At 35.3% G+C, this 72089-nt stretch overlaps 1 protein-coding gene and 1 long non-coding RNA gene across 3 annotated transcripts; one reads left to right on the plus strand and one right to left on the minus strand.

Annotated features, from left to right (window-relative positions):
* Positions 1-8687: 8687 nt before the first annotated feature.
* Positions 8688-16455, minus strand: LOC127847027 (uncharacterized). The gene is made up of 3 exons (XR_008033790.1): positions 16318-16455; positions 13099-13205; positions 8688-8773 (listed from the first exon to the last, which is right to left on the minus strand). It is a non-coding gene; the product is annotated as an uncharacterized LOC127847027 (long non-coding RNA).
* Positions 16456-34028: 17573 nt separating this feature from the next.
* On the plus strand, positions 34029-48969 carry LOC127847020 (myeloperoxidase-like). 2 transcript variants are annotated; one of them, XM_052378532.1, is made up of 15 exons: positions 34029-34184; positions 38414-38528; positions 39407-39527; positions 40649-40857; positions 41302-41484; positions 41603-41633; positions 42149-42264; positions 44284-44397; positions 44729-44833; positions 44997-45291; positions 45583-45774; positions 46652-46885; positions 47677-47840; positions 48335-48431; positions 48798-48969. In XM_052378532.1, the coding sequence occupies exons 1-15, from the start codon at positions 34176-34178 to the stop codon at positions 48967-48969; spliced, it is 2157 nt and encodes a 718-aa protein (XP_052234492.1). In that variant the 5' UTR covers positions 34029-34175. The 2 variants fall into 2 exon arrangements, with proteins under 2 accessions (XP_052234492.1, XP_052234493.1); XM_052378533.1 differs by lacking the exons at positions 38414-38528; positions 39407-39527 and having other exon boundaries at positions 34031-34184.
* Positions 48970-72089: the final 23120 nt, after the last annotated feature.

The raw sequence follows: 72089 nt of genomic DNA on the forward strand, positions 1-72089 counted from the left end.
TAACTTCAATGAGGAATCTGCACTTTGGAATTTTAAGTGTAGAAGTAAACATTCTCCCAGACTTAAAGACAATAATAAGTTAAGGAAAAATATCATGAAATGTGATCAATGGAATGATTCTAACTTTGTTCGATGCTCAGATGGCTGCCTAAAAGGACCTGTATTATTTCCAGATATTCCAGACAATACCTGTCCCTGTGGCTCAAGCGAGAAGATGACGATAATTACAGTGAAAATGGACTGACCATACACGAAAGACAAAGGACATTAACTATTTACACACATTTTGCACCTGTAAAATGTGACATTCATATACGTGAATGCTATAATTCAATTAGTAAGCCATGCAGAATTCTTTGGGATTGAGGGGACTTAGATTGTATACATGTATTAAGTAGGGATACAGCAGCAGGAGATGAAATAGGTTGGGAATTTGTATCTATGGTTATGAATTCTAGTTGCACTTTTTCCTCTTACTGCCAGTTTAAAAATGAGATGTATAAAATTCGCCACAATAAGGCTAGGTTTATGGATCAAGCAGTTTTTTTTTAATTTTTGGTTCAGTTGGGCTTCAAACATGAAATTAGATTTCCGTATACCCTGTGGTGTATGTGGTTATGGTCCTAAGAGATTGTGCTGTGATGGTACAAAAGTAGGGGTTGGATTTCTGAATTCAAATTATGAGGAAATTACAGAAACAAACCAGGCTTTGGGCATACATAATACGCTGCCTCGTAGAATGGATAGATGTTTTTTGAAAAATTTGAATGGAATAGACAAACAAGAAATGATTAAGCTTCGAACTACTTTAGATTCGGGAAGAACGGAATGGAATTAAAGAGAATGAAATTATTCTAGAGAGGGAATTATTGGACCGTATCAAGTTGTTAAAACAAACACTGCTCTCTGAAGTTTTGGGTTCCTTCGAAAGATTTTATCAAATGAGTGATAATGAACGAGTTGCATATTCAAATGTTTTAAAACTGCTAGCCACAACAGCGTCCATTACAAGCCTTGTACCCCCTGCATATTGTTACAAAATTTAACCAGTCTTGGCATTAATTTTTTTTAGGCACTAGCCCGGTTGGGCTACCAGCTTTGAAATTTCACTAGCCCGAATCAATTTTAACTAACCCGAATTAAAAGTTATAATTCTGTTACATTTGTAACTATGTTTGTATTGAGGAAACATAGAACAATAAAGATTAAACAAATAAACACTTGATTCTGTTTTTATTCACAGTTAATATCTTACAAAAAAATTAACACAAGGTCTACTGACATCTCCATTCCATCATGGTCATTGTCTGAGTCTCCGACATCCAGGTCTGACATATCATGTATGCTCCTTGAGGTTGCCTGAAAAAACCCAATTGTATAACATGATATAAATTTTCCTAACACATATCTGAATAAAGTAAATAAAATGTCAAACTAGTATTCTAAATCTTAAACCACATTTGTAGCAGTAGTTCTATTGCCTAAGCCTCATATGGTTTGTCGCCGATTTGCCGATTGTACCAGCATCTTAAATGCAGTATAATACACCTTTGAACTTACTGTCAGGATTTGTTCCTTGACAGATAAACTTTATCTGAAAAAAAAACTATACTTGTAAGTTAGTGCATGATATTTAATTGCATTTTTTTTTTTTACATTACACATGCACATACCAGCAAGTCAGCAATACAGGCGCATAATCAAATTTCTCAATACTTGGAGACATCAAAACGAAGCCAAGACTGATTATTTTCCCATGACATTTGGAATTTTTGTTTTGTTGTTCATTTTTTGTGTTGCAACCTTCATTCTTATTTTGCGGTTGATGTTTGTGCGATGCGCCCTCAAAATAACACAGAAAATACATTAAAATAAATGTATCGCCGCAAGTTCTCCACCAAGTAATAATAATTGTTATAGCGTCTCGTGAGATCGACTTACAACAATGTTCAATAAGCATCTAATCAATAAGTGCTAAAGGGCAACAACCAATTCAGTCTTGAATAAGCGTCTATATGAAGCTATTTCGGACTCGTTACTAAGTTCGGACACGAAAAAAGCACTCGACCCATCGGGCTACCTGCTTAGAATTTTCACTCGACCGACGCAAAAATCACTCGACTCGGTCGACGGTGGAGCGGGTTACGGCCAAGACTGTATAACTATTATTGAATAGCCCCCATATTGAAAATGATCGATTTAATAGTATTGTTAATGAAACTCGTTCGTTTGCACCTGAACTAAGAGATTGAATTTGCGAGTCTTTAATAAGTAACAATAAAATATTGCCAGATGACATTAGATTATTTTTGCAATATCTAATTAATGAATCAATGTCATTGCAAGTTACTGAACCAGAACCACCTGTACCTCAACTGGGCACATACAATCCTGAAAAGTTTGGAAGGGCCTATTATTTTAATAAATCTGGGTTAAAGTTAAGAAGTGTAAGAAAGTTTTCCGTTGACAATGTCAGCTGTGTTAAAAGAAATATAGACCATGACGATACGACTTTAGAATTTGAAAAATGTGAAAAGCTTTACTCTAAAGTTCAAACTTCTGCTCGAGGAATATAAACATTATTTCTTTGGTTCTGTGCAGACCATGGACATTGCTATGGTTTTCACATGACTGGGGCAGAAGGAAGAAAAGATCCAGCATTATCACTCTATAGCTATTTAGAAACCCCTTCACAAGACGTGTTTTATGACTTTGCATGTAATTTACAAGAATATTGCCTAAACAGAGAAAGTGGATACTATACAAATGTACGTTTTTTCATGACATTTTCCATGGCTACTCCCACAAATGTTCTAGTGCTTTTACAGCTAGCAGACTTCAAGGCTTTGAATCTGTAAATTTTGAAATATGTGAACACTTCAACAGCTTTATACAGTGCATTAAAAGGTCGGCCGTCAGATGTCACAGTCACACGTTTGTTTTTACTTACAATTCTTTTTAAATTAATGGAAAAAGAAGAAAAAGTTATCATATAAAAAAAGATAAGAATTGCTTTAGCTGGGTAAGTTTAATGTGATACTTAAATGATCTATAATTTTAAGTTCATCTGAACTTTGAATACTTACTATTGCATCTTTTGATGCTTTTTTTTCTATTAAAGACGAGTAAACACATACTATGTATTATTATGCAATAATTGTTTTGTGTTTATATCTTAACTAAGCATAAAGTGCTCAGGGTGAGCTATTGTGAATGGTCTTGGTCCGTTATGGCTCAACATTTTTTACTTAAACAACATCTAACCTCTGTGCCGATCTTAATGAAACATGGCACGAGTTTTCTTGCATGAACCTCTTTCAAAGTTGTTAAATGAAATGCATTCCATGCATAAATCTGTTTGCGATGGCAACCAAAAGGAAAGCTTATATATTTGGCATTAAACATCGTCTGGTTGACCTCCATCGTGAATTTCAAAATATTCTATACCCAACTCACAGGCAAATTTGTCCTTATTTGCTTATAGTGAACACTTCCCTTAAATGGCCAGGAAGAGAGTTCAAGTTTATAGATAAAAACAACAGTCAGATGAGCGATATAGTGTCATCATGGCAACTTTATAGCTGAATCATTAATGAAAAATTGTCAATGATATGTTCTGTGACTTGTATGATGTTTCTCATAGCACCTTCAATTCTTTACAGATCTTTTTCATATTTGGCATTTACGTACCTTGCATAGACCTTTTGATGAGGATTGAGGTCACTGGGATCAAGGTCACCGAAGCTTATAATAGATTTTTCCGTCATATTTTTGTTACATTTTCTCATAGCACCTTCAAAACTTTACATATGTCTTTCATATTTGGCATGTACGTTTATTGCATGGACCTGTACCTTTTGATGACGTTTGAGGTCACTGGAGTCAAGGTCCCCGAGGCTAATAAAAGATTTTTCCATCACACTTTTGTTACAGTTTCTCAAAGCACCTTCAATACTTTACCGATCTCTTTCATATTTGGCATGTAGGTACCTTGCACGGACCTCTAACTTTTGATGAGGTTTGAGGTCACTGGGGTCAATGTCACCGAGGCTAATAATAGATGTTTTTAGGTGGTTATTAAAACATAGATTGACATAGCGCATCATCGGGGAGCATCCATCAGTTTCACTGATATTCTCGTTGTATGTTATATACGTGCTCATAGATACTGTAAATTTTGTCTTATGCGACATGTTTATATTGTAGAAGATGAGTACCCTGTGTTTATGCAGTGCCCATTGTATAACACAGATAAGATTTGTTTATTCCGCAGTGGTTGAATGAAATGGAAACTGTTTCGTTTGTTCAATATGTTAATGGCCGATGAAAATGACAAGCACATATTTTTGATTGCAAAATGTGTGTATGTGCATGCTAATATATAACAACTACGTAATTATCATGCAAATTAGCTTTCATTTTAACACTGCATGCTTGTATTGCATTGTTTATTTATATCTGATAAAAAATACAGATTCTTAGGTTACTTTATAAGTATGTTACTATTTTGCATGCTTACATGTTATAGGTATTTAATTATTAGGTAATCCATGTTTTGGTGGTATTATAATGTATAGCAGTATTTGTTCTAGGAAAGTGCATGCGTGTGTTGCAACATATGACTTTGTATTCTTTAACTATTCAGGTTATTTTATATAATTATGAAAATAGACTGTATGTATTATGGCCATGTGGCCTGACTGCAAATAAATATTCGTATTTGTATACAGATTTTGTGATGTGATGTATGGTTGTATCGTGTTGTTTCACTTTTTGATCAATATAATTATTATGCATACAATGTGTTATTATTCTTACCTCAAAGGAGCCATATCAATACAAATTACAACTTTCCTTCAAGTGTACATGTTGACACGAGTGACTGGTGTATCGGGCATATCTGGGTTTTAAAAATGACAATGAAACTTACTATACGGTTAAACATTGTTATAACTGGTGACACAATTACAAGCGGTACATTTCACGGTAGTTGCATACATATGTTACATAAATCCATGTGCCAAATCAAGTACAAGCGGCACGTATATCGATAGTTCGCATACCCATGTTCAAGTAATATCTATTACAAGAGACAACTGTACCTTAGTTGGTATAGTCATGTTCAAGTGAACAATATCGCATGCGTGATATCTTTCAAGCGTCACGTGTACCGGTGGTTTACATACGCATATTCAAGAGATCCATGTCGCATGCGTGACATATAACAAGCGCCACGTGTACCAATAGTTTGTTTACCCATGTTCAAGATACATAACGCAAGTGTGCTATCAATTACAAGCGGTGCATGCACTAGTACTTTGATATTAATACAAGCGTCACTTGTAACGGCGATTGACATACGCATGTCCAAGAGATCCATGTCGCCTGCGTGATGTTCATGGCAAGCGTCATGTGTACCGTTAGTTGACATACGCAGGCTCAAGAGATCCATGTCGCCTGCGTGATGTTCATGGCAAGCGTCACGTGTACCGTTAGTTGACATACGCATGCTCAAGAGATCCATGTCGCCTGCGTGATATTAATGGCAAGCGTCACGTGAACCGTTAGTTGACATACGCATGCTCAAGAGATCCATGTCGCCTGCGTGATATTAATGGCAAGCGTCACGTGTACCGTTAGTTGACATACGCATGCTCAATAGATCCATGCCGCCTGCGTGATATTAATGACAAGCGCCACGTGTACCAGTAGTTTCTATACCCGTGTTCAAGATACATAACACACGTGTTATATCAATTACAAGCGGTACATATATATGCTTGTTCAAGAGATCCATGTCGCCTGTGTGATAATAATATCAAGCGTCACGTGTACCTTTAGTTGACGTACCTTTGTTCAAGAGATCCATGTCACATACGCGATATATCAAGCGTCACGTGTACCGGTAGTTGGTGTTACCTTGTTCACGAGATCCATGTCGCCTGTGTGATAGTAATATCAAGCGTCACGTATACCTTTAGTTTGCGTACCCTTGTTCAAGAGATCCATGTCACATACGTGATATTAATATAAAGCGTCACGTGTACCGTTAGTTGACATACGCATGTTAATGAGATCGATGTCGCCTGCGTGATATCAATGTCAATCTTCATGTGTAGGGGTAGTTGACATACGCATTATCAAGTGATCCATGTCGCCTGCGTAATGTTCATGGCAAGCTTCACGTGTACCAGTAGTTTGTATACCCGTGTTCAAGATACATAACACACGTGATATATCAATTACTAGCGGTACATGTACCGGTAGTTTGTATAGCATTGTTCAAGAGATCCATTTCGCATTTATCATGAGAGTGCCAACCGAGAAGTTTGATGAGATTCTCGCACGAGTGGGCCAAAGGATAATGAAACAGCGCAACAACTACAGACTTCCCATTGAACCAGGGATGAAGCTAGCAATTGCGCTGCGGCATCTTGTGTCTGGATCAAAGTACCGTGATATGCGATTCGGCTGGAGGGTACCCCACAACACTATTTATCTTCTTGTGCTAAAAATAAGTACCGCTTAATTTACTATAGTGTTAAAATAAATTCAAAAAGGCTTCTGTTAGTCATTTTAATATATTTATATATTTTAATGTCTACGTCTATCATCAGTTTATATGAATTGCATTGTGTTAAGTTAAAGCGGACGGCTTCAGGGACAGCTGGAATTTTCCCCATACTCTTGGTGCTATTGATGGCGAACATATTGCCTGCAAATCTCCACCAAGATCCGGGTCTACGCATTTTAACTACAAGAAGTACTTAGTCCTGCTAGCTCTGGTGGATTCTGACTACAAGTTCGTCAAAGCTGACATTGGAGGCCGTGTTGCTTCATCCGATGTACAGTTGTGGAACGAGTCCGACCTGAAGGCAGCAGCTGAGAACGGAGACCTTAACCTGCCAGAATCTGAAGCTTTGCCACATGATTCTGAGGATGTGCCCTACTTTTTCATCGTTGTACGTTGAACGTTGGTGTTCGGTACTTTTCCGTTTCTCATTGTGTGTTTCCTACGCTTCACACACCGTTTGCGACAGTCTTGAGCGGAAGAGCAGGTAAATTTAATCACCGGATAACCAAAATCTGCATTTTTGTGCGTTTTTTCTCCGTTGCATATTCGTTAGTCGGTCTGACCGGGCCTTGTAATTTTGTAATTTGCTCAGTTTGTTTCTACCTAAAAGCATTACCCATATAAATCGCGTCTATTCGACGATCACCGGTTTCATAATAACAAAACACATTTCACAATGTATAGGCTCAAACAAACTTGGAATACTTAGGGAAAACGTAGAGGTAGCTGCACCCAACACCTTTGTTTGGTTCATCGCTCCTGTCCCTTTAGGGCATCAACATTAAAATGATGAATATCCTCCAAACTTTAATTAATTTTGTCAAGTATTCGATAACAACACTCACGAAGCACATGTGCTTACATCTGTAATTAAATACATTTCACTTACAAATACCCTTGATATAACACATAATCAGAAAATGTCATCGTCTGTTCCGAATTTCCACACTGCTCATTTCTTTAGCAGCACCAGGCACCTTTCGGGATCATAGATCTTTCCATTGGTATACTTTAGACTGTGTAGTACCATTTGCATTTTAATTTTCTTGTGGATGTACCATCAGCTACGAAAACTTAGTTTTCTATACGGTGTCAAGCATTTGGGTATGTAGGAATTTCGTCAGAAACTGTTAATGACGCTATTTTTGCATTGATACTTCATGCTGCCAAGCAATAACTGTATGCATACAGACACATCATTAAACTCTATATCTACAGGCGTGTACGAGTACTTTAAAACCACATATCTTTTTAATGTTTGTACAATAGTGTACTATAAATTAAATAATCTTATTATGTATCCCTGATTTGTAGTAATTCAAGACCATAGCACATTTTCACCTACATTTCAAGTTGAAATAATAGACTCGTACTTACATTTTACAAGCCAAAAAAAATTATGTAGGTATAAAATTATGTTAAAATAATGAAGTGTTCTCTGTCTAGTTCTCCGTATATTGCGATTGTTTTACGATAAGAATGCCTAATAGGTCAAACGCTTTTCCATTGCCTTTCTCAAGTCCCAGTCTTACACAGAGCAAAATTCATTTAGACAACTATCTAATTGGAATAATTTTAGGTTCATGAGGATCAATGTTAACGCCAGTACTTCCTTCAACATTCAGATTTACAAAACTCCTTATTCGTTTAATTTCTTGTTTCATAAAATAAATAGTTTTGATGGTTCATAAAGTCATTATGATTTAAACGTCGTATTTCTTAACACTTTAGTGTGAAATTCATGAAACAACAAGATTTGTGTTTGTCAGAAACACTATCAGTATGTCCCATTCTGCGCCGCTTTGAAGCTATATATTTGACCCTGACCTTTCAAAATGTGCAGCTCCATGAGATACACATGCATGCCAAATATGAAGTTGCTATCTTCAATATTGCAAAAGTTATGGCAAAATGTTAAAGTTCGAGCAAACAAACAATCCAACCAACCAACCAACCAACAGGGCAAAAACAATATGTCCCCCCTATAGTGGTGAGGGACATAGAAATAAAAAGCAAGGCAATCAAATCACATCGATAACAACATTGAACTTCAATCATATACCTTTTTGGCAAATATGGAAGTTATGTATTAAATAATAATAACAATACAGTGTTGTTGTTTTGTCATTTATTAAGTATACAGATCATTGCAAGATTCTGATGGCTTTTCTTGAAATGCATCACCAGCCGTCTGGAAAACTGAAAAAAAGGCAATGGATGCTCTGTTAAGTTATGGTCAAAAACAAATTATTTGCATTTTCTGTACAAAAATAAATTAACAAGGCTCACATTATACTGCAAGCAATTCATAAGTTTCCTGCTGGTGACCCCCCCACATCATTAACAATAGTGCATTGTCTGTATATTACCATCAATTCAATATTGTATGATTCAATCTCAATGCTTTGTTTTGGTTAAAATTGGTACAACGAATCATCTTTATATTAAGCTAACTCACGTGCAATAGTTACTGAGAAACGGCTCCGAATGGTAAACAAATCTTAAATGTCAGTTTACTAAGGGGCCATAACTCTTGAGCTTTGAAGGTATAAACCATTATAATGTCAGGGTCAAAAGTATTTTATGTGCTGTGTTTGTGTTGAAAGTGTTTACAAATCCATGGAAGTGTTAGAGATATGTAGAAAGAATTAAAAGCATTCTACAACATGTGTCATCATTTTCAGACTCTACCTGGGACATTTTAAAGGTTATTCATCAATGAAATGAATGTATTAAGTTGAAAAAAGGCCATATTTAAGGTAATAAAACAATATATTGGTACATAATTTGAACCAAACTTCTCAGACAGTTTCTCATAATGGATTTTAATCAAAGGTTTACCAAAAATAGATTTTTTTTAACAAACAAAAAAGGCATGCCATGGCTAAACTATTAATTAAATCTTACATACCATAGTGATTTTATTTACAAATGATCAAAGAAATGAGTGAAAATATATACTGTCTATGCTCACAAGTGAAAAAAAATCGCTACCAGAACCAAAAAGTTTCACTTTATTTCATGACTCTCTGAACAAATTGTATACTATTATAGTTCTTGAATACATTCATATTGGCGAATTTGGCAAGAACCAGAATGAAATGTCGCTTTGATTTTCAAAAATTTGATTCTTGAATCATATAAGATTTGTTAAAGGGCATATTGACAGCTAAAACGGAATTTTATTCTCTGAAATAAATTTATGCGTTAATAAGAACTTATTTGAATGTTTCTTAAAGCACAGACCTTGCTTTATATATTGTAAATATGTACATTACTAATTAACAAGAGCTGTCAGAGGACAGAGCGCTCGACTATTCGAGTGCTTGACAGTATAACGTAAGCCATCATGGAGAGGGGGTATAATGTGGGTGTGTGGTCATTTACTAGATGATCTTCAAAAAAAAAAAGAAAAAAAATGAGGTTGGGGGATTCTGGGGTGGGGCGTGGGGGATGGTTTGGGTGGAGTCCATTGTGGTATGTCAGGTAAGTGTTGTTTTGTGTCAAAGTATGAATCCGATGTAATCATAAATAATGAAGTTATGGCAATTTAGGCACAATTTATTAATTTGACCTTGAGATTCAAGGTCATTCAAAATTCAAGGTCAAATTCAACTTGCCAGGTACAGTACCATCATGATAGTAAGAAAGTATTTGAAGTTAGAAAGCAATAACCTTGTTACTTTAGAAGTAAAGTGGATCTAAACACAAAATTTAACAAAATATTCAAAGTTACTAAGACAAACAAGAATATCAGTGAAACTGATGGATGCTTCCCGATGAAGCGCTTTGTCAATGTATGTGTAAATAAACACCTAAAAAATCTATTATTAACCACGGTGACCTTGACCCAGTGCCCTCAAACCTCATCAACAGGTAGAGGTCCATGCAAGGTACCTACATGCCAAATATGAAAAAGATCGGTAAAGTATTGAAGGCGCTATGAGAAACGGTAGCAAAAGTGTGTCGGAAGGAAGTCTATTATTAGCCTCGGTGACCTTGACCTTTACCCCAGTGACCTCAAACCTCATCAAAAGGTAGAGGTCCATACAAGGTACCTATATGCCAAATATGAAAGCGATTGGTAAAGTATTGAAGGCGCTATGAGAAACGATAGCAAAAGTGTGACGGAAGGAAGTCTATTATTAGCCTCGGTGACCTTGACCTTGACCCCAGTGACCTCAAACCTCATTAAAAGGTTGATGTCCATGCAAGGTACCAACATACCAAATATGAAAGCGATTGGTTAAGTATTGAATGCGCTATGAGAAACGGTAGCAAAAGTGTGACGGAAGTAAAGAAGTAAGTAAGTAAGTAAGTAAGTAAGAAAAGACAAACTGGCAACTATATGCTCCGCCGAAATTTATTTCGGGGAGCATAAAAAGGGCCATTATTCCGTTAAAAAGCCAACCAGAGTTATGCAACTTTTATGATAGTTAGCGAGTTTTCCAAGTCTGAAAGCAATAGCTATGATACTTTACGAGTCAAATAGACCGAAACACAAAACTTAACCAAATGTACAATTATCTACGTATAAAAGGGCCATAATTCTGTCACAATGCTTGATACAGTTGTTTGATCTTGTTTATAGATTGGGATCATGTTGGTGAAGAAGAACGCACAATTTATTAATTTGACCTTGAGAGTCAAGGTCATTCAAAGGTCAAGGTCAAATTCAACTTTCCAGGTACAGTAACATCATGATAGTAAGAAAGTATTTGAAGTTTGAAAGCTATAGCATTGATTCATTAGAAGTAAAGTGGATCTAAATACGCAATATCAAACAAAATATTCAAAGTTACAAAGACATACAAAGGGCCATAATTCCATTAAAAAGCCAACCAGAGTTATGCAACTTAACTTGTACAGTCCCCTTACGATAGTTAGTGAGTTTTCCAAGTCTAAAAAGCAATAGCTAAGATACTTTAGGAATAAAATGGACCAAAACACAAAACTTAACCAAATGTTCAATTATCAAAGTATAAAAGGGGCTATAATTCTGTCAACAAATCTTGATACAGTTGTCTGCTCTTGTTTATAGATTGGGGTCATGTTGGTAAAGCAGTATGCAAAATATGAAAGCAATATGTTAAAGGAAATATTTGAGGTGGTATTTATTCTATTTAGGACATGCTGATCAGGTAAGAAGCATTCCAAGCTTTAAACAAGTCAATAACAACCAGAATTAACTGGGTGAGTTTGGGCGCATTGTTTCTGTACATCTCTAGACAGTGAACATTTAATGCAAGTTTTACGACAAGAAATGTTTGTGAAACACCAATGTCCTCTTTACATGACATTATATCCAATTCCTAGCAACCTTGACCAGTGGAGAATCATATTTTTTGTCCTGTCATAAACAAACATTAAACCCAATGTGAAGACAAAAAGAACTTATGATATGACTCGGACAAAGCTATCACATATAGAAAAATACTTTTTACCTGACTTTGTTACCTTGAACTTAAAGGTATCTATGTAAAAAGGAAAATATGGTTCTTTTTCTTAAGGTAAGCAACAATTATACCAAATACTGAAGACTGAGGAACAAACATAACTTAAGCTATCACTTGGACCAGGCTGTCAAATAAAGAAAATGTTAATGTGACCTTAACTTTTGAAGTTCAGTTATCAATCGGACAAGCTTAGGTCTACAAACAGATGGACCAACTAGATGTATAGTAAACAAGGCTATTGTCCCCTACCGGCTTCACCATTGTCAGAAATTCCACCATTTTCAAATGTTTTTTTCGGGGTTGCCATAGCAACCACAATTTTTCACGTAGGAACAAAATGAAATGACGTGCATAATGTCCATATTGCCATCTATCTATGTTGTAAGTTTCATGAAAAAATATTAAGAACTTTTAAAGTTATCGCAGGATCCAGAAAAGTGTGACGGACAGACAGACTTACAGACTGACAGACAGACAGACAGACCGAGCGCAAACCATAAGTCCCCTCCGGCGAAACCGGTAGGGGACAATAATGAGCGGATACAAATTTAATGGATAGAACTGAATGTTCAAACCTTTTTTTTTGTTTGAACCTGATTAGTTTTGCAAATCGCATTAATTAATTGTGGTGAGCACTGGTGTTTTGCTTCTTGGAACAATGTAACGGGATATGTGATTTACTAAAAAGAATCAAAATCATAATGTGGCAAATGAATATTTATCTTCAAGTGTGAGTAATGGCAAATCCAAACTCTGCATATTGAAACAATATGGTAACCATTTGAGTGAGATTTAAAAGAAATATTTCAATGGGTATAGGATTTACAGAGCAGACACAAAGTGTCTTGACCATTACTTAGTGGCCTAGGACCTTTGACCTGAAAGCATGAATTATGCATATAACCTAATTGTGGCGAGTTGTTGAATGAGCTTTCTTGCAAATATAATGGTATGTAAAAATTGAGTATTAAGTGTGACTTTGACTATGAGACGAGTTATTCCAAACCTAAGCTTTCCATTTTGGCTCGTTATGCATTTATACTTCACATTGCACCCTCTGTCAATTACCTTGAAGACTCCCGTCACACGTTGGGGAGGTTGCTGCTGGGAGATATTTGTTAGGTCCAGGAAGCGCTCGGAAGCAGTCAATTTAGCATTAAGCATCTTCCAGCTCCCTGGTATGGAGAGAAGGGTATTGGAGTTTATTATGCATAAAACCGACAAAATTAAATCCTCATCTAAAAAAAGATGTCCACGCCCCACCTACTCGTTTGCGCGGCGGCACGAATTACCCAAATCTACCCAAATCTACCGAAATATTGCCAAATCTACTCAAATCTACCCAAAATCCGTTTGCAGCATTTTCATCTCTATTCACCGCTGACATTGACTGCGCATGCGTAGAGATTAATTAATCCCTTGTAGAGTTGAATTTATCCCTTGTGCTGAATTCATTTCTAGTAGGGATTAATTCATCTCTAGCGACGAATTCATCCCTAAGAGAGCTTAATTCATCGCAATTAATCCCTAATTGAGATGAATTCGGTGAAAACGGGGTGAAAACGGATTAATCCCCTAAAAATCGGCTGAATGAGGGTTATTTTTTAGGGATTCTTAAGAGATTAATCCCGGAACAAAATCCCTAACCCCACTGTACCTAGATTTTATTAAAATGTGTATTACGGGCGAACAAAAAAAGATCAAAGGTTCAATCGTAAATGCATTACCACAACACTGGCAATATGTATAAATAGAGCTTTATAGCACAATATTACATTGTTAATATAGCATTTTATTTAATGCTTTCCGGTGGTTTATAGAGAAATATCAGTGAATTAAAACTGATAATTTCACTGTTAAAACACTGAAAATTATCAGTGAAAATTATCGATAATTTTAACTATTTTACCGGCACTATTTTTTTACCCCTTTGTGACCGCCACACATTCTTCCACCAAGAGCAAAAACTCTTCAATGAATATTTATATCAACACACGGAGTAACTTCCCTTGAACATACATATACACACTGTTAATGTTATTTACGCTATAAAAAGACTCCGCATATTTATACGACAACATGATATAAACAAATTTTGGCATCATATGATTATTTATTTTTTAAATGACTTTATCGGTGTTTTTTTTCTTTTCACTTGATATGTGTTGAATTGTAAATACAAAAAAGTTATTGTTTAACGTTTGTTTTCTTGTTATTTGCAACGCTTATTGTAAAAACGATAAAGATATTTTGGGGCGCCCAAAGGGAAATTGGTTCGAACGGATTGGCAAACGTATAAAAATATTAATTTGTGAGCATAACATAAAAAGAAAATGTGTTGGATTGGGTGGAATATCGATTTTAATTCACTCGTGATCATAGAAAAAAATATTTTCTATGATCACTCGTGAATTAAAATCGATATTCCACCCAATCCAACAAATATCCTCTATATTAAGGCGTTATTGTTGGCAAGGTACAAATACACAATAGGTAAATAGGTGAAATATTTAAAAAAAGGTTGTGTATAATCGGCCCAATATATAACTCAGTCTTGCAGAAGCTTTGTCAAAATATTGATCTTCATATTATGAAAGCGATTATTGAACATGCGTTAAGTGCGGTCAAAATCAAGAGAACTTGCTCAAGTCTTCGGCAAAAATTATCTGTAAACTCAGCTGAGCGCTTTAAGGTCAGCATGACTTTCTGCGTTTGTTTATAGCAATCTTATATACTGTCCTTTTGATAACACAGTATATTAATGAGTGTTGGCGTAATAATTAAGTTTTAAAGCTTTTCAACATATAATCAAGCCCTAAGTTTTTAATATGTTTAATTGAACATGGACATGTTGAAATGCTAAGAAGATGTAACGAGCATACATGATTGAAGAGCAATAGTCTATGTGCATTATTGTATAAGTAAACGGTAATCGACAGTAAGAGGACACATGTACACTGTTTGTTTGCAGGTTTATTGTGGGATTATTTGGTTTGTCATGTATTTGCATGTTTCAATGTACCTCAGTGATAAGGCCACTACGATGGAATACTTAACAAAAAGTCATCCATTTATTTTAAGCGAGCATATAATATCGTATTATTTTGTTAGATCATTTACATAGTTAATTAATATAAACTATAAACACACTACGGAAGCAATATTACCAGCGGATGAATGAAAGTCGAATTCTACTGAATTCCAAATAACGTTTCCCGGGAGAACAGAAAACTCCATTATGTGATATGTACTGTGTTGGTAAACTATCGTTATTATGTGTACATACGTTTTCAAGACACACACACACACAAACACACACACACACACACACACAAACACACACACAACCCCCCCCCCCCACACACGCACACGCACACGCGAACGCACACGCACACGCACACGCACACGCACACGCACACGCACACGCACACGCACACACACACACACACACACACACACACACACACACACACACACACACACACACACACACACACACACACACACAAACACACACACACACACACACACACACACACACACACACACACACACACACACACACACACACACACACACACACACACACACACACACACACACACACACACACACACACACACACACACACACACACACACACACACACACACACACACACACACACACACACACACACACACACACACACACACACACACACACACACACACACACACACACACACCACACACACATTTACAATATAACAAATGACAGTCAATATAACGGTATAGGTGTTGATGTGATTGCTATCATAATTAATGAAGTTAACACTTATTGACTGATTTCTATATATAAACAGATTGCTGCCTTAATTACTTAAAGTACCCATATAATAAAACAGTTTCATGCCCTGATATTCAAATAAATAAAGATATTCCCAAAGTTCAAGGTCAAGGTCTAGAAAATTATTTTGTCATCGATATTTGAATATCCCTCCCTCTGTTTGACTGCTTTTTTCAGAATAATAGCAATTGCATTGTGAGGTATATAACTTAAAACCACTTTAAAATATGCGAATAGTTTATAGTTACCCAATTTATTTAGTTAATGGTGTTAACAGAAACAAATAACTTTACAACAAAGTTTAAACTTTAGTCATTAGTATAATGTGTTATGACCCCAGTTATCAGTATACTCATAAATCGCAGTTGTTCCCCGTGTAATGTGATTCACAAAGAAAAATGTGAATACATCAAACAAAACTGAATGAACAAATTAAGTTTGCGGGTAAAACATTATTACCTTGTGTGTGCATATTTCGAAATCTATGTTATCCTAGCTCTAGCCGTCTTATGTGTGGACCAGGAGTGTGACATGCCACTCCTATCTATTAAAACTGCACGACCCACACATGTTGGGGTAAAATATAGCGGAAATAACCAGCTATTTATAGGTAAGTAACAGAGTGTCGATGTTGGTGCGGTCTTGTGTTGTTGGGTCATCCGGAGTACCCGGATTAAATACCACATGTCGTGCTTGATGACCACAAACCAACCGGACACTCACATGCATCAGTGAGAATTGATTGAAGCCGGTTCGCATAAGTAAAATACGAGTACATAAACCAATGCGTTGAGCGAACATTTATGCATATACCGTATAGCTGGTTTATATGCATATGTACCCAGATAGAGCAAATGTAACGGTTCATTGACCTTTTGAAATCATCAACTAGAGTGTATTATCGTCTTTCGGTTATATGTACACATATTTGATACATTTAGCAACTGTTTGAGAGTTATTTATATTAGTGGAAAATATGTGTTTCCAACATATTATATTTGAAAAAACTAATATATTCTAAAGTAAATCAAAGAGTGTTCGAAATGTATGAGTTAGTACCGTTTTAATTTTGTACTAACATTGCAACGTTCATTTCTAGAAAACAGTTGTGACATTGAAATCAAATATATAATTGATTTAAAGTTTCCCTCACAGATAAGTCATTTAAATCGTGATCTATCCGTATACTAGAATAAATTGTGATAACAGATACTGTATATTTAAAGTAAGCTGTGTGTATTTAAGTGATATTATGGGCATTTTTCACTGTTGAAATGAGCTGAAAAGAATTAACAGGTCAAAACAGTTAGTTAAAATGTGGTTACTGGCTAATTATCTGCAACTCATCATGCTACCAGTTGTTTAAATTTTTTTTATTATATTCGTTATTTTACATGACTGGACAGTCCTCTAAGCCGATATGTTCCTTAAAACAAAATTGTTTCTTTGTGTCGTATGAACGAATCTGTACTAAAACTAAATTTAGAAACACATCGTAAATCGAATCATTTCTGTCGTCAGTTGTCAAAACGAAAGTGTGGTTGCTATTCAAATGCATTATTTTTCTCTTTTCCGGATATTATTTTAGTACGTTGATGCTGTATTAACAAATATAAGTGTATATGAAGTGAAAGCACCAATCAAAAAGACGGTTTCGATAGACACCTATAAACTGTTAGATGCCCATACTATTACTTTAAATTACAAAAAATAACTTGTTAAACTGTTGGGTATGAGCACATCTACAAATATGACGAGTGCCGCGAAATATCGCTACCTGGGCTCAAATGTTTCAGCAAAAGTAGAATTAAATCAGATAATTTAGTTCGTGTTCAACATTTTATGCATAGCCTATAGTATATATGTAGCTTTCGTTCGGATTCGTATGTAACATTACTCATCGTACATTTTGAAAACATCTCAACACGTTTGTTTTCTGATGCGTGTACATTGTTATGGTATAATGAACTGATGAGAATATAGTGATTGTTGTTCATGTAAATATGCCATGTTTCATAAAAAACACAATTAGGTGCTTCTGGAATTGTGTTCATGTATTTATTCTTTTAAATCATGTTTTGACTGATTATATAAAATATGAAATGAAATGCAATTAAGATGTGTTTCCGGAAAAGTTTAACAACGCAATAATTGTTTTATGGTAGAGTCTGCATATTCGACAGTTGAAAAATGGGATTATAATGATTTCATTTACATAATAAGGGCAATACAGTGTAAAAGGCACTCAATGAAGTTACATGGAACGAATTTTTCTACTGTATATTTTAATATATTGGCCGATTATTTTAAACAAAATAGAAAAAGATACTGATATAACCATTATCTATTATTTTGTGTTATAACCCCCAAATAACCATTATCTATGGTGTTGTTTTATAACTCCCAAATGACCTTTATCTATTATTTTGTGTTGTAACCCCCAAATATTTCATAGTTCATTTTATTAACATTGGTTTCCTTTTTGTTTTACTGGCATCCGTGTGCAGTTTTCATTAATGGAACAAAACTGTGTAGGTTTTAAAAAATCTGCTTCATCTTGTAAGCGTAATTTTATATTTTTCGTCAACTTCAAGGGGAGATGATTCTGAACTTATTCTTACTTTGCTCATTTACGATAGGGGTTGAGTACTCATTGATATGACAACACTGTTTAAGTTTTAATGTGTTTACGAACCCCCTCACCCTCTCACACATATATTTCATGGGCATACTAAAAACAAAAAATGGTTACAATAAAACAGCATATTTATTTAAACTAAAATGTCTTCATCAAAACAAAAAGTTAACATAGAACACAAATAAAATAATTAGATTCTACTGGGGCTCTAACCTTGGGCCTCTCACATGTGAAGCGAGCGTGTAACCACTACACTACGGAACCGCTTAAAAAATCAACTTCTAACTAAGATATTAAAAAGTGACTGTAGTGTAACGGTTATCAATAAAGCAATAAACCGTGTAATCGCTGTCGTCTTGTAAAATTGAAGAAAATACGCGTTAACCAAAACTCGAACAGCAAACGTCTGCGCTATTGTTAGAAAAACCATAAAATAAATATATTTTGATTATGTTTTGTTTTTATACAAAACCAGAAAGTTTCACCGGTTCGCGTATTTGCCCAGTCCCTGTGATCTTTTATTATTGCCCAGTCCCTGTGATCAGTTATTAATTAAAAGAATTAGCTTTGCATTATTGGCAATAAATGTTGTAGTAAACGTAATAGGCACAAATGCAGTACTTATTTACACTAATTTACACAAATAATCACCACTATGCAAGATATTCTGACAACAAAAATATCTACATTGATCCGTAAAATAACCTCCTCCCATAAGCGAAAAAAAAACGTATTACATACGAGTCGCCGCACTTCAGTGCGACGCCAAAAACAAACTTCTTTACACTTGAAGTAGATTTAATATATTTTATCATAAGTTTTAACAAATAAAACACGTTTATCACCGACTCAACTATTTAACTAACATGCTTGATAGCAAGCTTCTGTATTAAACATCAATACAAATGTAAACACAAGTATCAGCCCAGTGCAACTACATGTAGTTTCATTTAAGTGTGCAAGCAAAGAATGATTATTCGGTTATAGGAGAAAGAAATAAACTTAGTTGTGGTACAGTTTTGTAATCTTTTTTTTTTGCAATTTCGGATTTTGTATATTTTATGGCAAACAGATTTGTGTGAAACACAGACAAAATGTAATGTATTTTTGTTGAACAACATTCTAAATGTTTTTACAGTAATAGGAAGACTTCTTTACGGTTTCATCTGTCAATATAAATAACATTTAAACTAAGTTAAACATGATTTATTATCCTTGAAATTGTAAAACAAAGCATAAACAATTCAGCCGCGACAGATTTCCAAACTATACTTCTGTAAATTGATTTCCATGTGTTTCAATGCTTTAGGCTGCACGCCTCAATAACTAAACTAAACTAAGCTAAACTGGTTTATTTGATTAAACGCCCATGTTTATGCGAGCATATTCAATGGTGTTGTACATGTAAATATAACAACAAATTCATAGAAGTTATGAGGTAAAAAGCTGACACCATATAAATATAGGTAGTAACTACAATCTGATAAACACTTTAGAATAACCAAACTAAATAGATAAAACAAAACACTACTTAAATTAAGTTAAATAAATAAGTAGATAAACAAATAATGAATTAATGAGTGATTGCATGTATTGTGGGGTTTAAAAGGTTTACAGTCAACTCGTACCTAAGTCAACTCGCACGGTAGTCAACTCGCACGTTGTTTGGTCAACTCGCACGGAAGTCAACTCGTACGGTAGTCAACTTGTACCTTATATAATATATATGTGAGTGTAAGTTATCACGTGTAAAATGATGTTAACTAAATTAACCATTGTTATTGTATTTTTTATTTAGATCGGACGTTAACACTTGCAATGACTTAAGTAAAGTATTGTTTAGTATTTCCCACAATGGGCAATGACGCATGATACTCTGATAGCATGCAGTAAACACGGTTATTTTTGGCTTGGTCAAATCAAACCAAAGCTTTAAAGTAATGCAATATTTGAGTACCCTATCAGTGATTGCATTAGCAAGTAAAAGTTGTGCACTACAAACATCCTGACCTTAACTGTACAAATACAGCGCTCTTGATCAGGAACTTGGAAATGAATAAAAGTACTATTAAAACATGACAAAAAGAGTAAGCAGGTAATGTAATGGAAAACGTATTCAAGTGTGCATTTATATAGTTATGTCTCAATGCACGTGTCGTCACAGATTGCAATGCATGCAGTTTATTAAAAAACATAGTGTTAGTAATTAATATTTCATGCCTTAACTCATAATGTTTGTTTGCGCAAAATAATTTAACAATAATCAAATGTGCATTTTAGTTAATACTCTAATAACATTGTCCAACATTATTACAATTAGAACATGCGTTTAAGTTCTATATTAAATAACTAAATATAAAATTTTATAGCATGACTTATTAAAATATTTTAAAAGTATTTTGTTAAAGACGCTATTTCTTAAGTTACCAACTGTAAAATATAAAGTACATCATGAAATGCATATGGTACTTTCCGGTTTCGGATGTTCTGTGTTACCATTTTTGGCAACTATCGCATTCAATAGCTTGCTGCCTTGGACTTAAACTCCTTGAACACAATATACATGGATAATCCATCACAAACAAATACGCATTTATTCACTTATGCGCATGTATAGCACAGATATGTGGATAATGATAATCTATTATTAACTCAGTCGATTAGTATAACTTTAATTGATTAATGTTTGGCCATTTTAATTATTGTTCATTGTATATAACACCTTTCAAATGTATCTGACTGCCTGATCGCTAATGGAATAGTGTTCCAGATTCTTGGGCCAGCGGTCAGAAAAGCCTTATCGCTGAATGTTCGTCGTTTGTTTACAAGCATTGTATCGCTCATCACATTATTGTCTGCAGATCTCAGGTTCCGCTTCTGAAGTTGGAGCGTTAATAGTTCCGTAAGAATAGCCGGTGCGTTTCCACGGGAACAGTTGTACATAAAGGTCAATACTTTGAAGTCAATTCGGGTCTTTACCGGTAACCAATGGAGATCGAACAATGCTTGCCTTGAACTTTCGTATTTATTCCGATTTAAAACTAGCTTTGCGCACATATTTTGAATTATCTGCATTTTATTAAGATCACGCTGGGCGGCTCCATACAATAATACGTTACAGTAATCTAGATGTGAAACAACTAATGATAAAACAAGAATCTCGGTGGCTTCACTTGTTAAATATTTTCGAATGCTCTTGATTTTAAAATAATTAAGCATAGCTGTTTTACATTTGCGCGTTATATGCTCCTTAAAATTAAGTGTTTTATCTAAAAATGCACTAAGATAGCGTATAAACTTTTGTTTTGTTTATAAGGACAGCCGACTCAGTCACACGCTTGTCAAGTTTTTTCCGACTACCAAACATTATAAATTCCGTTTTTGAGTTATTCATTTTGAGCTTATTCCCATTCATCCAGTTGTTAATGGTTATTGCGCAGTCTTGCAGGTCGTGTATTGCTTTTCGTTCCATTGATGGTGTTGGAATAAAGCGTATATTTGCAGTGTGATCATCAGCGAATCCATACACAGAAATATGCGGCGAAATGACATCGAAGAGCGTTCCTGCGTAAGTTAAATATGGCAAAGGTCCGAGACAGCTTCCTTGTTGTACAGAACACTGTGGCTGGCGTGGAGCTGATATCGTTGATTCAATTTTGACACGGTAACTACGCGGTCGTATATACGAGTCTAACCAGTTTAATGTGGTGGGACAGACGCCATATTGACTGTTAAGGACGTCAAGTAGAATGTTGTGGTCCACTGTGCCGAATGCAGCAGGGCTGACTCACATGAATGATGTCGCCGATATGCCAACTGGTTTTTCGGTAAAAGGTTATTGCTATCGGTGTGGATATTAAGTCTGAAGAGTGCGGCTTTTCAATCAATTTGGATAAAAATGAGAGATTGCTTACTGGTCTATGGTTCGAGAGTTCAAGCTCGAGACCAATTTGATCAAAGGTCGTACTGTCGCTTGCTTCGATTTCAGCGGAAAGACTCCTTGTTTTAATGAAAGATTCACTAACCTGGTTAAAAGAGGGAGTATTTGTGTCATTTAAATGTGATTTAAGAACATTTGTTGTTAAAATATCAAGTGCACAAGATTTAGGTTTTAATTGAGAAATAAGAGCTTTGGTCAGAAAAATATGTACCTGGCGCACACGATAGAACATCAACGCCATTTCCGGCTTCTGTTATAACAAGATCAAGAGTGTTTCCGGCAACGTGGGTACCAAAATCAATGTGCGGTACTAACCCCGTAGCAAACAAAGAATTTTAAAACTCGGTAATTGCTGTGTTTTCTTCTTGGATATCTAGATTAAAATCACCCATTATCATCAGATTTGAATAATTTAAATTAAACTACATAATACATAGTAATGTTCAACAGGATAATGATGGTTAACTGCGGAAAGTCTATTTGTTGTATTCAATAAAAACATGTGACAGCGTTATACTAAATTTCACTAAATTATATTTTTATAAAATAGTATAGTAACACAGATTAACCTCCTTGCATGCATACCCACTAAATATAATATGACTTTTGCTTTGTAAAGTATATGTAATTTACTGGTATTAAGTCTTATTGCCAAAGCTCTAAACATACATTCGTTTTGTGTTTAATCATCCCCAAGCCCTTCTTAATGACAAACAATAATTGCATATAACTGTAAAAAACAAGAGTTGGAACTCGATGCATTCTTATTGTTCATATTAAATTGGCATAAAAGTTCATTTTGGTCTACATTATAAAAAATAGCATTTCATTTGCTTGTTACAAATTCAACATTCATTTTCAGTTAATAGTGTCTGTATAAACTATTAATTTCTATTTTGTAGCATTGTTAACTATATCCCATTGTTTATCCCTCGTTTGCCGCTAAGAGAACACGTTTTATTAGAAAAATTCTTTGAGCACCCTTAACACACTTATCTGACCAATACTAAATATAATATAAAGCAAGATATGATATATTGCTGAAATAAACGACCGTCTTTGCCTCGTGAAATAGAACTTTTAAACTTAAATTCACGGCAAAGAAAAAAATTATCCTGCTCAAAAAGTTTATGAATATGCATGTGTCATTAATAAAACATTATCGAAAAGAAGACGGGACGCAAGGGCAAAAGTCATGTGTGAGTTTTTATCGATAAGTAAATTTGAGCTAGTAATTAAGATGTATGTTGTGCTTTTTAAGGCTGAATACACTAGTTTATTCGTCACGTCAATTAATACAACATTTATGTTCATGAAAAGTAAAAGTATTAATTTCACCATCCGTAATAATGCCTATATCAATGTAGAAACAACACACATAGCAAAATCAAAGTACTGACAGTACTGGTGTGACGATGCTTTTGAGAGGATGGATATAAAAGCATCAAGTTAAGTTTATCTACATCACCACAATCACCACAATTGTGTATGTTGGTACGAAAAAAAAATTGGGTACAAAAATTTTGCGAAAAAAATTTGGTTATGAAAACAAATTTGGGTACGAAAAAATATTTGGGAACAAAAAAATTGGGACCGAAAAATTTTTGGGTACGAACAAAAATTGGGGTTGAAAAAAAAATTGGGTACGAAAAAAAAATTGGGTACAAAAAATTGGGTACGAAAAATTTTAGGTACGGAAAAAAAATTGGGGGAACGGGAAAGTAGTACCTGTGGGGAACTTGACCCACACTCGCACATTTTCGGCCCTTTCCGTCAAACATCAGATAAGTTCCTCGAAGGCAATAGTATGAAAACACATTTCGGAAGCGGTAATGCGGTCCTACCTATGCGTCAAAATGTAAGCGAAATATGTACACAAGTCTGTCAGGAATGATTGAATTAACGAAGAAAATCGTGTATTGATGTAAGTTTTTTGAAGAAATGTGCAGAAAATATATTAAACAAGAGCTGTGTTTGTGAAACACAATGCCCCCTGCAGCGCAGCTTTGAAGCCATATATTTTACCTTTGACCTTGCAGAATGACCTTGACCTTTCACCACTCAAAATGTGCAGCTCCATGACATACACATGCATGCCGAATATGGAGTTGCTATCTTCAATATTTCAAAATTTGACCTTTGACCTTGACCTTGAAGGATGACCTTGACCTTTCACCAATCAATATGTGCAGCTCTATGAGATACGCATGCACGCCAATATTGAAAAAATTATGGCCAATATTAAAGTTTTCGGACAGACAGACAGACGCTTTATATTTGACATTTGACCTTGAAGGATGACTTTCACCTTCACCTTTCACAACTGAAAATGTGCAGCTCCATTAGATGCACATGTATGACAAATATCAAGTTGCTATGTTCAATATTAAAACAGTTATGGCCATTAAAGTTTTCGGACGGACGGACAGACTGACACACTGACTGACTGACTGACTGACAGTTCAACTGATATAGGCCACCCTACCGGGGGCATAAACAGCAATGGCGATATTTTTCTCAGCCACATAATTGTTCATAGTTTGATATCACAAAATGAAAGTGAAAGTAGAACTGTCAAAAATGACAACCTGTCAACGTGTTGTTTTTGCTGGCACGAGAGGGCGATTACACTTAATTTGTTCACATTTTGACCATAGGCTTTGTCAATGACCTTTATAGTATGGGTAATTTGATATTATTTATTGCTATCATGTAACTGCATGATTGTGTATATGTTTACAATACACAAAGCATAAATAATGATATAAATATACTGATTGAGCTTATAATAATCTGAGAACTATAGCCAGGTCAATTAAGGACTTAAAATACCATTTTTTGTCCTGATTTCATGAAGAAATGACCATGCATGTGCTAGATTTCAAATTCAAGGCCCTGGTGTAACACATTGGTTACCGTTAAACTGTTACCAGGCTTATGAAATTAGTTTTTATTGAACTATCTAAGGAAATCTAAATCAGGCACTGATTTTTCTTTTTTTAATACAGTCATAGATCAGTTGTGGCCTCTGGGTAATGACCAATTTTTGCTTACTTGTCACACCCTTAAAACTTTCCACACGTCTATAATAGCAAATCTGGATTTAGGTGATCTTCAATGGTACATTTAAACTTTAGCTCTGTTACAAGAGTGCTGGTAAAGTCCAGTCACATATTTAAATATAGGCCATGTCAAAATCAAAGTGTCAAAGACAAATGAAAGATGCGTTCAATAATTATTGTCCAGTTGTTTACTACTGCTGTAAGTTTTTATATAATATGACGGATGAACATCATGTGAGAGAAAATTCAGATTATCATTGTATATCAGGTTTAGCAGCCTTTTAGATAACAAAGTATGCTAGTTTTCAATGTTGCTTCTGGGGATCAAACCCGTAGGGCTTTTAGGACATTCTGAAATTTTCTATCCTTCGAGAGCAACCAAACCAAAAATTTAGTAAAATATTGTCGACTCGGTTTTTTGAGTCGGTTCATGAGGGATAATGGAGCTTGATTGGTCATTGTCGGCTCTGGTACTACTTACATGTACCCCGGGTACTCTTAAGTATACTTACATGTAACCTGGGTACTCTAAGTATACTTATATGTACCCCAGGTACGGTAAATAAACGTAATTGTACTCGGTCCATATTAGACTGTACCCGAGTTGTATTCGCGCCCAAAATCCGATGTCGTAAAACGCGCAACCGATTATCTTAAGCACACTTCTCTTCAAAAAACACTGCATCAACATGCTTTTTGAGTATGTGTTCCGATAATATAGAGGCCATTCTACAGAAAATTGACATAAATGTGTATATATAATTATTACAAAAAAATAGTCGACAACGACTAATTTAGGGTTAAATTTCCCGGGTACATTTTAGTATATTTACCGTACCCGGGACACATGTAAGTATACTTAAGAGTACCCGGGGTACATTTACGTAGTACTCGAGCCGACAATGAACAATCGAGCGATACTGGAAGGTGCAACATCTCTCACGCCCCCTAGCATCGCCTTTAGCAGTATTCAATTCTCAACAGGAAAGTGCTAGAGTCATTGATCCCGAGGGACAAGAAAAACAATTGATTAATGTTCGAAATAAATAATTTGATTAATGACAATTCTATTATTTGAGCCAGGTCACAGGAAAAGCGCAGTCAAATCAGTATCCAATTAAATTATTTGTTATTGTCAGAAAAACGCTTTTAAGCAAACAGCTTTCAAGCGACTGCAGGCTGATCTAGATCTAAACTGGCCACAATCGCCTTAATGTCTTTTTTACTGTGGCACAGTTCATTTAACTTTAAAATGATAAAAAGTACTAACACTAAGAAAAAGAACAAACCAGTAAAGAGTTTGAAATCAATGTTGAATTTCAGGACAGCTTGGTGATTTGCAAATTCCCGATGAAATGTTGATATCGGGTATCATAGTCATTCAATAAGTCGCAAAATGCTCGAATACACTTTATAAAGCACAATGTGACTTATATTGATAACTAAAAATACCAGTATGCCAGTTTTTCCGTGTCAAGCTGTTACGATCCAGAAAGTCCTTCATTCACATCGAGTATATATCCTTCGAATTCCAACTATTGTTGTCATAAGCGGAGATTTAGTGAATAAATAATTCATATATCCAAAATGACAGCTTCTAAATAGCGAAACAAGCCACTTTATGCAGTAAGAAAGTTTTGAATCGAGACTCTCATGGGGGCGGCCATTGTTGAATGTTGAAACACGAACGACAACTCTGCTAGGACAATGTTATCAATGACGAGCAATCTCCTACGCAGTGGCGAATGCAAAAGGGAAGTAACGGAAAAATCGAGTTATCTCAATCGGACTGGCTCGGTCTTTTACATAGGTCGCCATTGTGATTTTTTTTTTATGGTTATCATACCTTGGAGCATCGTCAATAAGGTAATTACCCAAACACAGTAAGGTAAATACCCAAATTCATATCGCCACCTTGGTGCAAAAATGTACAATGTGACATGAAATTAGAAGGCACATGGTACATTTTTGCACCAATGGGGCGATATCTAAGATATTCAAGGACATGACTCAAGGGTTTTAATATTTTGTTTTCCAAAAATAAGGACAATGTTTGCAAGTATGAGTCAGCAGCAACGTAATACTTGATGCGGCTAAAGTTTAATTAAAGCTTGTAAAACACGTGCTTAAAATATAACTCTTGCACAAATACCCCAGCGCGCGTCGTTTCTTTTTGCGCAGTAAAGTTTAGCAACTAATGGGTGTTTAATTTTAAATGCGACATTATGAGATACCATCGAATGCAATCAAACTCTTGCCAACTACCGGGTAGCTCCATTAAAACGAACCAAACCCAAATATCCTAAATCACAATTATTCATATGAAAATCTACTGGCTAGACAGAAGCGGATGTGGCTTATACACTGTTTTTGCCCAAACATTGTTGTCATATTCACCCCCAAGCAAAACCGTTTGTAGTCATGTTTTTCGTTTAAACATGACTGATATAATTGTAACCAACGTCGATACATTTGATTTTATCAAAATGTACATAATTTGTTGATGACGGTTATACGGTTATATCCTGAGTAAGTTGAATATCTATTTTACGCGTCAATGATATATTTTATCATAAACCCGTTCTCCATTAAAAACTATCCATAAAAAATAATTTTGATAAGGATAAATTAAGCGCTTTTAACTTGACCTAATACGAATAAGTTATTTTGTAATTATAGATTATGGAGAACTGTTTCATAATAAAATATGTAAATCGTGTGTTTATAAAGTATGAGTCATATAACCTTTAAACCTTTACCTTCTTCTGGCATGCATAATAATTATGTAAGTCTGAAAATAATTTTCCATAACGAAAGTTAAGACATACATACTTATACTTATGAGAGTGATCCGGATTTTGCAAATATTAAAGTAAAATCATCACAAGTTATTGTAAATTGAAAATAATGCATTCTTATGTTGCATGCAATAATAAACTCGCTCAATATATGATAACATACAGCAACGTTCGATGATTGCACACTATGTGTAAACATGTTTTATATTAAGTGGCAACTTTAATTTAACATTGAAAAAACTTATTTAACGTACGCGTGATTGATAGTGAACGTGCGTTGGTACTTTCAAACGTAATTTGAAATGGCCTAGATAAATCCATCGATCTGTAAGCGTATTGTACGGAAATTTAAATATTGTTATTAGCGAAAATATTTCAAAATCAAAACAATTGTCTATGACAAAGATATTTCAAAAGTTTTCAATTTCGTTTGTAATGAAACAAAAAATCCGTATCATGCGTTCCATGTTATTAAACGAACCATTTAGTCGCTGTGTTAAGGGGCACCCGATAATTTTTTGAAAATAAAGCGAGAAGTTTAGGGTACAAATAACTAAGGTATTCGTTTTTGTATAGCCCTGTTGCGATTTATCTTACTACGGACCTGTCAATCAACTATTGCTTTTTATAGCTGTTTTCGTATAAACTTAAGGAAAACTTAACCGTTGACACCCGAATGTCGACATAACAGCCGCTTTGATATCAGATAAAATTTAAAAAGGTAGATTGACGCTAAATATGCATCTAATGCAATCCTATATGTTTATTTTCATGGTATATAAATTTGCACACTAATAGAGAGAGATATTAACCATGTAAGTGAGTTGATATTTGTGCATGCTTTACTTCCTCATTCAATCTTTATAAGTTATTTATAGTTACTACTACACTTCGTCAATGCATTACCATGATGACTCGTCAATCCATCTGCATAACTAGTTTCGTTGAAACATAACAATGACACAATCATATTCAATGTCATTCTTAGAGCAATACAATATTTGTTTTCTTTCTTGAGTTTGAGTTTATAAACATACATTAGTGATAATGGGTGCAACTGCATATACAATCAAAGCGCTGAAGGCGCTAACATTGTTCGCTATTGCAAAATCTTAAGCGCAACTCTTTTTTTCAAAATTAGGTGATAGCTTTTTTATTGCAAGTGTGAAATAAACACATCCCATTTATATTTATATAAAGTGTGTCTTAGCGCACAGGTCAAGATGTGTGTTCACTGTTTATCATCATATTTATGTAATATAGATAACTAAGACGAAATGACAACAGCTTGTCCTATTTAGACGTTCCGAAAGCATAGAAAATACCATCATAGCTATAGCCAACCCAGCCTGCGTATCTTGCTGTCTGGTGAGGAGATACATAATGAGACCATAAAACCGTGAGTGATTGAATAGCGGACATAATCGCCTCTAAGCAGACTGCGCATATGCATAGGCTAGGCCTTGGGTGGTATTCCAGAAGCATCTTAAGTTAAATTTTATTTTTATCCTTAAATTGGGAATTTTTCTTAAGTGTTTTATTTCATACTGCAATAGTTAGGCATCGAAAATTACATCATAATAACATCATTATGTCAATGTTATTTGAGGAATACCAAAAAAACATGCATGTCTTTATTGAGTAAAGAAATACAAAACATTGTAATTTTTAACTTAAGTGAAAATATTTAAGAAATGACTTAAGATGTTTCTGGAATAGCACCCCTGAGCTACGCTGGACGAAACGCTATAGGGCCCATTTTAAAATGACGCGGCAATGAAAATGTGATATGAATGTGTCGAAAGAATAGTGCGTGTTGATCAAATATTAATATATGTTATTTTTCGATGGCAAAGAAAGGAAACTGCATGTTAATCAAATATTAAAAAACGTTATAGTTCTATGGTGAAGAAAGAAAACTGTGTGTTAAGCAAATATTAATATACTATATATTTCGTTGATGAGGAAAGAAAATTGCGGGTTGATTATCAAATATCAATGAAGATATATTTCGATCGTGAAGAAAAAAACTCATGCGGTGAATAATGCAAAATTGTGAAATAAAAACATAATAGTTAAAATTTCGTTTTTAAGTTTATTATTTAGAAACGTTAATTCTCAAACTTTATTTCAAAGTCAGCATTTGTTATATTTAGTCGTTTTTATAATCCTTTTTAGCGAGTATAAAGCATTTTTGTCGTTGTCTATAGTATATTTGTAGTTTTTTGTGACAACGTGTTCACTGCTTTATAAATTGAGAACTGTGAATGTAAACAAACTTTACTTTATACTATTGCGTTGGTATCACCGGTTCTATTAGAAATACATGAGAAATCACCGCTACCAGTTGAGAACAAAAGAACGTTTCCAAGACATATCAGTTTGTACCCCGCTGTACTAGCAAGCACTATCAACCAGGTCGCGCAACAGACGCGTAATAGTGTATTTGACTCTCCATATCTCTTGCTAGTCAGCAGTATTTTTTATTTTCTCATATCTATAAATTGCCTCATATTTTGAATAAACTATGCCCTGCAAAATACCACGTGATTTAGACGCAGCAAATAGTGAACTATTTTAATCATTCATAAACTCTCTTCCGCGACACGTATAATTCAATTGTTTAATGGTATTCGCTCCGTTCAAAAATATTCCATTTAACGCGATATTCACATTATGTGTCCATGTGTGAATGAATATAGTGGAAGAACTGAAACCTCTGACATAAATGGCGAACTATTTCTCGGGGCAAGATGCGACAGATTTCAGGTTTATCTTTGTAGGTTGAAACTTTGGCTTGCAAAACGTTGTATGAACCTTAGTTGTTCGCAAGTGAACAAGTAATAAAGTTAAATGGAGCCAGCCAGCGCGCACCTGAACAAAAACCACAACGAGCTTTCGATTCTTAAACGGCTGATTAATATTAATTACAAAATAGAAACGAAACTATTGAATTATTCGTTTGTTTACTGGCAAGTTAACAACGGACATGTCACTCATTAACTATTAAATTAGTCTACACACTAGAATTATAGGTAAACAAAAGTACTTCAACGAACGACAATTGGTTCAACAGTGACTCTCTTTCTTTCTTCATTTTAGTAGCGTATTCATTCCATTTGACGGTATATATGCTTCTGCATAGGGTCATTCATCATGACAGTTTCGCGATACGTAGTTCAGTTCAATATTAACATATCATATATGATTTGTAGCTATTTTTGAAAAAACGACAACACCTTATTACTAAAGGATGTAGTCTCGTCTCAATGCTTTTCAAGGACAAGCATTTAATCCGGGCATGGCGAAATGAGTCATTTGACGAATGTGCACACACTAAAATTTGATTGGCCTATTGCAAATGTACGTCACTACTTCCTCTAATACGAAAGTTGGTTTGTACCAAGAAGCGGGATGACATGACTGGGTCGGAGAAGGACAATTGGTCCTATATAAACCGGTTGATCGAAGCGTACATTTAAACGTGTACAAAAGTATTATAATACTCGAGGTTGGAAAATTTGTGGAAATATGAAGGTACGAATTATTATTATCATAATTTAGTTTCTGAGCATTGAAAGAAGATTTGCAAATACTGCGCTTAAATACAGTGTCAATATTCTTGTCAACATAATATCTACAGCTGACATTTTAACCTGCATATTCAATACGCGTTCAACTTGCAAAAAGACAACGTTAACATATCATTTGAAAAAAATAAATTCACATTGATGCAGAGGAAGTCAGCTCATAACACATGTTTTCTCAATTATATATTTATTTTCTTTTTTCTTCCCAAAATAAATATGATTTCTTTGTTGTGACCGCACAATCTGTGCCGAACTAATGAAGAAGTTGACCATTTTTCTATTAAAATTAGTGGTGCATACAACTGAAATGTCGACATGTATATGTCTGAATACAAAAAACACGTGTTATTACAAATTAAATTAGTTAAATACTGTTTAAAGTGCATGTTTAAGCGATAGTTACGTCTTTAAATCGACAAGATTCGGTTCGCATCCGGAATAGATTTTTATCCTGAAACCTGACGAAATACAAGAGCTTAGGTTGTGACATGATGAAATTGTGATGTAATTTGCACAGCTTATCTGCTTGAAAGGGAAATCTCCGATTATGTTACAAAATAGCCAACATAGTCAAGTAAATATTTGTTTCCTAAAACAAAGGATAAAATATGCGCATTGGATTATAAAAGACTGCAGTAGCCCATGGTTCAATCCGAAAGCGATTGTTTTTAGAGACAGGCATGTAGCTAAGATCTGTATAGAAATATGAAAATATTTTTGGATAATTTATTTAACCATAAGTACATGTTCTCGCATAGTCACTTGCTTTATCCAAATAAGGTGTTTTATTTTAATTGTATTAGTATAGATTTTGCCTAACAGACTCATTTTACACAGGTTAACAGCAACAACAAAACAATGGACGAACATAGGTTATAAATAAGTTATGCCTAGATATGAAGTTCCGGTATATAATGAAGTGAATTGTTTCAGTAGTGGCGAAGTATATTTAAAGGGTGTAAGGGATAGCAGCATTTGTATCATAAACGGGTCCGTTTCACATATGTTGGCATGTATTTATGTTTGTTATTAAATGCTTTATATTGATAAACGTAGATATTGGAACTAAAACGCTCCAGTGAACAAAACTAAAAATAAAGAAGGTAACCCTTAATTAAGCTCGAACCACTGACCCCTGCAGTAAAAGTCTAACGCGTAGATCACTCGGCCAACGGTGCACAATTGGTGATTGAAGTAATTTGTACTTTATACACGCAATCGTCGTTGTGCCACCAAATATAACGACATAAACAGAACTATCAATATATTTCAATCGTTTTGCGTTGAAACGCTTTATAATTTATGGTTTATAAATCGTCAAAATATTCCTTTAATGGATAATTTAGAGCATAGTAAATGTTCAGTATTAGTGTTTCCTCACAAATATCATAACAACAATAACAAATCTGAAACTTTTTTGTTTAATGCTGTAAATTTACCAACACATGAAAAGGTCCCTTTAAAGCATGAACTTGTTAGCCGTATAGCAGTTATAATAGTCGCGTATCAGATAATGAAGTATAGGTTGCAGGATCACGTGACTTTTTGGGGATCCACCTTTTAACATAATTTGATTTATACACGACGGTAAGTGGTGCTTTATTTAAAATAACTTGGTAAAACAAGTTTTCTTAAGAATTTCCATTTCAACTAATGAATAAAAAACATATTTATTTTGCTGCTAATGACATGGTGCAATACGTCAGAATTACTAATTTAAATAAGCATGTGTTCTGGTTCAAACATTCAATTTTTACTGCATTCAGTTTACACGGTTATGTTTGACGCAACGTGAAATTTTGTCAACGATTTCAGACGTATTCAACGATGTTTTCTTATACCTTAAGGTATCGACACAAATTGCAAGAAAAACTGTCTTTTATGCACCGATAATTTTTCAAATTTTATTTCGATAACTTGAGATATTTGCAAAAATAAAGTTCTTAACGGTGTGATTACGTTCTGTCCAGCCCGTGTGTAAACCCCTGAAAACCCCGTTGATTGTGCACCCTGAGTATAAACATTTAAATGAAGCGTGTACAGCATGAAGTTAACCCAAAGCGGTAACCAAGGTTGGGTACACTGTAAATGGATTAGTGAATATTTGTAGGCTAAATTGTATATTCAATCGTGTAATAGATGCTCAAAAAGTTAAATAGACCCGCTGTTAACGTAAGAGTTAACCGTTTCAGTGTTAATGTTTAACATGGATGTGATGGATACATGTTTTATATATACATGTAGCTGGATAATTTTTACAGTGGATGATTCCAATTACATGGCTTTGCAATGTATCAGGTAAAATAAGACGTACTATCAATGACTACTCTAGAACTTAGCATCTTAACGAATATTTGTATGATCATCTGTTATTACCGGTATATTCATTTACACATCGTTTATTAAGCCTGCAAAATGCCACTTGATTATATTTATTGCAATGCTCCCATTCATGATTTTGAGCGTTGGTTGTTTGGTTGTGTCCGTTGTGTTCTCACCAACTGGTATATACCCATTCTCAATATCATGGAGTCACACAACGGACTGTTACAGCGTATCAATTATAAACAACATAATGTATATGTCATATTATATGAAATGAACTCCTGATATAAGTAAAATCACGAAAACGAACTTCCGACGCATAAAGATTGATTAATATATTAATATTCTATTATCCTTCTAGGTTAAAATCAATAATAAACAAATACAGTTATCCCAATCACTTGTAATTAAGTTGCATGATTATATTAATGTAGTATGCGAAGTCGTCTTTCCGCCGAAGACCTCGTCCTGTCGCACTCATTATGATACAAAACGGGGGATGGTACAGTTGCGTACTACAGATAGGATTAACATGCAGTTATGCCACCATCTTTTTACAGAATGCTTGATATCTGTCCGTTACTAGGTTGTTATGATTTACTGCAAACAGGATGAAGTTTAAATAATATAATATTGCAATTAAAAGTGTAAAATCCCTTTACAAAAACTGCAACACTATTTAACGAGCGCTTAACAGAGATTTTAAAACCCCAAACTAAAACAGATTTAAGCAAAAGTTTTCATGATATACTTTTTAACTGCTTTTAATTGGAGACCTCTAAATATTATTTGGAGCTTTGTTTATAAACATGCATGCAAAAAATCAATTAACAACTAATGTATATAAATGCGGAAATAGACAGAAGTATGCATTGCAATGTGTATGTGATTTATATATAGTCGTATACAACTATAGTAACGGCAACTGTTTACGCAAACAGCGGAGTTGGATAATGGAAGTGTGTGGTTTAATATAAGGTATACATGTAATAAGTCAATATCTGTGTTACAACTCATATTAAATAAGTACTAACTTGAATATATATATATATATAATATATATATAATATACAATACGTATTTAATATCATTATTTGTATTAATATAGCCATTAACACAGGACTTGAGTTCACAAATTTAAAAAAAAAGTATGTTTTTTTAATTGAACACACAAATACAATAGAGCCTATAAACTGCCATATTTTTTGATATCGCAGTCAATAAAATGACATTTTATAGCGTATAAGTTCATTTTATGGCAACATAAGAGCATAACAATATATGATATATCATTAAGGTAATTCATTCCTTGATGTATCGATTCAGCAAATACCGAAAAAAAATCTCCACTTCTATTTTGTCTTTATCATTTAATGTTTGATATTAATTTCGACGAAAAGGATTTTATGAACATTTATCACATCTAAAGTGTTGGACCATGAAACTAAGTATCTTTTGAAATCCGCTTACAATAAATAACAAATGTTGTAGCAAAATGGTTCATTTGCTAGTTATACGTATACTTAATGTAAATATTCAGTGATTCGTGAATCCTATTACAGTGAGAATACATTATCCCGTTTTTTTTGGAAAACGTCATAAGTATGGATAAAAAAATAGAAATATATTAATACAAATAAGAAAATACTTAGTACATATTAAGAGTTTCAACTTATTTCTAAATATTTAATCACAGTATCACTTAACTCAATATTGAATTCCATAATTATGCTATAATTTTGAAATTAGTAATGGATTCTCATTTTTAGCTCGACTTTTCGAAGAAAAAAGAGAGCTATACTACTCGCCCCGGCGTCGGCGTCGGCGTTTGTGAAAGTTGTTTATTAAGTCAAATATGTTAACACTATCAAAGATAATTTACTCAATATTGGCATACTTCTTTATGGCAAAAAGACAATTGTGTATGTCAAGTTGCATAACTCTGTCAGCATTATTTTTAGAGTTATGCCCTTTTTTATATTTAGGCAATTGAAAATTTTGTTAAGTTTTGTGTTTAGGTCCATTTTATTACTAAAGTATCAAAGCTATTACTTTCATACTCGCAACACTTACTAACTATAATAAGGGGACTGTGCAGGCAGGAAAAGTTATGTAACTCTGACTGGCATTTTGACAGAATTGTTGCCCCTTTTATACTTAGAAATTTGAAAATTTGGTTAAGATCTGTGTTTTGGTTCATTAAACTCCTAAAGTATCATAGCTTTTGCTTTCAGACTTGGAACACTTGCTATTATAAGGGGACTGTACAGGACAAGTTGCAAAACTCTGGTTGGCATTTTGACGGAATAATGGCCCTTTTTGGACTTAGTAACTTTGAATATTTTGTTAATTTTTGTATTTAGATGCACTTTATTTCTAAAGTATCAAGGCTATTGCTTTCAAACTTCAAATACTTTCTTACTATCACGAGGGAACTGTACCAGGCAGTTTAATTTGACCTTGACAGTTGAATGACCTTGAATCTCAAGGTCAAATAAGTAAATTTTGCATAAATTGCCATTACTTCTTTATTTAGGATCAGATTTGATTCATACTTTGACAAAACAACACTTACCTGACAAACCACAATGGACTCCACCCAAACCATCTTCCAAACCCCACCCCAGAAAAAAGCAGTTGAAATGACTTTGTCCACGTGCGATAACAACGCAAAAGGTTACGCTCTCACATTCGCCTCAATGACGTAGTAGTATTACAGATTATGTCCGTCAGTCTGTGCGTCCGTCCGGAAACATTGGAAATAACTTTTGCAATATTGAAGATAGCAACTTGATGTTTGGCATGGAAATGTATCTCATGGAGCTGCACATTTTGAGTGGTGAATGGTCAAAGTCATCCTTCAAGGTAAAAGGTCAAAGTTTGAAATATTGAAGATAGCAACTAGATATTTGGCATTCATGCATATCTCATGGAGCTGAACATTTTGAATGATGAAAGGTCTAGGTCATCCTTCAAGGTCAAATATCAAGGTCAAAGGTCAAATTTTGCAATATTGAAGATAGCAACTTGATATTTGGCATATATGCGTATCTCATGGAGCTGCACATTTTGAGTGGTGAAAGGTAAAAGTCAAGGTCATCCGGCAAAGTCAAAGGTCAAATTTTGCAATATTGAAGATAGCAATTTGATATTTGGCATGCATGTGTATCTCAAGGAGCTGCACATTTTGAGTGATGAAAGGTCAAGGTTATCCTTCAAGTTCAAAGGTCAAGGTCAAAGGTCAAATTTTGCAATATTTAAGATAGCAACTCTATATTTGGCATGCGATCGTATCTCATAATGCTGCATATTTTGACAGGTGAAAGGTCAATGTCATCCTTCAATGTCAAAGGTCAACGTCAACGATCAAATTTTGCAATATTGAACAAAGCAACTACATATTTGGCATGCATACATATCTCATGAAGCTGCACATTTTGAGTGGTGAAATGTCAAGGTCAGCCTTCAAAATCAAAACTCAAATATATGGCTTCAAAGCGGCGCAGTATTGTGTTTCACGAAAACATCTATTGTTTTTTTTTTCTAATTTTTGAAATATCATCTGAAATATGACCACACCCTCACATTATTTCCCCTCTCCACCCCCCTACACACGCAAAACGACTAAATATTTTTGAAACATGGTAAACAAACACAAATTGTTATTATTTTATTTTTGACAAACCGTCCAACTATCCACCCAAGCTAGTGCTATCAAACTTGAAATATAAGCATATCAGATTTTTAATGTCTTTATAAATACAGAGATTGTGAAAAATATACCTGAACTCAGAATCGTCTATAATGTCCCACTTCTTTAAAACATTAGCGATCATTATGTTTAAATTATGGTCCTCATCCAGTTAGAATATGACTATATGACTATATGACTATATTACCTTGACCATAATGAATATGAACAATTTTCCCATGATAGTTTACGTTATACTGTCAAGCACTCGAAAATCGAGCGCGCTGTCTTCTAACTGCTCCTGTTTGTTTTAATATTTGTATTAATTGTACTTATACAAATGATCAACTGCGATGCCCATTACTTAATATAGAGTGCCGTTTTTATAAAAACTATATTGCAGGATATGTGTATTATGATATCCTTACTTAAATTAGGTTTCTTTGTTTCAGTCATGTTGTAAAACATGTTTAAATAAAATACAAACAACTATCACATTTTTTTCTCAAAGGCACTCTATGCAGCCCTATGTTTCCTGATGTATGTGGTGAATGTCCCGAGGGTTCGCACCGACACTGTATCTAAATTAAAGGACGCTGTTCAAGGATGTGCTAAAGAAAAATGGGGTAATTTTATTTGTAAATTATATTTTATAATGTTGTTTAGTAAAATCTATCGCATGTAAATGTTGAATACATAATTCAGTGTTATTCACTGTTTTGGTCTTTTAGAAGCACTGTCTACTTTACAAATGTATTATATATTTTAAGACATGTTAATTCTCAAAAGTCTTTCAATACTAGAAAAAAGTCAGCGTATATTATGCATGTTAAATGAATAGCGTGTTCTTTTTTTCATTTCATAACATTTAACTATTCAAATTAACTGTCGGTTTGCTAAAATCACAATGCATCGCAAAAAGTTTTATTCACAGCACTTAGTTTGATGTTTCAATTTAGAAATTGTTAAAACTAAATACTAGATTAATGTTTATTAAATGATACACTGACATCTTTATTTGCGAGCTGGCTTCTATTTTACAATTCATTAATATGTTCACAAGATGGCGCCCGTCTATCGAGTCCGAGACCTTTACCCCTCGCACATGATCAAAGTGACAACTTAATCAAAAGTATTGTACATGAGAACCATACCGCATATATAGAATCTTACTTACGTATTGATTGGACAATTTTTTAACGCCTTGCACACGGTTAATAGTCCCAATAAAGTAGCATCCCGTAAGGGTTTTTCGTACGCACAAACGTGAAGGTCTTATTTACAAATAAAATATATAAATGATAAGTTTTCAGACTTAAAATTCTTAAGGAAATCATACATTTAAGTACATAATGATTCAGTCGTTGAAGATTGTATGCTGCATACGTTGTCAGTGTCGCTAGATTAAAGGGGACACACAATTTAACAACATATATAATAGATTTTATTCTTGACGTCGGTTATCTAGACTGCCATTACTAAGAAATTGTATTTGGTTTGTCAGCTGGTCCCGCTAACGGATTTGGTTGCCCTTTACGGAAGATCCACCAACGAGGTCAACCCACCGCTGCTGATGCTGACGCTGACAGGGACTTGTCAACCATGATGCGTAAAATGCGTAAAGAGTACGTTGTATTGACTTCTTGAAGGAATCGTCACGTCATGAGTGCACATAATATGTAACTTGTTTTTAAATAACTGGTTAAAATAGACTTATTTGATTGGTATGATGAAAGTCATTTAAGAGTGTCTAAACGTACTGTTAAGACGGTTAAGAGGATAACCCATATTATTTAGTGTAGCATATCACATATGTTATTACCCTTTGTTGCAATATTATGTTCTAATGGCACATAACCACGCATGTAAAATAGCAACACACCAATACAGTGAGACGCGCTAGTATTTCAATAACCTACATCGGAATACAAAGTATGTTAGCACATCATCTTTCAATACGGAAATATGATAAATGCTGTTTCACATTTTAATGCTAAAAGTTTTCTCCTATTTTTATCGGCTTTGTCCAAGTAGCCAACAATTTTGCGTACTCGTGTTATGCGTTCATGGCTTCCGCATCGCTTTTCGGCGCAGATCAAGTCGCAAATAGTATTGCGCTGATAAAGCATTGGGCGCAAGGCTACATTTTCACTATGCGCCGATGAGTCTTGTATGTTACTTTTTTTTGCAAAATTCTGGTTGCACAATACTTTGTTTCTTTACAAACGACGGCAGTTGTTCAAAACATTTAAGCTAATGTTTATATTTGGTTGGCCCTGCCCAATACTCCAACCAAATGACAAATACTGAAAAGTTGGTTTCGTAAACTGTACTCCCTGGGCAAACAATGGTACTTGTGTGTGTTTACCAATGACGCTTTTACACAATACGTTTAGGCAACTGCTTTGTGAAAAGGCATGAATATCATGTTTAATAGGTGTTTTAGGTCGCCTTTAATAGACACAGTCTACATGCTTGTTCAACCGTCACAGTTGTGCCAAAGTGACAGTGATCTCAATTAACTCAGACGTATAAACCCAGCAAAGGAAAAAACCAATGACCATGACATTAACTTTAACGTGTAATAAATAAGCGAGATATGTGCAATAACAGTTATCTACACATTGTGTTGTATTGCTTGATTTGTTTACTTTTGAAACTATGACAAAAATCGTGTAACAAAATATTGAATAGTAATTTTAATTAACATGTTTACGGCATGCTTTTTTACATTTGACTTTTACAGAGGAATAAGTGTGGCTGAGCTTGAAAATAACAACGTGGTGGCGGAATTCAAGCGTCTTCTGAAAAATCTTCCTTTATGTCCGAAATCCCCGGTCCGATGCAATCCACGTGAAACGTTTCGGTCCATTAATGGCACGTGCAACAATCTGAAGAACCCCACGTGGGGAATGTCAGGGGTAGCCGAACGTCGTCTACTCCCGGCAGCATATGGTGTGTTGAAGAGCAAATGGTTTTTAAGTTGGCACTTAAGTAATGATTGTAGACATAACGAGCATATGGGAGATCATTTTATATTGAAATATAGATTAAGCAAAATATGCACCTATGATTGCGTTTGAATTATTTATTGATCTCAAACGCACTGTTATGGATTCATTATAAGATGCTAAACGTTATGTTAAACAATGTGTATTTCAAAAAGCTGCAAAAAAACGGGAAAAAAAACAATCACTATTTTAATTAACAAACAATTGTTGTAAATAATTTCATAAATTTTCGTGTTCCTTCTCTTAACAATCACTTTATGGATGTTTTTCCGATTTGTCATTGAGCTATAGTTTGGCCATCATTTAATCTATTTTAAAAACATTAAATCATATTAATACAATAACATGTCAATTTTTTCAATTGCGTCATTTATTCCGCGACAATCAGATGACGGTTTGAACCTCCCTCGTTCACGTGGTATTGATGGAAAACCACTGCCGTTCGCACGAACGGTCAGCAACGCAGTCCATAGGGGTCCTCAGCAGCTAAAGTCGCCGAAACTTACCCTGCAGGCCTTTCAGTTTGGTCAGTTCCTTGACCACGACATAATATTAACCCCACTGAGCAAGGGTAAGTGTTTTTAACTCGACGATCTCTGTTTTGTGTCAGTATGTTAATTTATGGTCATGTAACATCCGATTTATGGGGGGTTTAATAAAACATAATCTTTTTTTTATTTTCTAAATAGCTGTCGACGATTGCTGTGCCGAAAATGACGAGTGAGTATATGCACTGAAATAACTAAAAATGAACGTAACTAATTTATCATGTATTATTGACAAGAAGGATAATATGTCTTATTAGTTTTACTCCATACTGCTTCATTACATTTTCTCAAATTCGAGAGATTATTTTCCTACTTCGGAAACACTATTTTAATATAAGCATATGCATACAAATTGCAAGTTCTGGAAATAATGTTTTTTTAAAATAACCACCAGATAACTTTGGAATCTAAGTATGATATTGTATTCTTTGAATGTATAAACCGTTTGACTCTCTCGCGTTAAATGTGTGTTTTAATATACTTTTATTTAGATACAGACAATTATCAAAGAGTTGTTAGCGCCGAAATAAACCTTTAATTTACAGAATTACATCAGCACCAATACAATAGTTTAAACGTGTATTGTTTATTTACGATAATATCTAATAACAATGCATGGTATAATTAAATGAAAATTTGCTTTTTTAAGTATAAAATCATACATGTCTCCGTTTAAACCACCTTTAGTCAAGACAACTGTTTCAACATAAACTTCGCTGAAGATGATCCTTTTGTGCCCCGGTTCAAGACCGGATACTGCATGGAGGTCCCGAGGTCAGCTGGGATTCTCTGCAAGTCATCAGGTTTGTACAGTACGCTTCCCGGGGTCAGCTTGGATCCTCTGCAAGTCATCAGGTTTGTACAGTACGCTTCCCAAGGTCAGCTTGGGTCCTCTGCAAGTCATCAGGTTTGTACAGAAGGCTTCCCGTGGTAAGCTGGTATCCTTTGCACGTCATCAGGTTTGTACAGTACGCTTCCCAAGGTCAGCTTGGGTCCTCTGCAAGTCATCAGGTTTGTACAGTACGCTTCTCGAGGTAAGCTTGGATTCTTTGCAAGTAAGCAGGTGTGTACAGTACGCTTCCCAAGGTCAGCTTGGGTCCTCTGCAACTCATCAGGTTTGTACAAAAGGCTTCCCGTGGTAAGCTGGTATCCTTTACAAGTCATCAGGGTTGTACGCTTTCCGAGGTCAGCTGGGATCCTCTGCAAGTCATCAGGTTTGTACAGTACGCTTCTCGAGGTCAGCTGGGGTCCTCTGCAAGTCATCAGGTTTGTACAGTACGCTTATCCGAGGTCAACTGGCATACTCTACAAATCATCAGGTTTGTACACGTCAGTACGAATCTCGATATCAGCTGGGATCCTCTGCAAGTCATCAGGTTTGTACATTAGGCGTTCCGAGGTCCACTGGGATCCTCTGCAAGTCATCAGGTTTATACATTTCGCTTCCCGAGGTCAGCTGAGATCCTCTGTAAGTCATCGGGTTTGTACAGTACACTTCCCGAGGTCAGCTGAGATCCTCTGTAAGTCATCGGGTTTGTACAGTACGCTTCCCGAGGTCAGCTGAGATCCTCTGTAAGTCATCGGGTTTGTACAGTACGCTTCCCGAGGTCAGCTGAGATCCTCTGTAACTCATCGGGTTTGTACAGTACGCTTCCCGAGATCAGCTGGGATTCTCTGTAAGTCATCGGGTTTGTACAGTACGCTTCCCGAGTTCAGCTGTGATCCTCTGCAAGTCATCAGGTTTGTACAGTACGCTCCCCGAGGTCAGCTGGGATCCTCTGAAAGTCATCAGGTTTGTAAAGTACGTATCCCGAGGTCAGCTGGGATCCTTTTCAAGTCATAGGTTTGTACAGTACGTATCCCGAGGTCAGCTGGGATCCTTTTCAAGTCATCAGGTTTGTACAGTACGTATCCCGAAATCAGCTGGGATCCTTTGCAAGTCATCAGGTTTGTACTGTACGCTTTACGTATTACGTTAATAACGTTTCATGTGCCTTATGCTAATTGTTCACAAACGAAAAGGTATCTATCCATCAAGAATTGTCATCAGTGTAATCACATCACTAACTGAATATATTTTCTCTACTAACGTGTAGTGAAATAAGGTCAATTACTGATGTAAAACGTGCTCATGTCTAGCGATCATTTGTATTTCATGTCGGGTAAATGTTTTGTTTGATGTCGTTGAAAGTAAGTAAAAGGTGGATCTCGGTAAGGACAGCAGTTGAAGAATTAGAAAAAAGTATGATAATTTAATGAGAAATCAGAAAATAATACACACACTAGTTTTGTGTTTAAATGAATGATAAAACATGATTGATACTGCATCTTAACTCTATCGTAATAATCATCATCTTAAGTTAAACCTACTTGCTACAAGGTAATTATTTCAAGTGTTACCTTTCTGTCCTTATTTCTTAATATGCCGTTGTAATTATTTAGGTGTCTACCATTTTGGAATTGGTATTTTTCGTGCTTTTAGCAATTTGTTTATCCATGTGTTTAGTAAAACATAGTTAAATGTTTCATCAAGCCTTGTAATGCCATTAAATCGCAAAATGGACATCGTCTTCATACATTGTGAATGGGTTTTACAACTGATAGATTGTATCATTAAAAGTTTCGTAGCTTAGCTTCTCTAATCAAAACCTAAACATTGTAAAATAAGTATGTTTTAAATAAATTAAACCTATATTAAACCATTTTCAATTTTGAACTGCAAAGTCCAACTTTGAATGTTAGATATTCCCAACTTTGTCAAGAGTAATCGTAAACATTTTGTTGCAGTTCCCGCGTAATATCCTTTGGATTTATGTTTTTAGCCGGTGGAATATTGCAACGTCAGCAGACAAACGATCTAACGTCCTTCGTGGACGCTTCAAACGTCTACGGTTCTTCAGAAGCGCGTCTGGCGTTATTGCGCGAGGGAACTACACGTACGTATGCTATCATACAAATATAACTTATTTCCAGGAGTAAGAGCACGAATTTGAGAACTGGTAATGTCACATGCGTACAGTTGTTTATTAAGGGTTTAAATTATTTTAAAATTATAGCGCTAAAGAAAGTATAAATGTAATAATAACATGTATTTAGTTTAATGCAATGTTATAACCTATGCATGTGTGCAATTGAATACGGACCTTCGTATTAAATTTATAAAACCTGAACAGACAACATGCACATATATTGCCATTGAGTTCAGGAATACCTATGTGTAAAGCAAACTCATCTTGTCGCAAATAAAACGTTTTATTATATTTATAGCGTTTATGAAGGTCTCACAGGGTGCAGATGGACCCCGCCTTCCTGACGGTCCTGATGACGTGTGCCGTTCAGACGCGGCCAATGGTATACGTTGCAGTATTGCTGGTAAGAATCACTGGTTTTTAAAATAATAACATTTTATCGTTAACCTATTCGTTTTAGAAAGTAGCACATGAACACAGCAATCATTGGGCACAAATTACTCGCAATGAACTATTGAGACACGATAGCATGTGTCATATTTATATTTAGATGGCTTTGGTTGTAGGTGACGTACGAGTCAACGAAATTCCGTCTCTTATTTCATACCACAATGTGTTTGTACTCGAACATAATCGTCTGGCGAATGGACTTAGGCCATGTTTTCCGGATGACGAGGACGCATTTCAGCAGACAAGAAAACTCTTGATCGGAATCATGCAGAAGATTGTTTACGATGAATTTCTCCCTGCTTTTCTTTCGCCAACTGCGATGACGAAAAATAAACTTGCCAGTTCAAACAAATACAAATACGATTCAAAGCTTGATCCTACCGCTGCCAACGTTTTTGGAATAGCATTCCGGTATGTTAAAATCTACCATATAATAATACTACATATTCATGTTTGTGGAACTCATTGCAATACTTTAAATAGAATTTTTATTGTACAGATATAATTTTAACTACATGTTTTATTAAACTTAAATATATTTAGTATTTCACAAACAAAATGTTATTGCCATTTGATCATTTATGCATATTCAGAAACAATTCATGTTAGTGTTTACTCCATATGGCTTTAAGTAGCACACATTAATACGTATTCGTAAAGGTTATACATATTCATAGCACATTGTTCTATACAATCTGACAGTATGGGTCACACTTGGATTCCTACGTTTATGTCGGTGTTCACGAAGAACTTCCAGCCGTTCCGCGAGACACTTCTCAACCTGACATTCGGTGATCCCAACATGACCTATATACAGTCTGTGAACGGAGGTCAATCAGGGATGCAGGGGCTTTCCTACGCGCTGTCTGCTCTCAAATCACAGAACACTGACAGGTACTTGAAGTCCATAAATAAACAAGCATAGGGCTCTTACTATTGTGTTTGTAATCGTTTAAACTTAAAATGTAACTTTCCCATCAGCCAGTATGAACGTTTCAAGTAAGTCTTACGTAATGTTTGTCATTGAATATCGTTATGTCGTTTAACAAAAACACCGACTAAACCTGTGTGTTATTTCATTTTGAAGAAAGTATTTCATACACAATTAGAAAACCCTATCCTATGATGCACGGAAAGCTTTACATCTTGAATGTGTTGTATATTTGAGCGGTTATGCACCGTTTCCACATAGATAACATTATTCCGTGATCAAAACACATAAACACATTTTTTAAATGTATTTATTCGTTTACGTTGTGTCTTGTATAGTTATGTTTCTGTGTGCAGAGTTTCGAAGGTTGTATTCTACTTAAACGTCTCTTTTGATTTCGTATCAATATTGTTCCTTCAATTAAAGCTTTACAATAGTCATCATGTACTGCTTAAAGATAACACTAGCTTGTATGTTTACAAAGTGTGTGTAAACTTATACATGTTCTAGTTTTTCATTCGATCTCAAACGGTATCTATATAATCCATCAGAGTCTCCTTTTGTGATTAATATTATGTTTATTCATTTCAAAAATACAGTTTACCATATAGTCTAATTACTTTTAATTTTCTACTGACGAAGATAGGCTTTATGGACAAATATCACGCTTTTGAGTTAACCAATTTGCATCGGAAGCAGTTATTGAATAGTACATGTAGCTAGCAACAATCTAAGCTTATACAAACACGCAACTTGAGGTTGCGAACTTGTTTGCGCATTATTCGTGCAAAGCAATGCTTTGTCAGTATTAGCATTTATCGCAAAACACTATATGTTTAGAATTATCGAAGACACTGTCCGCAACAATCTATTTGTCAACACTTTGGCCGATACTTCCTTCGATCTGGCATCCCTGAACATCCAGAGGGGTCGCGACCACGGACTACCCTCCTATAACGAGTTCCGGAAATGGTGCGGACTGTCGTCAGTGAGTTCCTGGTATACTTCCTCACCAGGAGGCCTAGTTGATCACACCTTTGAGACAATCACTCTTCTGAAGGCTGCTGGTTACAGGTATTGTCTCACTAGGAGGCCTTGTTGATCACACCCTGGAGACAATCACTCTTCTTAAGGCTGCTGGTTACAGGTTCTGTACAGTTATTGCATCAAACGGTTGTCAACTTTGATTATTTGCCAAGCTCTTACAGTTAAGGATTTCTGCGGACAATCTGGTTGGCCCTCCCTTCATCCAGCCTGAAGCAAATGACCTTTTAAATGTCAAAACATAAACAGTCAGCATCTACATGCTACTGAGCAGTTTGTGCAAATAGTTTTAAAGTATGTTAAACATATGCACAATATAAAATTCATGGTATGTGTTGTATTTGTTGGTTAAGTATGTTTGTGAAATGTATGTTAATTACACAACTGTCTATGTCAATGTATTACAAGTATTCAAAGCAAGCATAACATGTCAATGTTAATTAAAAAATCCTATTGTGTATACGTATTAATACTTATTCTGAACATTTCGCTCGTACTCAAGTTATGTAAACGGCAGCAAGATAATAGTACACTATGCTTTACGTTGGTAGTCACCTTTAACCACATATATACATTGTGTTATTTCAAATTATTTTAGGATTTCGTTTCGGCCCAAAACTTTCACTGAAACGGCTAGAATCTAATTTACTGATTTTATTTTATTCAGTCCCGTTACTGAATTTAGTTCGCCCCAAATCATCTATCTGTCGAGGGCCCCAAAAAAGGGTGATTGTTTCAAGGAAATCAAGGCCTTTGTCCTATGACGGGTCTTTTCAAATAAGTTATTACATAATGACTATCATGATAACGTATCGCTTCAGTTCGCCCCAAGACATAGACTTTTTCCCCGGAGCCCTGAGCGAAAAGCCCGTCTCTGGTGGAACCTTGGGTCCGACCATGGAGTGTATTATAGGAGACCAGTTCCGGAGACTCAAGTTCGGAGATAGATTCTTCTATCAGAACAAGAAGACTGGCTTTAACAAAGGTATGTTCATCGATCATCTTGGTCCACCATCGTGTAAATAGACTAGGTTTTCATCGCTTCATGTGCAATGTCAACATAATACATACCTTATTCCGACGACCATAGTCAGTACATAAGTAGGTCACACCGTGTGCAATTCTTACATTGAAGCAGCTAAAGAATGAACGAGAATGATTGGATGTTCAATTTAATATTTTAAAAGGTATTGTCGAAAGGGAAAATATGGTGTAAACGCTTGTTAAGTCAAATTGAAACACTTTTGTGCATATTTTCTATTTAGAAAAAAACCCGGTGAAAACTCCGAATATAAACACAGCGTGCTGTAATTTATGCTTATGCTTATGATATTCAAAACTTTGTTTTCGAGAACCATGGTTGATATCTGATTTAATTTTAGTTATACATAATAAACGCTTGCGAGTTTGTGTAATATTAAGTGTATTTGCTTTTGTATTTTACATCTTCTTATATGACATTATGTTTTGCTTTGTTAGCACAACAGGCCGCCATTCAAAAATACAGCCTGGCCTCCCTGCTGTGTCAGAACTACAACTTCGACAAGATCAATTTTCCAAACGTCTTCAAACAAGCGTGAGTCTGGTGTAACATGTTGCTGTATAATTATTAAATTACTGAAATCGCGTTGAACGGCTTCAAAAATTGTCTGTGAACAACTAAGTGTTGACTTTATATACTGTCTTCGAATACAATGCTATACAGTTTCATATATCGAAATAAACATTGTTATAAAGTGAAACACACTTGGGTTTGATTGGAACAAACGTCAATAACATCATTGAAAGCCGCATTTTCCTAGTGCATTCGGTTGAATCCCGCTCAAATTTACTTGTGAATGAAGTGTGATCGAATGTATTCGAATTCGTCGACAAACACGCTATTTATTATTTGTGTTGATGTAACAGTCACATAATATACAACACTTTTTATTATTTTCAGTGACCCACTCAGGAGCTGCCATCAAATCGCCGATATTGACGTGAATCCGTTCTGTGTGTCGTCTGCATACGGGTCTCGTATACCCAATAACGGCACAAACGTCGCAGAAGAAGAAGACATCTCACCAGACTCAGATGGCTCAGCAGACTCAGGCAATGAAAATGCCGAATAGTAATGCACAACGCAACCACTGTAAAAAATAATTGAGAAACTATAGGCATAACATCAGTTATGACATTGCGCATGGGTGGTTATATATTTATATTTTTGTTGAACAATGTTTCAATAGAAAAATGATTGTTTTTGTAAGTTAAGAAGAACTTGTTATAAATGTGTACATTTAGACATGTTTAATATCATAATTATTATTTTCGTAAAACATATCGACACTGCATGCAGAAATAAATAAAAGGTAAAAGCATGTGTATTAGATCCATCATTTAACGGTTTGTATCCAGTCCAATGTTTGATTCGAATACTGACATATGTTTTGCTATTGCTTTATCATCTCAAGAAAGTGATGTTGCAGCGCATTTCACTATTATTATGTTCAGTCACTAGTAAAAGTATGGAGATAGTTCACTTTTATTTGTAATTTGTCGGCAATATCACATACAGTTTTATATCATTGTTATATCATATAGTTATCATGTATAAGTTGTGTACCATGCGTGTATATAAACTCGGATCGTTTGATGATATCAATAAACGGCTTCATTCTGCACGTGCCATCAGAGCTTATAACATTCATTTATTTTGTAACTGCGTTAAATAATTTATAAAAACATAGTTGTTTTGGTGGCAGTTATGTTATTTCCAAACATCAACATAGCAATATGAAGAAAAAAGGTCAGAATTGTGCATCAAGGCACAAACACACGAAAGCCTTTTTTCAAACTAAACACAAATTTATCATTTGTAAACCTCGTTGTTTTTTTGTATATTCTTCTATCAATTTTCAAATTGTTTTTTTTTAAATGATGTGTAAATAGTCCTTTCAAAATAACAATAAAAATGTATTAATCTCGGATAAGAAAGCCTTTGGTGTATTTGGCAAGCAAAGTAAACAAGTACCGAACACAGGTTACGCGTAAATTGTTTGCCCTTAAATTTCCCGTAACACTGTTTAAGTGGTCCGTGACCAGTAATAATTAGGCTTATTTAGATTATTCCTTACATACAAGTCTTTAAATGTAATAAAGCAAATTTACAGTATTAAGCCAAGCTTTTCAAACGTTTATTGGCACCAATTTAATTTATTTACAATGTGTGTAAACTTTGAGGTAAAATGATGTCGAAATGTACTTTTAATCCTGAGTAATCAATGAATTGTGGTAAAATATCATGTTTTTCATTTAGAGAAATGTTAGTGTATTGCAGTTAATATTTGTATTCTGTTTTATTAATTTGGATATTGTAATCTTAGGATTTTACCTCATCAATATTTCAGTGAAAAGTATACAAACGTTCATATTGTTTTAAAACATGATATGGCGTCAAAACGTTTAAATATATACAAATACATATTTAAAAAAATATACAACGTTTAGGAAACAATATTTACGAATGTTGAAATATACACATGCATAAGAAGTATTGACAAAATAACTTATGTTATATTATGCTGAATATTAGACAATAAAATGTATTATATATAGCAAGTTTATGGGTATCTTATCGTCAATTCATTAGCGTGTTATTTTATAAACGGAAACTTTTAAATATAATATACTTATACATCTGAACATTTTAATGTAATGTGTTTTAAGAAACGGAAACCTGTTTCATTAGAATCTTAGTAGCATAAGCTGTATGACACACGTAAATTAAAACTGACATGTAGCCATTATAAACTATAATAGCATTAATTCATATAACAACCACATCAAATTATTTTTGTAGAGAAAACACTATTTAAACACATTCTTTTTCGAGAAAATGTTAACACATCTGTTTATTGTTTCAAGAATGTCCACTCTAACACTTCTTGAAGCATATGCGATTTATTAAAAAAGATCAATTACTAAAACAAAAGATATGTTTCCCAAACACATAAACACACAATACAGTGCATATTGATCTGATAAATCAAAACACACTTTGAAATACAGTACCTTAAATTATGTATTAAACACCATATTCAAATGAATTATAGCCCTACCAATAAACTACATCTACCATTATACGTTTTACTTCTCTTCTAAATAGTTGTGCCTTCTTCACTTAAGAATTATGATCTTTATTTTAACCTAGCGTATACACTTGTTGCTAAAACTATGCAGGTTGTCGATGAATATTTCAAAACTGTTATTCAATTAAGTTATGCTTCTCTTTAAGGTATTCTACAAATTGCTTTGACGTCTCAAACGTTACCATTTTGTTAGCAAGTTATTTTCCTCCGCGGTTGTTTCGCACTCTTTTTCAAAACTTTGGCCCCTTTTGTTAGCAAGTTATTTTCATCCGCCATTGTTCCGCACTATTTCAAAACGTCGGCAAGAAACCTCTTAAATGAGTTCTGTTATTGCATATGTATATCTAAACCATGGAACTTGTTTTGTAACGTCGTATCGTCATCCGTTAGATGTAAAAACACTATTTTGCACATTAGGGCTAATCGTTTGACATCAATTGCCCGCAGTAAATCGTTTATAAAACTTGCAGGTTCCTCTGATTTATTAGTTGGTAAATTTCGAGATTTGTCACGCAAACGAATATCAGAAGTGTATATTTGTTGGAGCACACGTTTTCAATGTAAAGGTTTGCGTCTCGAAAGTATTCCGCCTGAACATCGCGATCAAAGGAAAACCGCGTAGGAATATCAGTCTCCATGGTTAAAGGGATCTGTTCACGCTTTGGTAAATTGACAAAATTGAAAAAAGTTGTTTCAGATTCACAAATTTTCGTTTTAGTTATGATATTTGTGAGGAAACAGTAATATTGAACATTTACCATGGTCTTATATAGCCATTATATGCATCTTTTGACGATTTTAAAACCTAAAAATTATAAAGCGTTGCAACGCGAAACGATTGAATAATTTGGAGAGTTCTGTTTTTGTCGTTAAATTTTGTGAAACTACGAAGATTGCTTATATAAGGTATAAAATACTTCTAGTATATGTACTCGGCGGAATAGCTCAGTAGGCTAAATCGTCCAGGGGTCACTGGTTCGAAACCTGGTCCGGGCAATGTTTCTTTTCCTTTTTTTAATTTTATTCTTGATTTTTTACTGGAGCTTTTACGATCCAATGTTTACATTTATCGATATAAAGCATTTAATGAATAAGTTAAAAAATGCCAAAATCTGTGAAAAGGCCCCTTTAAAACTGTAACCAAAATATTGGCATAAATATATGTCCCTCGTAAACTGACCACACGGCAAGGGTTGCAGGACTAAAAGGGACTGTCAACCGCGATTGATGAAAAAACAAAAGATTTAAAATATCGTATTTTTTACATATATTAGTTTATATTGATTAAAATATCACGACTGGTATATTAAATTACTTGAAATAAGTTCATGTTTTCAGTTTATTCGGTTATAAAATTTCGCGATGTGAAATCGAAAGTACATCGCGAAAATATGTGACATAACGATATACACACTATAAATTGCGCAAGTAGATTGATCATTTTGTATATAAAATTTATACAATTCACTACGCATGCACAATTTGCATTCCTGGGTTTACCGGGTGCCGATGGTGATCTATCTAATTACGTTATTTATAGGTAATTGGTAGTTACCTGGTAGACATACCCAGTAAAATGTACTACCGAATATACTGAAAATATGTAAATTTAACAACTTTTTTTTCAAGTAATGTAATATACCAGTCGTTATATTTTAATCGATATAAACTAATAATTGTAAACCAATGCGGTATTTTAGAACTTTTCGTTTTTCGTCAATCGCGTTAGACAGTCCCTTTAAGGTGTACTTTTTTAGCTTATGTTTTGAAACAAGGCTTACGTGACACTCCTCTGCAAATTTCGACCACAAACGAGATGATAATATCGTAGTCCTTGCGGAACAGAGGTATTGCTCGTTGATGTACTCTATTACATATTTCGTCATTTCGACGTAACGCAGTTTTCGTTAAGCTTTTAGGAACTCCTGAAGACCTGTGGCCAAACACAGACGCACAGCACAACACCCGAAATACAGCTTCCAATACTAATGACACAGCTCAGAAGGTGATTATTACATGGCCCAAGACAAGTGACAGGAACCTGTGGAAACAGTTCGATGAAGACCTCAACACCATCCTGGAAACAACACTCCAAGGGCCAGTAGAGAAGAAACTGGAGTATCTGACCAACCTTGTCCACTCTATCGGCAAAGAACGATTTGGTGAGGTGAAACGGAAACCCACCAGAACCCCTGCACAGCCAAATAGAAGACAACGACAGATCACAGAGATTAGGAAAGAGCTGAAGTCACTGAGGAAATCCTACCAAAAAGCAAATGTAGAGGAAAGACCCAAACTTCAGCAACTTAGAGATGAACTCAGACAGAAACTGACCGATCTTCCTAAGGCAGAACAATTCCGAGACAAGCGGACGAAGCGAGCAAGAGGCGAGCTGAGTTCATAGCCAATCCATACAAGTTTTCCAAAGGACTTCTTGACAAAGAGAAATCTGGGAAGCTTGAAAGCAGTATGGAGGAAATACAACAGCATCTAAAGAACACGCACTCCGATCCAGCAAGAGATAATCCATTAGGAAGCTGTCCAAGAATTGAACCAGTACCAAAACCCACAACTTCACTAAACATAAAAGAACCCACAATGATGGAAGTATCTGATATAGTGAAGAAAGCAAGAAGCGGCTTCGCACCAGGACCAAACGGTATACCCTATAAAGTATACAAGATGTGCCCGATGTTACTACGAAGACTATGGACCCTACTTAAAGTGATATGGAGGAAAGGAAAAGTCCCAGATTGATGGCAACAGGCAGAGGGAATATTTACCCCAAAGGAAAAGGGCTCCAAACATGTGACCGAATTCTGAACCATTTCACTGTTGAATGTGGAGGGGAAAATGTGTTTCGCTGTCCTGGCAAGACGAATGACCACGTTCCTGACAACCAATCAGTACATTGACACATCCGTACAAAAAGGGGGATTCCGGGCTTCTCTGGCTGCATTGAATACGCCAGTGCCATCAGTCAGATCATCCGTGAAGCAAAGGTGAACGACAATGACCTCACAGTCGTCTGGTTAGACCTTGCCAACGCCTATGGCTCCATACCACACAAGCTTATTGAAGAAGCAATGAAGCACTATCATATCACAGAGCATATACAGGGGATCATAAATGGCTACTTTGATGGCATACAGCTTCGATTCTCAATTGGTGACCAGACAACGCCATGGCAGAGGTTAGAGAAGGGGATTGTAACTGGCTGCACCATCTCAGTGGTACTATTCGTGATGGGCATGAACTTGATCATCAATGCCGCGAAGGGGAAAACCAGAGGACCAAAAACAACGTCAGGTATGCACCTCCCATCCAGCAGGGGGTTCATGGATGACCTGACCATCACTACCACCACACATGTACAGGCCCGCTGGTACTAACAGCCCTACAGGACACGGTCACATGGGCATGAATGAAAATCAAACCCAAGAAGTCAAGGGGCCTGATCATCAAGAAGGGAAAGGTCACCAAAAAATTCACTCTACAGGTGCAAGGGGAAGACATTCCATCCATTATTGACAGTCCAGTCAAGTGCCTCGGCAAGTGGTACGACGCCAGCCTGAAGGACACTAACAACATCACTAGAGTCAAAACCATCTCCAAGATGGCCTGAAGCATAAAGACCAGACAGGACTCCCAGACAAGTTTAAGGCATGGCTCTACCAACATGGGTTACTACTTAGGCTTATGTGGCCCCTTATGCTGTACGAGATAGCTACAGCCACTGTAGGAGGATTCGAGAGAGTGATCAACCGGCATCTCCGGAGATGGCTTGGTGTCCCACCTAGTTTCACCAGCATTGGACTGTATGGCAGAACCAACCAACTTCAACTCCCAACGACCTCACAAGTTGAAGAGTTCAAGGTTGCCAAAGAAAGGGTTGTCCAGTCACACTAAATTGTGTTGTCCTTATTAGCCAATACTATTTTATTAGACAAAAAACTTTAGTATGCGTATTGCGCTATGCTAGCGGGCTCCTATTTAGCATTATTGCTGAAGGTCACAGATGAGACTTACACGCGAAGCGCCATGATGGTACTTAGTCTATTTCACGTCATTTGATATTTATTACCCGTGCATGTCAAGTATATAACGTGAATACCGCCCATTCTCATTAAAATAGTACAATTCAGGATTAATTAGTATCGGCGTATCGGTATTTCAATATCAATTTTAAAAGTTATGTAGCTTAATGTACGACAAAAAAAATCCAAACAGCCTTTACTACGTGGTTGGCTTCTGTTTGGAAAATTGACTTATTTCGGTATTGACTTCTAGGACTATCTGTTCAATAGTGAAATAAGTAGACACCAGGAACATTGGATTTGATCTCGGGTACAATTTTTTCCATGAAACATTGAACCGATGTTGGGAACCGTGAGAATGAGCATGCCAGGAAAATTTAAATATGGTTAGTGGAAACGCGTTACGGTGGAAGATAAATGCAGAACAACGATGGTACAAATCGTTGAGAGTGGTCTGTTGAAAGAAACGTTTGTCCCAAATTTGAAAAACAAATTGAAGAGTTTCTTGCTCATGTAGCAAGAGTGCGTAAACAGTAATAGATGAAATAAGAACACGAGAAGAAAATCTGGGAGCCAATGATGAACTAGTTCGAATGGACTTTGCAGAACATTACTTGTAGAAGTGTTGACGAGTTTCAGTCTGCATATTGGTCTCAGTCTGCAGTAACGCTGCATCCTATTGTTTATTATTACAGGGAAAAAGAAGACAACCAGATTAACCACAAAAAGTCTAGTTATGGTTTCGGATGAAATGGACATAATACAACATCGGTTCAATGTTTCATGGAAAAAATTGTACCCGATGATCAAATCCAATGTTTCCTGGTGTCTACTTATTTCACTTTGGATATGAATTTCGTATTTATAAATTTTCGGATTGAATGAAATATCCAACCCGAAACGTTTGCTTAAACTATTTATAATTTTTGGTGTTTCGTACAAAGACAATAATTCAAAATGTAAAAGATGTTAGTTTCATGTATGTTGTCTGTTCACAAAATTTCATAACTAAAGAAAATTTGCTGAAACAACTTTTTTTCTATTGTAATTTTTCATACGTGAAAAGATCCCTTAAACACTTATGTGGCTGAGAAAAATATCGCTATTGCATTTAATATATTTTCTGTACATTTCTTCAATAAACTTAAATCAATACACATTTTCGTCGTTAATTCAAACATTCCTGAAAGGCTATCGCTTTGTTTACATATTTCTCTTCAACTAATTCTCAAAGGAGCATGTAATAGTTTTATGAGTAACTTCATCTTTTCAATAAACCAACGATCTGACTAAACTCTTCTACAATTTAAAACAAGAGCATTAATTTCCGGCAAATCAGAAATGACATTTAAATCCGGGCATTAACTCGCTCGCAAAATACCAAGCTCGCGGTTGTTTCCGATTTTCCGATTGATATAGGATGTTTTTGCAATATTTCATTACTTCTTGTTTAATTGATTTGTACTTAATCTTAACAAAATCTTTTCTTCTATATAGCCTTTTAGATTTTCATTCAGGAAACTGTTCCCTTAACATTAACTTCAGCAGCAACTTTTCTGTATCTTGCAAATATACTTTCAACGCCATCGGCGCTCTCGTGTTTTGTTATGCACCTTAAAAAACTGGTTAAACTTAGTTTCTATTTAAGTTATGTAAACTGTAAAGCGCCTAGATATTGCATATTCGTTGCACGATTTATAGAAAAGCTCACCGACATTGGGTACATGGAATTGTGTCATGTTATTGAGAATTGGCGACACACATTTAGTTGTATTTAATACAGTGTTCTTGCACGCATATTTACAAACGTAAATCCCAGCAATAAATTCTTTTACAATATGTTTTACATATAAAATTATCCCTGCAGCTATATACACGCATATTACGTTTGCTGTTGCAACAGAACCGTCACAAACAGATGAACTTCTGCAAAACTATAAACAAAAAAATTCAATTAGTCTTACGATTATAAATCATATGTTCATTTTCTATGTTTTTGAAATACGACACTTCTTTGTTATAGTCAATACTACATTATAAAATGTATAGCAATTATGAAACCTGTATCGGACTTAACGACATTAAAACTATGAATATGAATCTTCTTTTTTAATATTATAGGATCCGTCGATATTTGATTAGATAATGTTAAATTATGACATTTTTAATAATAAACTCGTTTCATAAAGCTTCTTACTACTTGGGCGGTTATATTTAGTAATTTTATATTTTAACGTATATTAATAAATGTGTTATAGCCTTAATATATTTGAAATGTGAATGACAAGGTATATCGAATTTGAAAACAATTCAACATAAAAGATGCTTTTTGAGGATGATGATGATGATTCATTGCGAATTGTGTTGTGTGTTTATGTTTGATTGATTACATGTTCATACCAAGGGAATATAAACCCTAAATATTAATTATGTACATATCGATGGTCTCAATTTAAAGTGCTGAACCTACATTTTTACTGTGCAAAGCGGGAAATCAAACCGCATATACCCTCCAAAAAGAACTAGTTAACCAATCGCAACAGCTCAAAAAAGTTATGTGATGTAATGACGAACCGCAATTGATTAAAGTCAAAATAACGAAGCTGAAAAAAATTGTAAATTCAGCATTTTTCGCGCTAATTACTATATAAAAGTATCAACATAGCCATGTATTTTTAAGGTAAATTGACGAAACGAAAACTTTTGTTTATAGAATAATTCAATGATGATTATTTTATAGCATTGATGAACGCAAAACGAGATCAAAATAGTATAAAATGTTGAGGCCTTAACTTAGTTACTTGTGGCCACAACTAATAGCTTGTTCCTACAACTTTTTAAGTTGGGGTCTAACACAGTAAGTTGTTCCTTCAACTTAATAACTTCTGGCCGCAAGTTACTCAGTTGAGACCACAACTTAATAAGTTGTGGGAACAACTTACTAAGTTTGGACGACAACATAGTTTAACCAATCATAAAGGCCGATTCATCTTTACCGTTTTATCACAGTTAGTACCCTTTTACTCGTACTATTGTGTGTTCGGGTTCGAGCGCCGGTTTCATCATTATCCCTGTAAGCTATGGATCCCGGGATTGAGCCCCTGTCTGAGCACTTGCCTTGTTAGCGACTGGATTCATGGTTCCATTCCCGGTCTGAGCACTAGCAACGTAAGTGTCTGATCCCGGTTTCGAGTCCCGAAGCACTCGCTTCATAAGAGAGTGGCCCATGGTTTTTGGATTCGAACCCGGGACCCTTCTTGTAAAGGGCGATTGCTCTGTTCGCGGCTCGATCCCGGGAACCATCGCTTACGAGGCGAGTGCTAGATGCCTAAGTTTTCGACGGACCCTGGGTTCGAATCGCGATATGAGCACTAGTCCTTAAAGATAATTAGGAGTTTTCAACGGTCCAGGGGTTTGAATTACGATACGAGCACTAGCCCTGAAAGCTTTGGGTCTCTAAATCGAGCCTCGGTTTGAGAACGTACCCTATAAGCGACGGCTTGAATTTCGAGGTGAAAATTTGCACCAACAGTGACAGGTCCCGAGTTCGAGCCCCAGTCTGGATACTAGCCCTGAAAGCTATGGATCCCAGGTTCAAGCCTGTGTCTAACCACTTGCCCAGTAAGGGAAGGATCCCGGTTGCGAACCTCAGTCTGAGCGTTCGCACCGAAAGTTACGGGTTCACACAGGGACTCGAACCAAGCAGCATACCATACTGAGCACACGCCTTCTAAGCGACCGGTTGCCGAAATGAGCACTAGCTCCGTAAGCATCATTTCCTGGTTTCGAGACCCGGAATGAGAGCTCGCCTCGCAAGCGATGGGTGTTCGGGTTCAAACGCCGGTCTGAGCAATAGCCCTGTAAGCTATAAATCCCGCATTTTACTTACTGTACTTAGAGCTGTGTTCTTGAAACACAATGCCCCATACTGTACTACGAGCTGTGTTCTTGAAACACAATGTCCCATACTGTACTTAGAGCTTGTTCTTGAAACACAATGCCCCATACTGTACTTAGAGCTGTGTTCTTGAAACACAATGCCCCATACTGTACTTAGAGCTGTGTTCTTGAAACACAATGTACCATACTGTTCTTAGAGCTGTGTTCTTGAAACGCAATGCCACATACTGTACTTAGAGCTGTATTCTTGACACACAATGCCCCATACTGAACTAAGAGATGTGTTCTTGAAACACAATGCCCCATACTGTACTTAGAGCTGTTTTCTTGAAACACAATGCCCCATACTGTACTTAGAGCTGTGTTCTTGAAGCACAATGCCCCATACTGCACTAAGAGCTGTGTTCTTGAAACACAATGCACCATTCTGAACATAGAGCTGTGTTCTTGAAACACAATGCCCTATACTGTACTTAGAGCTGTGTTCTTGAAACACAATGCCCCATACTGTACTTAGAGCTGTGTTCTTGAAACACAATGCCCCATACTGTACTTAAAACTGTGTTCTTGGAACACAATGCCCCATACTGTACTTAGAGCTGTGTTCTTGAAACACAATGCCCCATACTGCACTTAGAGCCGTGTTCTTGAAACACAATGCCCCATGCTGTACTTAGAAGCCCAAGAGCGGCTATTTTAGAAAAAAATGTTAAGTCCAAGGCCCGTAACTTCGTCAAAAATCAATGGACCGGAATGAAACTCGAACTTGATCTGTAAGTCATTCAGGAAGATCAACACACCAAAAATAAGTTCAATATCTGGAAGCGTTATAAATTGAACACTCGGACAATATTTAGCAAAATAGCATACTATGGAATAAAGCAAGATTCAATACATAAATCGTTATGCAAATGTTAAGCTCAGATCCGGAAGCATCAATTGAGAAATAAAGTGCAATATTTTACACGGATATATTTTAGCATGTGAATATCGCATTACATGTTTTGCATAGTACAAACTATGTACTGTAAAGGTACTGCATTTTAGGGACGTAAGGTATGTTATAAATAATCTTGCTGTTCAAAAAACCTTAACCATTCAAAGTTGTAAACACTCGTATTGAAACACGAGATTTGCGTACGATGTCGAACAACAACACAACTGACAACGTGCAAACGGGCTTGTCAGCTCTAAACATCCACAGACTGAACTACCCGAAATGGGCGCATCAGATTGTTGGTTGTGTGTTGGTGTTATTTTGAATTTTCGGTCTTGTTGAAAACGCTTTGGTAATTTTGACATATACCAAAAATTAACATTTGCAGTCACCGAAAAATGTTTTTGCCCTTGGTGTGGCTATTGGTAGCCTGTGCATGGTCTGTTTAGAAAACCCACTGGCTTCGACATCGGTCATCAAGGAAGCATAGTTGGTCGCCGTTGTGTAGTGGATATGGTGTCTGCCTCGCGACCGGGAGGTCACGGGTTCGATCCCCTCTGTGGGAGCGTTCTTTAGATCCCCCCATAGACACCAAGTACTGGTTCTAGGCCCAGGAAACGGACTCGAGAGCGTTTCAAATAAGCCCTATGCTTTCTGTGCAATCGAGCTAAAATATATATTGGTTTAAGCTAAGGGAGCCTGGTTCGCGTGAGCCGCCTGTGCAAAAGTCGTCGGGTGTTTTTGGTTGGCCCTTTTTGGGGCCGTGTGTCCTTGATTAGGTTGAAACAGCTATGGACAAAGGACGTGTGGTATATTTTGCGGGCTTCATTGAAATGACGTCCGTGTCTCGAAGAACACTTCTTACGTCATCACGATCACGATCTTCTGCTTCTGCGTCCCACTCTGTAACATGATCTTTTCCTACAACCACGTGTTCATCACGGTAAGGAGAAATAATGTGTTATTTACTTAACGAACTCGCCAAACGATTTTAGAAACCATTAATGTCATGGAAACGTTCTTAAATGTAAAAAAGGAAATGTAATACATTTTCCACATGCACAATGTCTATAAACTAAGTAAAAGCTTTTTATCAATTTATATTACAAAATTAGTTTTCAAGATATTTCAAACACGTAAACGCGTTATTTTGGTTATGTTTATATGCATTACATTTTTTATCAAACCTATGGACAGCCGCTTAAGGCATTTTTTCTAGATTATCGTTCAAAAATTGTTAAAGACAATAATGGTTTGATATATATGTAAGTGGATACGTGTATAATCATATTCAAATGCATATTTTGCTTTATCATATTTGTCGTTGCAGACCAAATTTGTTTCTGTGGGTCGTATGAAAAAATCTTCATAAATAAGAACTGATTTCTCAATAGTATTTACATGCCTTTACATGTCGTTTGTACATAATGAGTTTTCGATAGTAAAAAATATAGATTATGTTAAATGGTATAAAGCTACTATTTCATTGATGTGCTCGAACTATTTCTTCTTCTTAACTTTTATTCTATATTTGTATTGATCAACGTTATATCTGTTTTGATTTTTATAAGATTGTACATTGCTTTTAGGTACATAGAAACCTGTGTAAACATGCCAATTATATTAATTAAACTTGTAAAGATACATCGACAACGCAACAATAACACATAAGTGCGTTTGTTTATAGCTCAGATTGTTCGTGAATTTTATATACGACTTGTGTAGTTTGCTATCGACCTTTCGTGTTTTTTTAATGAAAAATGTATCACTCTTTGCTTTCCAACGAAAAGTGACTATATTGCTTTGTAATCTACCAGACTTCCGGTCTGTTGGTCAGTCTGTCCGTTTAAAAATTTCCTTTCCGCAAGGACTTTACAGAACGCTTATGAGCTTGCCTGCTGGGTAAATTTTGAGGAACGGAAGGCGCTGATTTATTCCGAGGTCAACAGGTAAAAGGTCATTGCGGCGTCTCATCTGGGTCTACGCTGTTTGCTAATGCCTTTTTTTCTACACGCTATGCATAAATGGGTTAAGGTCAAATTAGCTTGTAACATGAAAACTGTTTTTTATGAACGATCTTCTTATTTAGTGTACTCATTATAATTATTGAACTTTACTCAGTTTCATAGATAAAATAATACCCCACCAACGTTCTGTTATATTGCAGTCTATTTTACGAAACACGTTCACAAAAATAACCGGTTAAGAATTCAGGACAGAATTCAAGCGTCTTATTTATGCTTAACACGTCTCAGCTTAATGTAAGCATGCTATATCTTTGATGAAAATAGTACTTTGTTACTAATGCTTGTTTTCTTCCGACCGTCAATATGAGTTGACAATATGCTTGCCATGCATCCGTCCGTTTGTCTGTCTATTTTACCGTCCGTCGGCAAGACCAAGCCATTACTTTTATTGGTATCTTTATACATGCATGTATTTATCATGGATTACCAGCGGTCAAAACAGCATTGTTTAGCATCTTAAATAGTGCCAATATATTAGTAAACGATTTTGATGAAACTATAAATTCACATTTTGACACGTGTCCATTAGTTTACCCCTTGTTTGTCTTTTCAAATCTATTTTGTCTAGCATCAGCGTGGACGCACAAACTTCACTTCATAGTAAGATTCATAAGATATGACGATCAAACTCAATTAAAACATAAGAACTGACATTATGTAGCAAAGATTTAACTCTTCAAAACGATGAAGTTACTGTTGGTTTACATAGCATTACGATATTTTCAGTAATCTAGCAAAGTACAAAATATAAATTATGAACGAGCAACTTGGGAAACACACACATAATTTGATAAAACAAACTTGACTATGTTTAATACTTTGATAATCAATCATTTGAAATAATATCATTCAGTCGCTGCAAATGTTTTGCTGACGGGCGTTTACCTGTTCGCTGGAAGCCTTACTGTGTCGTATCTTTCATTCATACGTTTGGCGACCCAGACAGCGTGCCGCTATGGATAGGAGAGCTTTCGGCGACGGTCCCAAGTGGTCTGGAACCCCATCATCTTTGTCGGAACCAAGAAGAAATTTAGGATGGCGTTGTTTCAGGTTTGTGTTTCTTCGTTAGCTCCACATTATATAATTTTAACAAAACCACTTTTAGATGGGCACAGCATTTGTTCGAATCCATCTTGCGTTGCGTTCTACTGGTTGGCGAGCTTTTTTTTCTGACAAAATATTCATTTTATTGAGCCGGAATTCATTCGAAAGTAATCTGATTTGTCATTTTTTAAACGTGAATCTGAGGTCAAACTGTAACATTTGAGCCGCATTATGCAAAACTGGTCTTTTGTTGTATGCGACCAGCCCACTATAACGTATCGCAATACTCGTTGTCTCATTAGCGGATTAAGTAGCTCAAAGCAAGTCGACGCGATTGTGCAGGTTGGTATAAGGCTACGCCGGTCACATATGGAATAAGACCCCATTTAAAAAAAACGCGGGCAAAATATAAATTATGGGGACCCATTGCCACTACCTTTTTTCCAGAGCCTGCAATGTAACCTGCTTAAAGACAGGTTTGAGGTTCGAGGAAGACTTCGATGCTTTTTGGCAGCGTAAATCGTCTATACCTCCAATATTTGAATTCTTCCTGTGATTGATTTTCTAAGAAAGAATTCAATCCTTTGGATTCAGTCGGATTTTTTCGCATGTTCAAACATCCAATCAAAACCATATAACATATCAAAGGACAAACGCAGATACCTTGATATTTAGGCGTTATTTATAACTATGTGCAAAAAATATTAATCTAAATCGGTTGTAAACTGTATAATAATCATTGAGATTACAAATTGAGATTATGTTCATATAATGTGTTATAGCGTTTTCCTTCCCTTTTTAACAAGATCTGTATCAGATACAAAAGCTTAATACGACTGTTAAAACCAGGTATGTGCATTTATGCAATGTTATACACAACAAAGTTACATAATAATTGATTTGTGTCTCTTTTTCCCAATATATTCTTTGTAAAAAGGAACGCTAAAAAGTGTACATAACCACAATAGAACGCTGTCACATTATTCGAAACCATTTGCAATCCAACTACTTTACGACAATTTAAGTTAACATATATTTTAGGTCTATTAGATTGCAACTAGTATGTGGTTTTTGATTAGTCGCTCTTTCTCTGGTCTAGTAATTAGAACGTCAACAATTCGCGGCAATAGATTTAATTCGGAATTCGCCCGCTGTGGGTTTTTCCGATTTCTGAGCGCGCGCGGGAGGTACAAACATTGTCATTAATACAGCAATGACCAGTAACGTCGATATCCGATTTGCTTCCCATTCAGTAGTGGATAAAGTACTTAACCGACAGTAGTGTTTCTTTTAGGAAATGTCAAAATTCAAGTCTTTTGTTGTTATTATATTACTATTATTATTAATAATTACACATACCAAATATAACACTGATATTCATGAATGTCAGACGTTTAATACAGGCTGAAAGTTTAAATACACAGTTCAGATGAACAGCCGCCTATACGAATGGATCCAGTCGCTAATATCCATATAAGACATGAAAAACAGACTTTGTCAGCTGTATGGTAATGAAGAAACCTGTACAAACGGCTTGACATATGCAATATTTCTTCTAAAAAACATTATTCATGTTCTTGTTTTTTCGGCATGCTTTATAGATATAGCAAATAAAAGTAATGTTTGTTAAAGCTCGTTATTGATGTGCCTTCTAATCTTAAGGTCCTAGTCTTTAGCGAATAATGTTCTTTACTTTACAGGTTAGATTAAAGAAAAGCATCACAATAGAGCTATCAATAGACATTTATAAAATATCCAACTGATATGTAACGATATATTAGCTACGAATGGACTGAGGATAGTTAGGTTTTTGTTATTTGGTACTTGTCTGTATGATCTTAAATATATTTGAATAATATAATATATATACGATGGAGTCAATGTCTTAGTAGTTTCGTTGACAAATTTCCATTAAAACTGTATGGCCTGGCCTACGCACAGTATATGCAATGACATGGTTACGTGACCGAATCTGTTTACATGTACATGCAGCATTATATCGTGTTACATGTATTCTTACAAATTAAATACGATCGAGATTAGCATGGTATATTTATCAACTACATGTTTAACGAACGTTTACGCAGAAAAAAAGTGGAGTTCAGCGATAAGAGAAATTATTTATTCACTCTCTTTTAAATTATGCTAGTCAGCTTTTGTTTGTACCTACCGCGCGTGCTCAAATATCGGAAAAACCCAAACTGGAGAGTTCCGAATAACAACTATTAACGAGCGCCTTCTTGGTGGTAAGTCACGCTATTATTTATTTTCAATACCGTTAGCACGTCTACACGTATAACAATAAACATCTCGCCACCTGCAAAACAAACTTTCATCTGAATATTGATCGATTGATCCGGTGACCGGATTCGGTCGGTTAGACTGCCATTTTCACGCGAAAACCGTGATCGGCATTTGTCCGCATTCTGATGCCAAATGTTATTGAATAATGATGATGCAATACACCCTGGCTCGATATTCGCAATTGTTTAATCAAAGCGCTGAAGGCACTGAAGATGTTAGCTATTGCATAATTTAACACGCGATTCATTTTTCAAAATCAATCGCAAGTTTGAAATGAACACACACCATTCAACTTTATAAAGTGTGTGTCATAGCGCACGGGTCGAGTTTTGTGTGCACTTTTTATCATCCTTATTATTTCATAGAAATAACAAAATAAAAACAACATGCTTTTTGGACGTTCTGAAAGCATAGAAAGTATGATGAAAATGGTAATGAGAACTTAATATAAAGAAAACTTGCATTCACCATCATATTAAAGGAATATTTTTTCTAATAACAAATAACTATCTCACCAAGAATATAAATTCATGATGAAAGTTCCGTGTACAAAACTTTTGATTTTTGACACCATATACATTTTCAAAATATACAATAATCTTCGTGTCTTGCATATGGAGGAATACAAGTATATAAACATTGCTGTTTATGCTTTACTTGTTACCCGAGCAGTTCACACGGTGTCAACAACGCTGACATAAACATAGGTATAGAGCACTCATGCGCTTTTAGGCGTAGCTGTTTTACTCAGTTTTCATCTTAGTGACTTTTACAGTACGTCAACAGACACGCATGAATATTTTCGAATATTATATAAGCTGATTCGAGATACAACCTCTGCATTTTTGCTACATCACTGCGTGTGTGCTCAATTCAAAGGATGTAGCACTGTTCAGTGTAAGGAATTCCGGACTACACTCTGTATGCTCAAACGACACAAATTGTGGTCCTGTTACAATTACGCGTTACAATCCATCTCGCAGAAGTTCACTTTCGCTTCCAAGATGAGAAAACAATCATTAGCGAAATAGTATAGTGTCACGATAAGAGAAAATCGTTTAATAATCATACCACAATGTTTGCCGTACTTGGTCAGCACGTCTGGAAATCATTTCTTAATGTGTGGATAGGCTGCCATTATTAACAAGTTTGCTATTTTGAATTCAATTTTGTATCAAAAAGAATTGTTCTTAAACGTGGCATTTTCAATTCGCAATGAGATTTGTAATGACCCTCGTCATGCGAAAATGGGTCTTATTCCATATGCACCCATCATATAAATAGCCCATTCAGCTATCTCTCCTTCTGGTAAGGAGAAACATAACATAATGAGCGATTGTATAGCGAACAGCATCGCCTATGGCCTGACTGCGCAAAAGCACATGTTTGGTTTAACAAACGCTTGACGTAACGCATAAGACCCATTTTTGCATGACGGCGCTATTGACGTGTGATTTAAATGTGTCGAAAGAAAACTGCGTTTAAATCAAATATCAACATACGATATATTTCGATAGTGAAGAAAGATACTCATAACAAGGCATATGAGGACACATATGAAGTGCTCTCCCGTAGTATATGTATCTACTCACACTCATATGTGGTTTGACAATGCTAACACACTTTTGTTTAGTTGTATTTATTTATTTAGAAAAGTGAATTGCAAACTTTATTTCAAAGTCAGCGTATACGCCGACTACATTTTTAAAAGATATTTATTGTTATAAATATATTTAATATAATATATTTAGTTGTTTTCGGTTTTAGCGATTTTAAAGCATTTTCGAGGTTGCCTATAGTATGCCTGTAGTAATTGATGAACTCATATCCAACTGTCTATGTATTGAGAACTGTGAATATAAACAAGCTAAACCTTCTACTAACCTTCTACTATTGCGTTGCTAGCACCCGTAAATACAAAAGATCGCCGCTATCTGTTGAGAACCAAAGAACGTTTTCCAGAAATACCCGCTGTAGTAACATGAACAAGGTTACGAAACAGGTCATTCGTATTATTATTATAAATTGTTTGTTATATTCGGGTTTAGCGATTATAAAACATTTTTTTGTTTTTGTCTATCGTATCGCTTAAGTTATTGTTGAACTTATGTTCAACGTTTTATAAATTGAGAATATAAATAAGCGTTAACTTTTTCCCGAATCTATTTAGCCTCAATTTACGAATGACCTGTACTACGTCATTGAGGTGTATGTGAGAGCGTAACATTTTGCGTTGTTATCGCACGTGGACTTTCTTTGTTTATCGACTGATATTTTTTTTCTTTTTTTCCTTTTTTTATTCAATATAATACATACAATGTATACATGTATATGATCATACAACATAGTGATTGTACAAAGCAATAAAGTTCAGACATGTTATACAAGATATGCTAATATATATTTTTTTTAAAGAGAAAAGAAAAGAACAACAGAAGAATAGTTATGAAACATGATGAGTTGTATAAAGTCGGAAGAAAGCATACTGGACTTGTGTGTTTTGTTTTATATTCACAATGATCTTATAAGATTGAAAAAAAATATACAAAAATATTTTAGAAAGATAAACTAACATTAGAGTGAAATTTATATAAGTGGACAAACATTATGAGAATTTAACCCGATTCCATTTTTGTTCAAAGATTTGTAATGTGTCATTACTGAGGGCTATTTCTTTCTCAATCTGGATTTTGAGTTTAAGACTATGGACAAAACAATTAAAATTTGGTACTTGTTTTTGTACTTCATGTTAAAGATAAAATATTTCATCAATATAAGAATAAAATTCACAATATTATTACAGTTTATTGATTTCAATGAGTAAATTCCGAAACTTACATTTAAGAAAGATAGTTTAACGTTTAGTTGCTGTTGTTCAAGAAAAGATACTAATTGATTCCAAATAGGCTGGATGTGTTTGCACTCCCCAAAAGGATGTTCTATAGTTTCAATGTTTTCACCGCAGAAGTGACACAGATTTGAGTTAGATAATTTGCATTTAAAGAGATATTGTTTTGTAGCTATAATTCTATGGATGTATTTATATTGAAAATTTCTCAGTGTGCTTTCAATAGTTGCTTTATATGGCATGGTAAATATGTGTTTCCAATTAAGTTCATGTTCTCCGAAAAGGACTTGCCCTTTATTTTCGATTTTGGAGTTTTCTGTAGGGTTTTTAATTTGTAGTGTGTAAAATATTTAATTCGTTTTGTTTTTTCTTCCAAGTATGTTTTCTACGAATGTTGTTTGAGTACATGGTGTATTATTTGTATTGATTTCAGATTTAATATGTATGGGTATGCTTTTGATTAGTGTGTAGTACTTCAGAAAATTATTTGAAGGTATTCCGTATATGTAGAATATATCATCAAAAGAGTAGAAATCCTTTATTCTGTAGTCATATAATTGGTCGATATATTGAATGCTTCGTTCAAACCAATCTTTATACACGGCCGTTAATCACGCGCGCCACCTCTTTTTTGCGATGCATTAATAAATGATCCAATGCTACTTCCGAGTTGGCGCTAACGAGCGGATGTTATGAAACAGTACGGATAATTGTACAAGATGAGTAGGTTTTTTATGTTTTTTCGACATATTTCTCATTATTTTAAAATTCGGGCAATGTAGTGCGATTCAGCGAAGATTTATTCATCTACAAATGTACAGACACATACAATCACAGCCCATTTGGAAACGTGAGGACCTTTATAAGTTGTTGCATGGTGAAGTTCTAAAAATACATAGATGTATGGCATCTCTAATGGCATCAAACTATTGCTTCGAAGACGTACAAGTTGTTGCATACACAAATACACTGGCTTCTGGCCGATCTTTTTGATAATTTTGACATTTTTAAAAAGAGATGGAGCCAATGCATAGGAGGTGGCGCTCAGGACAGGAGGTGGCGCCAATGCACATTTTCAGCAATTTAAAAGTGACCTATTTTATGTAACAGTTTCTGCGTATTATTATTATAGGACTGAAAGTAAATGTTCGTTAAATAAAAAAAACTATCAGGTGAATTTTAATGAGTATGTTCGTGTTCTAATTGATGTTTTTCATTCACTTATGTTATTTTATTATTTCTATTTTCATGAATGGTATAAATAAAGAAACGTGTATTTGGTCAATATTAAGAACTTAACTACTTACCAGTGCTCGTTGCATATGTTCAAGCTGCATAAGTATATTACGCTAAGTTAGTATGTTCTATATCTCATTTATTGTGTCACTGGTGATTAATATTTGGCAGTTGCTAGTCGTACGGCCCCGTACGGCTAGACAAGAGGCTAGCCGTACGGCTAGACATGAGGCTAGCCGTACGGCTCTGTACGTATAGCCTTTCCTATGGAGATTGTCTAGCCGTACGGCTGTTATGACACATAAATATATTGATTAATTATTGATCTACGTGAAGATTCCGAAATGTCTAGCCTTTAAACTGAACTCCAAATATAAACGCTACAAATCGGTATAAAGTACGAACATGTCAACATAGATTCTAAAACTCCAAGTTTTCGGAGCGTTAGGATCGCGCGCTTCTTTCGTACGCCTTAATTCCTTAGTTACTTTCATTTTTAAACCATTTTTTCTATCGGATACAAAATTTTATTCTCCTAAGCAAGATGTAGTTTTAAAAACTGAACTCCAAATATAAACGCTACAAATCGGTATAAATTAAACGGTATGGTATTTGCAAAAGTTAAAGTTATAACTCGCCGGGCTGCCCAAATCAGAAGAAAAACTTCATATATATTTATATATCTGAAAATTACGAAACCTAGGCTTTCTAATGATTTATAATTTGTCAAAATCGGCCGAGAAAGGAAAGTATAATTTAAAAAAAGACGTTAGTGGGTACATTAAAATGAATAACCTCGGCGCCTCGATGTTCGCTAATCGATAGCTACCGGTCACTAAGTTACGATACGGTTAAAAGAGCGGGGGTAAAACATAAAATGTTAATTTTTTGTGTTTAACGCGCTATAAATCCATAAATAACAACGGAAATATAATAAAAGTTATATTTTTGAAAGAGGAATTAATAAGCAACAAGATAACGTATAAACCAATAAAATCGGATGATTACTTTTTGCATAAAATAGTTTTTACTACAGTAAGGGTCAAATACTCGATTCAACTCCTGTCAATATACGCTCCGTTTCGTAATAGATGAAGACTTTTTAAATTTGTATGAGCTTAAAAAATATTACTGATTAAAAGCACTGAATGATAATTCTAAACTTTATAAGCCGTACGGCTAGACAATCTCCATAGGAAAGGCTATACGTACAGAGCCGTACGCCTAGCCTCTTGTCTATTCGTACGGGGCCTTACGTCTAGCCACTGCCTTAATATTTACCTCTTTTTACAGATGGGAGTTTTTAAGGCCACGAAACGGAAAGGCTTGGTCCTAGCTTCACGGAAAAGATACAGCCTTTGTAAAAAGAGAAAGAAGCCTGAATTTCAACAAAGAACATCTGAAAGAAACCCGGGTATGAACGCGTTTTCACGAGTACTCCATGTAAGACACCACACAACAGAAGTTTTATCATTTTCAACTCTCCGCTATATAAAAGAGCAAGATTGATGTCACCAATCAAACAACAAGGTGGTTCCCCATTTTTTCCAAAGGTAAAGCAATCGAGAAAATAAGATTTTATGTCAGAAAGAAATGACAGTTTCGAAAGAGAAAATACTAATTCTTCATTAGACGAGACGTACCTATACTCAGAAAACGGCTTCGGAAACTCGCGTCTAATGACGTCTTTCGCGGAAGGTGATGTAGCCTCTGAAACGGGTAGCATATCGGTCATTGAAAGGGATATTACGTGTGAGGAATTCATGGCAGATGACAATACGTACAAATTATTTATCGACGCTATGAAGATCCTCCGTGAGCAAAGTGTCGATGGGGAAATTGTTTAACATTATGTTCTTGTTTTATATTCAGCCTGTGCTTTTAAAACCGCACTAAATTTACAGTATGAATTATCATGTCTTCTAATGTTTATTTTCAGTGATCATTATTTTGACACCCAAGCCCGAGCCAGATTATTAAAGAAAGACAAAATATATCAACCGAGTTCGTCGAGCACTGTGAGGGGTGAGCAACCCATTCAAGCACAGTACGGATACAAAATTAACGAAGCAAAAATGTTACCTTCTAAACGTATTGGCATATATCCTGTTGGTGATCATGACTTTGACAGAAATGCCTAAGTGCTGAGCAAATGAAAAGTAATAACTGAGATACATGTTATAAGCAATGCATGTCGCGCATAATTCATCAAATGGAAAACTGTTGTTCACTTCAGCATTAAAAAAACACTTTAAGCTGTAAATAACATATTTTATCATTGTGTGAGCTGTACAAGTTTAATGGTATTGCTAAAACCGTTTCGTTTGTTGTTGTTTTGTACTTTTTTTGACGTTTAAAATAATAATACAGTCTTATCACGACAGTCAGTTTGGTGTTACATTGGTAATTGACGGCTCAGGTACTACTTAAATAACCCCGGGTAGTCTTAAGTTCACCACAATGGATCCCGGATACGGCCATATTCCGGGGTATCTTTTAGCTTATTTTCCGTACCCCGGATACTCTGTTGTATACTTGATGTAAATGGGATATATCTACTCTTTAAGTAGTTCCTGAGCTGACGATCTCCAATTGTTGTTGTCGCAATTGGTTGTTGTTGGCCTAGCGACTTTTGAAAAGTACCGCGGGTACTCTGAAGTATACTAAAATGTACCCCGGGCACGGAAAATACGCTTACAGGCACGCTGTCATACAATGAGATACTTTTAAGAATACTTTCCGTACTCCGGGTCATTTGTAGTTTACTT

The sequence above is a fragment of the Dreissena polymorpha genome, chromosome 10 (genome assembly GCF_020536995.1).
Source record: "Dreissena polymorpha isolate Duluth1 chromosome 10, UMN_Dpol_1.0, whole genome shotgun sequence".
NCBI lineage: Eukaryota > Metazoa > Mollusca > Bivalvia > Myida > Dreissenidae > Dreissena > Dreissena polymorpha.

Excerpts from the sequence above, each read along its gene's own strand:
- LOC127847020 (XM_052378532.1), top strand. Across the intron at positions 45,292-45,582 it reads GTTTTTGGAATAGCATTCCG|TATGGGTCACACTTGGATTC; the intron begins GTATGTTAAAAT and ends ACAATCTGACAG. Across the intron at positions 45,775-46,651 it reads AAATCACAGAACACTGACAG|AATTATCGAAGACACTGTCC; the intron begins GTACTTGAAGTC and ends CTATATGTTTAG.